This window comes from Lontra canadensis, unplaced genomic scaffold (assembly GCF_010015895.1).
Source record: "Lontra canadensis isolate GAN:19392208 unplaced genomic scaffold, GSC_riverotter_1.0 scaffold63, whole genome shotgun sequence".
In the NCBI taxonomy this organism is placed as follows: domain Eukaryota; kingdom Metazoa; phylum Chordata; class Mammalia; order Carnivora; family Mustelidae; genus Lontra; species Lontra canadensis.
Genome location: NW_022631057.1, coordinates 3,694,997 through 3,765,330, shown reverse-complemented (window position 1 = coordinate 3,765,330; position 70,334 = coordinate 3,694,997). Strand labels below are relative to the sequence as shown.

The 70,334-nt window shown below is 46.2% G+C and overlaps 2 protein-coding genes across 14 annotated transcripts in view; one reads left to right on the top strand and one right to left on the bottom strand.

The window, feature by feature from the left end:
• Positions 1 to 22,580: 22,580 nt before the first annotated feature.
• On the bottom strand, positions 22,581 to 52,428 carry CUNH1orf116 (chromosome unknown C1orf116 homolog). Of its 4 annotated transcripts, XM_032878157.1 has the most exons (5): positions 52,339 to 52,428; positions 51,825 to 51,984; positions 28,482 to 28,667; positions 25,837 to 26,014; positions 22,581 to 24,365 (listed from the first exon to the last, which is right to left on the bottom strand). In XM_032878157.1, the coding sequence occupies exons 1-5, from the start codon at positions 52,374 to 52,376 to the stop codon at positions 22,813 to 22,815; spliced, it is 2,115 nt and encodes a 704-aa protein (XP_032734048.1). In that variant the 5' UTR covers positions 52,377 to 52,428; the 3' UTR covers positions 22,581 to 22,812. The 4 variants fall into 4 exon arrangements, with proteins under 4 accessions (XP_032734048.1, XP_032734049.1, XP_032734050.1 ...); XM_032878158.1 differs by lacking the exon at positions 52,339 to 52,428 and having other exon boundaries at positions 51,825 to 52,118; XM_032878159.1 differs by lacking the exons at positions 51,825 to 51,984; positions 52,339 to 52,428 and adding an exon at positions 33,653 to 33,796.
• A 1,371-nt stretch (positions 52,429 to 53,799) lies between these two features.
• The window catches only part of PFKFB2 (6-phosphofructo-2-kinase/fructose-2,6-biphosphatase 2), a 25,142-nt gene continuing 8,607 nt past the window's right edge, over positions 53,800 to 70,334 (top strand). For 4 of the 10 annotated variants that reach the window (XM_032878164.1, XM_032878166.1, XM_032878161.1 and 1 more), the window contains exons 1-14: positions 54,012 to 54,148; positions 55,170 to 55,280; positions 60,729 to 60,854; positions 61,369 to 61,465; positions 61,885 to 61,951; positions 62,081 to 62,155; positions 62,516 to 62,572; positions 63,465 to 63,589; positions 65,749 to 65,956; positions 66,454 to 66,600; positions 67,363 to 67,467; positions 68,227 to 68,356; positions 69,115 to 69,177; positions 69,639 to 69,703. In XM_032878164.1, coding sequence (XP_032734055.1) covers positions 55,190 to 55,280; positions 60,729 to 60,854; positions 61,369 to 61,465; positions 61,885 to 61,951; positions 62,081 to 62,155; positions 62,516 to 62,572; positions 63,465 to 63,589; positions 65,749 to 65,956; positions 66,454 to 66,600; positions 67,363 to 67,467; positions 68,227 to 68,356; positions 69,115 to 69,177; positions 69,639 to 69,703 — 1,356 coding nt within the window. In that variant the 5' untranslated portion in view covers positions 54,012 to 54,148; positions 55,170 to 55,189. Of the gene's footprint in view, positions 53,990 to 54,011; positions 54,149 to 55,169; positions 55,281 to 56,213; positions 56,317 to 60,728; positions 60,855 to 61,366; positions 61,466 to 61,884; positions 61,952 to 62,080; positions 62,156 to 62,515; positions 62,573 to 63,464; positions 63,590 to 65,748; positions 65,957 to 66,453; positions 66,601 to 67,362; positions 67,468 to 68,226; positions 68,357 to 69,114; positions 69,178 to 69,638; positions 69,704 to 70,334 lie in introns of those variants that run through there. The other 6 variants (XM_032878162.1, XM_032878163.1, XM_032878169.1 and 3 more) reach the window with 6 other exon arrangements.

Sequence of the window (70,334 nt, the reverse complement as noted above, 5' to 3'; positions counted from 1 at the left end):
CCCCAACTCTGTCACTTTTAACCAGAAAGTAGGTTCCTTCAAAATAAAAATAATAAGAAGAAAAGCACTGTTGTTTATTGAGCCCTAACTGAGGGCCAGGCACTGGTCTAAGAACTTCACAGGTACCATTTTGATAATCTTCACAACAGCCCTATGAGGTAAGTGCTCTTATTTTTTTCCTACTTTACAGATGATAAAACTGAGAGATGGAGACAATAAATGACTGCAAAGATCTCAGGGATAAGCAAGGAGTGGAACCAAGATGTAAACACCGGCAGTCTGACTCCAGGAGCACTGTCCCAGATCATCAGGTGACATCAGGTAGATGATGATAGTTATAGATAGATAGATAGGTTGATAGATAGATAGTCACCCAACCTGAAGGTCCTATAACCAGAGGTGGTAGGTGAGAGAGTAAACTCCGTGTCCTAAACAACGTGAAAATCTGCTCAGAATGAAAAGTAAAAAGCAACCCTCCCTTAATCACGTTGGCAGGACAGACACAGATAAAAACCAGCTGCAAAGTTAACAAGAAACATCGTTTCTTCCAAAGTCATGCAGCAGATCTGAAATGGCGTAAGGAATAGCGCCCCCCACCCTCCCATCTAAGTGAGCCTTGTTCTCTTACCCAGAGATGCTCACAGACTCGCTTTGCTGGGATACTCAATTGCTAACTGGCCCTCAACTCATGACAACATCCAATCCCTAAGTCGTTTCCACATATCCTAATCCTGCATTGGAAACAGTAATCAGTTCATAACAGAACTTCACAGCCTTGAGACTCTCCTCAAAATTCTTCAGCGGGAACCCAAACCTTACCAAAGATGCTTCCCCTCTTCCCTCTTACTGAGCTTCCTTCTACAGTTCGTCTGAAATACCCTCCCTCACGGCAGTGAGTTAATAAATGTGATTTTGTCAGATGACAGATTTGTGTCTGGTGGTCTTGGTGGATCAGGTTCCAATACAGGTATGTACGTTCTTAGAGATTCATTCCTTTGGCTTAAATGTGCAAGCTTTCTATGGTGTCAGAGTCCCAGGAGGGATCGGAAATGGAAAACCTCATGAAAACCTTGGGAAAGAGGGACGCCGTTGGGAGGAAGAGACGTTCGGACTTGGAAGGCACATCTAGCTACTTTGTATTTGGCTTTAATGCTGTCGTCTTGCCTGGCCTCTGGCTCGGTCTCCTTCCAGGAATCCTCTTTTTTCCAAGTTGGTATCAATCCTGCCTGGGGCACATTGCAACTGCCATTTTCTAGCTGATAAGGATCTCTACCCCTGCCCTAGGAAGTACCTACTTGAGCCAGAAGGATCTTCACCGTAAGAGACTTAGGTGAGCCGTAGGATGTCTAGCTCCAAGCCCAGTGCTCTGATGAAGCTTCCCTCCCACAGGGCAGCATAACTTTGAGAAGGGCGGAACCTCGGTCCCAGCCTTGACCAGGGCCAGGAGTTAAACGGGGTGGGAAACATCACCACTATTGGAGGTCCAGTTGAAGGGTCCTCAGGGATATAGATCAGTCCCCGTGAACGTAAGGTTATGGTTATTGTCGTTGTTGTTACTGATAGAGCTGATACTTGTTACACTGGGTATTGTATTTTTACTTGGTATTGCACTGCATTGTTCTGAGTACCTGCCCACAGGTCTTCTACCTCCCGGTCAAGTATACACAGCACAAGCCATCAGTCCTGCATTTTATGGTTGAAGACACCAAAGCCCAGGGAAGTCAAGGCTTCTTGCCTAGGCTGGTGACAGAACAGAGGTCTAAAACCACAGTCCCCTGCCCCCAGTCAAAGGTCGCTCTAAATTATCCCACCAGAAGAGAGAAACACTGAACAGTGGGGGTTGGGAGAACCACCTGAGCCTGGGGTATGTGAGCTGTGGCTATGCTCAAAGTCTATACCACCAGTTCTTAGTGGGCAGACCTACAGAGAGCAGAAATTCGTTCCTATTTCCCCGTCTCTGACCCAGAACCTCCCTATTAACCTCACCTCCAAAAGCCACCCAGCCTAAAGGAGACAGTGGAGCCAGGCCCTGGGCTTGGATTATGTAAGGGGAGGTGGGGCCCCTGCCTGCTGTCAGGCTAGGAAGGGCTGGAGAGGGCCTTGCCTCTTCCCTGGACTCCCGAGGGTGAGTGTGGGCACAGGAATGCAGACGGGCGCCCCGAGACAGGCCCGGTAGGTCCGCGCCTTGCAGTCAGCACTGAACTGACAGGTTCAAACCAGTTTGTGGCTGAGCCCACACTTCAGAATGAGGTGGTGCTGGGTGTTCTGTTTGTTTTTTGTTTGTTTTTTTATTTTTTTTTTGTTTACTCCTACCCTATACCAGGCCATCCAGAAAGAATGTGGACAATGTACTTTGGGAAGGTGACAGTGCTCAGGACCAAGGCCACTTCCACTCCTCTGGGCTCTGGCCCCTGAAGTCAGGTACTAAGGACACTCTGGAATCCTTACAGGGAGAGCTCCAGACATCGGTAGCTCTTTCCCTCAGTTCTGCTCTCCTGAATCCATTCTCACTCTTCTATCCATTCTTCACTTGGGACCTGGACTGAGCTTTTGAAACACAAACCTGATCCTGTGACTCCCCCTGCCTGAGACTCCCAGGGGTCCTCCGTCTCATGCATTAAGTCCAAATTCCTCAGCATGGCCAGCCAGACTCTGCTCTAGAAGAGGCCCCCTTCAGCCTCCCTTTGCCCCTCTCTCCTCACTGCTGGCCAAGCGAAGCAGAAGTTCCTGGAGACAGCTCTGTGCTTTCCAGCCTCAGGATCTTTGCACCTGCTGTTTCCAGTGACTGGAAGACCCACTGTCTCCACCTCTTAACCTTTTTCCCTTTCTCTTCTCACTTACATACTTCAGATCCCTCAGATGTGAGCTCACCATCTTCTTCAGAGAAGTCTACCCCAATATTATACCCCTTACAGTATAGCCGGTCCCCTTACATGCTCCAGAAATACTTCTTATGACAATTGTCAGTTACACTCAATTTCCTGAGGACCTAACAGATTCAGCAGAGCCTGACTGAGCACTTACTGTGTGTCAAACATCACACAAATGCATTTATAGTCTTAACTTATCTAATCCCTAGTCACTCTGAGCTAAGAATCCGGGTTCCAGAGCTGAAGTTACCACATTGAAATCTTGAGTATTAGGCAAACTTATATGGGTTGAAAGGCACAAGCCTGTCACATAGTAGGTGTTCAATAATTATTACTCAATGGACACATACATTTGAAAAAAACAACCTTTTGAGGAAAAAGGTAAGTAATACAATTCACAGCTGACAAACAAAACAAAACAAAACAAAAAACAAGATTCCTTAAATCATATAGCTGGTAAGTCCCAGGACTGGAGGCCCAAGTCCAGAGCTTGTGGCATGTTCCCACCTGGCTTTGCTGGCCAGTGGGAAATCAGAGAGGTACATGACCTCGGTCTGCCCTGGAGAAGCAGATAGTAAAGTTGTTAAGAAAAAGATACAGACACAGGAAACAACCTGAAGACATACTTGCCTCCATGATTTGGTACTGAAGAAACGGATACAAACAGTAAATGAAATTGGAAATCAGAGAAGGGAGGAAAGCCACGTGGTAGCGAGGGACACCTGCAGCAATGGAGAGGCGGGAAAGGGCATTCCAGGAGGGGGAGACAGCAGGAGGAAGGGCAGAGAGGAACAGGACAGAGAGGATGGCTGCCCCACCACCAGACAGCGCACGTTCCCGAGCGGTAAGAAGAGAGGCGTGGAGAGGATAGGCGGTGTCTGGAGAGGAGGGCCCTGCATGGCACACAGAGAGGCAGCTGGCTGCCTGGCAATGGGAAGGTGTTTGAGTTTCGTGATGCAGAGGGCAGCCTGATGCTAGTGGAGTTCCAGAAAGATCGCCTGCGAGTGTTATGCAAGCTGAACTTCAGCAAAGGGGAAAGAAAAGGCAGGGAGGAGGGATGGACAGATGGAGGAAGAGGGAAGAGAGGTAGCCTTGGCTGAGCACCTAGCAGGCCCTTCATAAAAGAGCTCTCATTTAGTCCCATGGACGCCCTGAACGCTGTGTGTTGCTGTCTGTGTTTTGCAGATAACGAGGCTGGAGTGTAGAGGTGAAATGCCCAGCCTAGCCTTACTTAGTCACTGAGTCCCAGAACTAATGCTCTGGTGTTTGCCTTCCAGGCAAGCTAACGTTGCTCCGCATTGCAGGCTGTGGCTGTGAGGTGACAGCCAGTTAGGAGACCCTTCCGCCGGGGAGGTCATAGGCCACTGGCTTTGGGTACAGAGAAAGTTCCCCAAGCTCACGTGAGCCCGCCTGCCTGTGAGACCCAGCTCTAAAGCCTCATGGCAGGCATGTCCTGACACGTCAGCCTTGGGGTCAGGAGGAGCACAAGGTCAGCCCTGGGGTCGGGGGTGGGGGGTGACTTGCCCGGGGCGGAGCCACGTGGCCAGCTGAATCCAAAGTGAAGTCTTGGGAGGTGGAGTTAGAGCCTGACGGTCCACCTGGCCTGGGAGTCAAGGTAACAGCCTGGGGTTCTGGTTCCGGAAGCGTCCCCCTGAGCTCTGGGTCACTGACTTAATCTTTTCCTCTGACAGATGAGCTTCCTCCTCTGTAGAATAAAATTATGAATCTCAGCTTCCTCTTCTGTGTTTTGAGATCCAGTTGATCTTGTAACTGTGGGCATGTTCCGTTCCCCAAGGGATGCTGGGCTGGTGGAAGAGAGGGCTGTGGTCAGAGATGAGGAGGTGACGGGCTGGCTGACCCCGGGCCCCGAGGACCCTCTCAGAGCTGGTGCTCTGAACTGGTTTGTCATGAACCATTTCTCCCTCTGACTTATGGCTTCCAATCTAGCCATTGTTCGTTTATCAAGTGTGCATCCTGTCGACATCGCTGTGCGGGGCAAATATTGTTCAATCCTCTGGGCCATCCGTCTTTTAGTTTTCCTCTCGCTGTTTATCAAAGGAGGTAGTCGGATAAACCTGTTGTGCTGTTGGTAGTCAGATAAATCCACAGTGAGTTACCTACGCTCTACTAACCAGGTGTAGTAAAATGCTTCTCTCGCATTTTCCTCAGCCCCTCTCCCTACTCCAGTAAATTCACCCTCTGTGGCACATTTGTGTTATACATTACAAGTACAGCTCTCCAGCTTCAGCCAGAAAATGAAGAAAAAGGGGGCGGGGAAATGCTTACTTGTTTTCGTTGCTGGTTAACTTTAAAACACGAGGCATTTTGTACGTGTGGATGAGGGAGCCTCAGATTGGCTGACACAACGCCTTGCACATTTAGTTTTCGCAGAAAATACATTGCAGTGGGGATAGGTATTTTTATTTATTTGTGCCAGAGCTTCCAAAGAAAAATGAAATGCTAGTGAGTTGCTCAAGTGTAGGTAATTCTTACAAAACGAAACTACTGTAAAGTATTTGGACGCACCCATCCCTGTCGCCTACAGAAACGGTGCCCGCGGGTGTCTTTGGGGCTGCGTGTGTCTACAGATGTGCGTGCTTGCTATCTTTTGTCTGTGTACATCTGCTCAGCCCCAAACACCCCGAAGGTGCAGTGGGCTCCTTTGAAGATCAGGGTCAGAGAGGCCAGCCTGGGAGGATCCCAATTTCAGACTCAAGCCTCCAATCTGGAAAGACAGAGAGAGACAGAGAGAGGAGGCAGAGAAGCTGAAACACAGAGGAGATAGAGATGGGGGAACAGCAGCACCCACAGAAAGACAGGCCCGGAGGAAGGTCAAGAGGAACATTACCCAGAGCCCAAAGAGGAGCTGTTTTGCTTTCCTGAGAACAAAGCCTACTATAGGGAAACATCCTAAACACCCTGGGCTTTGTCCCACCATTTTAGCCCCATCTGCATGGTCAGTGTGTTTGGGAGTAAAGCCTTTGAGCAAAGCCGCACTTTTCTCCTGTATGCTGGGAATCCATTCATTGATTCACCCAACACGCATCCATCCGCCCAACCCCGGGGAGATGGCCGGTTGCATGCCGGGAGCTGGGGGAACAGAGAAGAACGGCACAGGGTTGCCCCAGTGTTCTGCAATGAAGCACAGAGCTAGGACCCCTGCCAGCCACATCAGCGTGTGGCCAGACTTCAGTAAGGGATCTGAGCCATGATGGCTCTTGGATTTTCTTATTTAAGGATTTTGTCTTTCTTACACTTTCCTATCAAATCTTTGGAAACAATTCCAACCTTGACTCAGCTAAACCAAGCAGGAAATGGGGGAGGGTCTCCATCTGGCCTGGGGTTCCTGGAGTACAGGAGGGGCAGAAGCCAGGCATGGGGGTGTGGCAGCCATTCAGTCAGGCCTGGACAGGAGTCAAGGCCCGGACAGGGGACAGCACTGCTGGCCCTCTTCAGCCTCAGGATCTTTGTACCTCTGAGTGATTGGAGGATGCTTTGTTCAGCAGCTGAGAGCAGCCCGGAGGCGTGGAATTAGGCAGGAGAGAATGATCGTGGACATCCAAGGCCCTCTGACCTTCTCAGCCTTCAGAGAGACCAACCCTCATGCAGGTAGCCCCGGGCGCCCCCATCCTGCATCTGGGATCAGCACAGCCCTGCATGGTGCCCAGCTCAGCCTGTCTGCAGCTCTGCTTTTTCTCTCCTCCCCATCGAATTCCATCCTCCTTCAGGCAGTTTACCACGCCCTCTCCTCCTGCATGGACCTGCAGGATGGGGCCAGTCAACAGCCTGCCTTCTTCAGATACTGTGGCGAGCATGGAGGAGACAACACGGCACCCATTTCTGCTCTTGACGGGAGAGCACCCAGCCTTTGGAGGCCCTGCCTCCCCCTCCACTAGCTCACCTCATTTGCTCCTCTACTCCTTTACCCCCTCAGCCTGGGGAGGGAATGGCAGGAATCCTTTGTCCTTGTTAAGCCAGTTTCTCTGCTTCCTTCTCCCCTCCCCAGAGCAGTAATTCCTCATTAATTCCTGATTCCTAATTCTAATTCCTAATTCTCAGTAATTCCTGATTCCTGTGTGTGTGTGTGTTGTGTTGGGCGGTGGGGGGCTGGGGGATGGTGCGGATGGTTGGGTGCACAGGGCAGGCGGGAGAAAAGGGGGCTGGTCCTGATGCTAAAGGACAGAAAGGGGCACATATTGATTTGTTCAGATAGGAGTTCACTTTTACAAGACGAGGTTTTCCATGATGGCTCTTTCCTGTCCTTGTCCCCGGAGGCTGGTCCTCCGCAACCCCTCCTGCACACACATGATTTGAACCTTGTTTTTCTATATCCAATTCCAATGTTGGGGGGAGGTGCCAAGGTCTCCCACTACCAAGCAATTTTTGGACATCAACTGGGTGTCCTACAATTCAACTCAATTCTGACATGGTCTCCCTGGAGATAGTGATGTGGGGAAAAAAAGGCAAAAAAAAAAAAAAATTCCATTTTCTTACTGCCTAGAGCCTATTGACAAGTTCTTGAAATAGGCAAGGTGACCTTCCTTTTAGAAACTCAGATGCCTCCATGTTAACATTTTACTAAGGGCAAAGGCAACCTTAGCTCGACATTATCCTGACCTCTAGGATCCTGTAAGTCTTCTTTGACATATAAAAATTCCTTTGGAAACTTCCTTTTTCTCTACCCCCCAAGATACATGTTAGCACTCATCCTCCAAGCATAGAATGCACTGATGTACATCTGCAGGGTCTCATGAGTCAGGGTTTACTAGACTGTAGTAAACGGCTTTTTCCTAACAACAGCTAGCCCCTCAAGGCCCTGAAAACCTTGCTTCCAAATTCCTTAGAGACTCACACTATCCCTAACCCTTTCCCCTCTTGAAAGTATAAAATCAGTCACTTTTCCCAACCCCAGTGCAGCTTTCTGCCTACAGGTCCCCGTGCCTAATAAAACAACCTTTTTGCACCGAAGATGTCTCAAGAATTCTTTCTTGGCTGTCAGCTCCAAACTCCAACATCTCTACGTCAAGAGCATCAGATTCCACAGGCTAAGGGCTCCATCTCCAAGATTCCCCCACTTCAGAGGCTAATGACTAGACCAGATTGGAACCTGTGCTTTTGACCAATTAATTCTAAATCGGAGGTTCTGACAACCCCCTCTTTGGGGGAATATCCTAGAACAGCCCACAGAGCTCAGAAGAGCATTTTACTTCCTCAATTACCGGTTTATTATTAAAGGCTTTAACTCTGGGGGATTCAGGTGGAAGAGATGTGGAAGGCAAGGTATGGGGAAGGGCACGGAGCTTCCTTGTCCTCTCCGAGCATGCTGCAGTCCCCTAATCTACACACATTCACCAACACATCAGCTCTCCACACCCCATCATTTCTTGGCTTTTTTAGTGGAGGCTTCATAACATAGTCACAGTTGGTTAATTCACTGGCCATGGGTCACTGAACTCAACCTCCAGCCCCTTCTGTCTCCCCAGAGCTGCGGGTGGGACTGAATGAGGTTGGGGCCCCTGGTAAACAGCACCCATCCTTAGGTGACCTTGGAGCATTCCAAAAGTCACCTCATAACATAACAAACCCCCTTTATTATTCTCATCATTTAGAAAATTCCAAGGGTCTTAGGAGCTCTGGGTGAAGACCGAATATATATTCCTTATTATATATCACAATATCACAAGCTCCTAACTCTTTCTCTCCGTGTCCTTGGAAAAAAAAAAACACAAATGGCCCAAACAATGGCTGCTAATCTGTAAGCACAGTCCATTCCCGACCAACTATTCCTGGAAATAGCTGACCTTGGCCTCTCCCCTCTCCTGCTAAAGCCTTGTAAAACATTCCACTCCCCTTTCCAACTTAGAAGGGAAGAAAGTCTTCTGCTACCAGTGTGCTGGAAGATTTTATTCCCCAAGGCGCTCCTTGTGATAAAATGGCCCAATCTGGGAAAGGGTCTTCTATTTATCCCAAGAAAAGTGGGAAGGATAAGCAACAAGGGGGGAGGGGAAGGAAAGCTCCTTTCAAAGCTTGAGGAGGAAAGGGAAAGCATGTGTCAGGAAAGGTGACTGGGGAATAGTGAGGCTGATGTATCGGGCACCGCTCCTGGGGGCTGGGCCAAGAGCCCTTGCCTTGGTCCTTCCCCACCAGCACCCCCTGAATGGTTCCCCATGCCCTCCCCCGCCAATACACACACTGGGCCCTGCTTCTCAAGCCCTTGCTCAGGACCTCTTTTCCCTGCAGAGCTGTACATCTGCTTAGTTTTCTCTTCCGCATTTTGCCTTGGAAAGGTGACTGGCTGAAATACCAGATTCGCCGAGGAGACGGCCTTCTAGAAATGCAGCCTCAGGGACTAACTCAAGGACAGGTCTTCATCCCAGCATTGCGCTTCAGGCAGCCCAGAGTGGATGTGAGTCCTAGTTCTCTCCACGTGGCTACTGGCCCCACTCCCATCTTCATCAGAGCAAGTACAGAATTCCCGGGTGTAAGGAGGGCCTTATCAGAGGGGACAAACAGGAGGACCACCAGGCCAGGGTAGAAACTGCAGGATCTGAACCATAGCCACAGCGTCTGAAGGGCAGGGGGCTGCTCACTGACCACTGCTTCCTGCTCCTGCTTTTCCAGAACACGGTCCAAGCTTATTTGCAGAGCTGAGGAGTCTGCTAAGGCCAGGGTCTTATCAAAGGGCCTTTTGTCTCCTGCGCTAATAAACACTGGTTCATTGTTACCTTTCTTCCTGGCCCCTTCCGGAGGTGGGAGGCGGCCCAGAGCCTCGGGTCTGTGTGTGGCTCTGAATGCAGTGGTGAGGGGGCAAGAGAGCAGCCCTGCTCTGGGAAGAACACCCAGGGATGAGGGACAGGGAACTGGCTGACATGATGACGTCTTTGCTCAGGGCTTCTGGTCCCGGGATGACAGGGATTCAGCTGAATGACTGCACACGATTACCTTCCTTCAGGATAAGGGTCACATCTTTTCCTTCCTGACTTCTAAACTCAAGACAGTTAAAGTATTCCCTACTGCTTGCTTCTCAGATGAAGCACTTTATCCTTTAAAGATGGAGCTCAACATCCCTTGCTTCCATTTGCATCCCCTTTGCTCGATCGAAGCTCTTCCCCATCCCCTCAGGGGTTCCTTATCTCACCCAATCGTGAGATCGCCCTCTTTTTGTGCTGTTTTTCAACTGCAGGCACAGGCTCTCACATTGGAATCCTTTTGTAAGGCACAATCTTTGTTTCCTGCCTTAGACTGGGAACTCCCTTCTTGGCAACTCAAAGCCTGGTTATGAGAAGTCACATTCTTTAAAGGGTTTGTTAAATACTGATTCTAGCCTCTGCTCTCCCATGGACAGTGTTTGAAAGGTCTGTGTGGAAAGTTTCTTTCTCTCTCAGGTTTGGACATAAGCTGCATGTTATTTCATGTAGATCAACCCATCACCCATCAACAAGTTATGGCATTGACTATAGTAAATGGTAGAAAATGGATTTATTAGATTCCTCCAAGGCTTGAAGGCAATTGCATGACTCAGGAAGGAGTTAATCACCTCCTCTCCACTGGGCTAAGAAGTGAAAACTTCAGAGGGAAGAACTTCCTCCCAGCCTGTGTTCTGCTGTGCACACCCCAGACTCCTTGAACATGCGTGCCACCTAGGAAAGACCTCAGCCTAGGCCCTAAGGAAGGCCCTGGACCCAAGCATTCCAGTCAGTTCCTTGTTTCATACCCCTGCATCTTCTATGAGATGCACAACTCTCACGGAGCCTCAGTATTCTACAGAGCATTCCCACTTCCTGCCCCAACTGAAACACGCTTCTCCACCTTCCATACCTCCCCACTTATGTCAAGGGGCCTGGATTCTGCTTGGTGTTAGGGTTCACTAGATTCCAACCCTCCTCTCTTTCAAGAACCTCATTCTATAAGGATCACCTTTCCTACATAGTTAATTTGTCCCTCTGTTGACTTTTTCCTTCTAGCATATGATCACGCTCAATTTATTCTATCTCAAAGCCAAAGCAAAACAAAACAAAAACAACCCTCCTTGACCCTGATGACCTATCAATTTCCCTAGCTTCCTTCCACCTTTATAGCTTAAATCTATGCTCCCTGTCTCACTTCCATTTACTCAACTCTCAAGTTGGCTTTCCATACTCAACTCTCCACCAGAATTGCTTTTGCTGAGATTTTGGGTGACCTCCAGATTTCCAAATCCAATGGGAACATTTTAGTTATTGTCATATTTTATGTACCTTGGGCATCTGATACTATTGACCATATCTCCTCCTAAAAACTTTTTTTTTAGCTTCCAGAATCTCTCTCTCCCTCTCTCTCTCCTGTCTTTCAAAGAACACCTTCCATATGTTTATTAAACAGACATTTGTCAAATGCTTATTATGGGCTAAGAATTCTTCTACAGGATAGGAAAAGCCCAAGATTTTCATAGAGTTTAATTTTGATTGAGGGTGAGGGAATGAGAAAGCAAAAAAGAAAATAGGAGATAGTGTTGAGTATAGGCAGAGCACTGAAGTGTGGTATGATGAAGGAAAAGATTGAGGGTCATTATTTTTTTTTTAAGATTTTATTTATTTATTTGACAGAGAGAGAGATCACAAGTAGGCAGAGCAGCAGGCAGAGAGAGAGGGTGAAGCAGGCTCCCCACTGAGCAGAGAGCCTGATCCGGGGCTCCATACCAGGACTCTCAGATCATGACCTGAGCCCAAGGCAGAGGCTTAACCCATTGAGTCCCCCAAGGTGCCCCGGGAGTCATTTTTAAATGGAACCTCAGCAAACGCCTCTCTGAAGATCTGAAATTTAATCAGAGACATGAAGGGTAAGAAGGAACCAGCCACGTAAAGATGAGGAGAAGAGAATTCTAGCAGAAGGAACAGCCAACCCAGAGTTCAGAGCTGGGTCAAACTTGATGTGTTTGAAAAACATGCAAACATGTTGTGCATAGAGCCCTGGGGCCCAAAAGCATGAGCCGACAGACTTAGAAGCAGATAGCACCCAGAAAACAAGAGTTGTCAGTTGTGTGAAATACTGCTAAGAGATAGAATAAAATGAAGGCAAGAAAGACCATTAGATCTGCCAACACGGTCATCACTGGTGACGTTGACAAGTGCAGACTTGGGGCATGGAGGAGACAGATGTTTCTTTGAAGAGGGTGCAGGAGAGAAATGAGAATCCAGAACTATTTCATGGAGAATTTCCAGAGGAAAAGGAGAAAAAGATTGTAATCACATTTTATTGTCTTTTCCTCTCACTAGAATATTAACTCCTTCCTAATCTGATTTGTTTTTCCGACATTAGATAGAAAAACTGTAAAATGAAAGAAGGAAAGAATGAATGAGTGTACTGAAACCGGAGACCTTGATTCTATCCCCAGTTCTATTTCTTATAACCCCATGAGCTCTCCAAAACTCATTTTCTTCCTATGTAAAGCAAAAGTAATAATTCTACCTTTACATAGGTCATAGGACTGTCTGGGGTTCAGAGGAAATCATTTGTTTGTGGCAGCTCTGTGATGGCAGAGACAGGACTAGCCTTGCTGACAGGCAGATGCAAGTTCAAATCCATGATTGTACTAATTATTAACACGAATTTGGGTAAGGAAACTCTCTGAGTCTCAGGTTCCTAACAGGAGGTTGTATCTAAATGTGTGGGGCTGTTGTGAGAATTAAACAGATATTGGAGGGGTTCAAGAAATATTAGTTGAAGTGGAGGGGAAGGAAGGAGGTCGTCAGCCTTTGTAGGACCCCACCAGAGACACCCGGTGCTTGGAGAGGAGCTGCAATCCAGATGCTGCTGGGCAGCCGAAGCCAGAGAACTCTGCTTCCTCTTGCTGTTCAGGCTGCGGCTGCCAGGCCAGCCACTCCATGCAGAAGTACTCTGGGTCTCTGTACCAGAGCAGAGAAGTGAGAAGAGTTACGAACATATGCCCAGCACTGAAAAGACCTCCTGGTGTTTCCCTAAATATGTATCTCGTGTTACACAACAACTCTGTGGATCGAGAAGGTAGTAGACATGTGACGTGACTTGCTCAAGAGCACACTGCAGCCACGTGATGGAAGAATCAGGTCTTACAGCTCCATATGCTGGAGCTTTTCCTTACTTGCCCTCTTCCAAGACTGAAGGAGAGGAAATCAAAGGTTTGAGCTCCTGGGGAATGAGGAAGCCTTGCTCCTGGTCAGCCCATGCTACCGGGACCATGAGAAGGGGACTGAAGGGGGGAGAGAGAGCTTGTCTCGAGGCTCATGAAAAGGATCACTAGCATAGGTGACCAGAAAGCCAGAACCAGCCCTGAGCCTCCTATAAGGTGACAGTCACTTCTTTGAGATGAACCTGGGGAAAGGTACTGGCCCCAGAGTTGGGGTGGACTGTCTGCCTCCCACGCAATTCAGGTGTCCACCCAGAAGGTTCTTTCTTGACCATGTGCCCAGTCTTCCTGGGCCCAAATTTCTGCTATGTAGTCACTTACCAGTTAAAGGTCAACAGTGGAGATGATGCCTCCAGATGCTGTTAAAAGGGCATAGTCCTATCCTGATGTGACAGGCAAGCAGAGCAGAGGTCACGGGAGACGGAGCTCAAGAGACCTTTCCCACTGGAACATCTGAGGTTGGACAATTTTCACATGGTCTGTATATATATTTTAAGATTTATTTATTTTAGAGAGGGAGAGTGAGCAGGGGTAGAGGGAAAGGAGGAGGGGCAGAGGGAGAGGGAGGAAATATCTCAAGCAGACTCTGTGTTGAGTGGGGAGACCATCCTGGGGCTCTATCCATGACCCCAAGAGCATGACCTGAGCCAAAACCAAGAGTTGGATGCTTAACCAACCATGCCACCGAGGCGTTCCTGTCTGTATCTATATTAAAAATTATGAGTTCATATTGATACTGCCAAATGTAATCCAGAATCACAGGGTTTATTCTAGGTTTCCTCATTTTCTTATTTATAACTCTCTTCTTCAACAGTGAGAAACCTAGTGCTTTCATCCATAATGAAGTCACTTATTTGCCCAAGCCTGTAATTCACCCAAAGTAAATTCAGAATGCTATCCCATCAATGTGAAACATGCCTTCATCAATGAGAATCTGTCGTCAGCCTTGGACATCATTGCATGAACCCGACTCACAGCATCTTGGACAAATGTGTCCTGATGACTGTTTTGTGGCCTGAAGCCTTCTCCAGAAGAGCCCTTGCTCGACATTCTTCCCTTTTTGTCTAACCACACCCTTAAAGTGCACCCTTGGGGCATAATAGCTTTAATACGCTAAGAAGAGACAACATTTCCCACCTGGTGGTCTCCCCGCTGGTACTCCCCTGCCTCTAGAGCAATAAAAGCAGGTCTTAGGGAGCCGAGGTTGCGGAGACCTGCGTACCTTGGGTCTTGTAGCCGCCTAAGACATGCTTCTGTCCCTAGTAAACCATTTCTCATCACGCTGGACATGTCAGCTGGGTTTTAGACCTCCTTTGGCCTTTGTGGGTGGTTTTGCATGTACTTTCCTTCCATGGAACAATCACATAGTCAAAATACATTTTTTTTTTTCAAAGTTAGATCGGTTCATTTCTTCCTCATTTCCTTGAATGTGGTGGGACATTCATCTTTAATAATCAGGCTTATCTGATGTTCATCTTTCATTTGGGATACTTCCACTCTCCTCTTCCAAACACACACACACACACACACACGCACACACATTCTGTTTATTTATTTATCATTTATATATTTACTTCCTGGATATGTGAAATTTTACCACAGTTCTAAAATCTGGCTATGCAAATAAGTATAACTCAGAGAAGGACTGGTCTCCCCGCTCCCTCCTACCCTGTTCCCATTCCCTGGTTCCACAGCTTTCCCACCCCCTCTCCGTAGGTAGTCAATCCCATTCATTTTTGGTTTGCCCGTGCTGCATTTCTTCTTGCATGAATGTGCAGATACAGGCGTATTTTCTTAGAACTTTATCCTTTACACAAGAAGTAGTGCACGACTGATGAAAAGATAAGCCTGCCTCCTGGGTGGAGAGGGGGCTGGAGGGGGCTTGAGTGGAGGTAAAGGGAACAACTGGAAAGCCGTCACCCAAGTCCAAGAGAGAGATGCTGGGGCCCCAGCGCGGCTGTGATGGTAGCGGGAGAAAAAAAAGGAGGCCAGGTTTGAGTGTTTGGAGATGACATTGCCCTGATCTGGTGACTGATTATGAGGGTCAGGGAGAGGGCCCTGTCAGACGAGGTTTTGGTTTCCGGCTTCACAGATTGGATGGTTGCTAGTGTCGCTTGCTGAGATATAGGATATTGTAAAAGGATCTGATTTGGGGGTAGGGTCCCCTGCCAGGGTCGGTTTGGACCTGCTGAATCTGAAGTGGAAACAGAATAGGCACTTGAGGCGTACAGCACGGAAGGGAGGTCTGAAGAGAAAAGTCTCAAGCTGCACCAACTCTGCCCTGGTTTTCCGGACACTTAGGTCAGGAAATAAGAGTGCAGAAGCCCAGCGAGTACGATCTGCACCCAGTTCCCGCAAGGGGGTGTTCCCCCACCACCAAGCAAATCTGTGACATCAGCTAGGTGTCTTGTAATTCAGCTCAGCTCTGACACCATCAGAGACACCCAGAGACACCATCAGACTCCACAGGGAGTGGGGGAGGGGAGAGGGCGGGATCCAGTCCCACCGGTCTGCCCTCCACTGCAGACACCAGTGTCAAGTCCAGCTTGTCGGTCCTCTGTGCTCCTGACAGGCTGGCTATACAGTAGAGGCTTCCAGCACCCCTCCTTGGATCTGACTAAAGTGTTAGAGTGGCTCATGGAACTCAGGAAGCCCTTTAATTCCTGAGATTACCGGTTTATTACAAAAGATATGAAAGGATACACATCAACAACCAGATGAAGAGATACACAGGGCAAGGTCCCAAACAAAGAGGCTTTATCCTCGTGGTGGATGTGCTCTGGTTCTCCAACCTGGATGCTTTCCAAATCCTGTCCTTTGGGGGTTTAAGGTAGTTTCATTACATAGGTATGGTTGATTAAATCACTGGCCAATGGCAATTCAACTTTGTCCTCCTCCAGCCCCTCTTTCCCTCCCCGGAGGTGGGAGATAGGGTAGGGGTGGGACTGAAAGTTCCAACCTCTAATTTCTGGATTGGTTCCTCTGGGAACCAGCCCCCACTTTAGGTGATCTAGGGGTTTTCCTTTTTTTTTTTTTTTTTTTAAGATTTTATTTATTTATTTGAGATAGGACAAGAATGAGTGAGAGAGAGCACAGGCAGGGAGAGGGAGAAGGAGTCTCCCCAAGGAGCAGGGAACCCTATGAGGGCTCCATCCCAGGACCCTGGGATCATGACCTGAGCTGAAAGCTGATGCTTAACCCACTGAGCCACCCAGGTGCTCCTCTAGGGGCTTTCCCAAAGTTGCTTCATTAATATAAAAAAAGATACCCTTATCTCTTTCATCACAGGAAATCCCAAGGGTTTTTGTTGTTGTTGTTGTTGTTGTTGTTGTTAAAGATTTTATTTATTTATTTGACAGAGAGATCACAAGTAGGCAGAGAGGCAGGCGGGGTGGGGAGGCGTGGAGCAGGCGCCTCGCTGAACAAAGAGCACAATGCGGGGCTCAATCCCAGGACCCTGGGATGATGACCTGAGCTGAAGGCAGAGGCTTTAACCCACTGAGCCACCCAGGCACCCCATCCCAAGGGTTTTTAAGAGCTCAATGCCAGAAACAGGGACAGAAATAAAAACCAAATGTGTATTTTTTATTACAAATCAAAATATTGCAGGAAGATATTCCAGTCCCATGTGGAAGAACAAAACCCAAACCAAAACCTTAGTAGTTGCTCCAACCTCTCCTTACGGGAGGCTCGCTACTCAGGGCAGTGTGCCTACCAGAAGACTGTGCCTTCCCAGTGGGTGAGGTCAGAGGCACAGGGCTATCCTTACCCCTCTAGGTGGAGGTGGGATGACAGAAGATTGGGGCTGCAATTATGCTTGATTTCAAGTCACCCTAGAAAGTTAACGATGCTGTGTTCGAACTAACTTCAACTAAACCGCATCCCCACGGCTCACAAGACCTACACAGGACCTTGACTATTATAGGGCTCCTGCCAAGGGATTGGGGTTGGAGGAGTCACTGGGAGAGGGGACCAAACCTCTCTCCATATGCAAGCAGAAGGACATAGCAGGTTGCAGTCAAAATTAGGCCCTTTGATTTCCTTAGGGAGAGTGTAGTGGGGGTCGATATCCATTGGAGGTATAGATGCCAAAAGTCATCTTATGTTGTTTCCTCCTCCCTGTTTTCAGGCCTGAAGGTAAGGAGGTAGAGAACATTCCAGAGTTCATTTCAAGGAGATAGCCCTATTAGTGGGTAAGACATTTTTTGAAAAGTCTCTTGGGGCAGATGCTCAGATTATGAGTGGGCTCTGACGGTAGGTGGGTGGCGGGGAGACCTTCCTGGTTGACCAAGAGCACAGCAGGAGGGGAAAAGAAGATGGAAAGGGTGGCATGGAAGGTGGTGGCTGGTGTGTGCCTTGTGTTAGTTCCTTTGCTATCTCCAGTATTTAGTTAAAAACTCAGAAAACAATAAACACCCTTAAAGTAACTTGATTTTCCATAAGAATCAATGAAAGGCCTAGGCTTTGAGGCTGGCCCAGTGCAGCCTCAAATGCACTGGGATGAACTTGCTGGGAATGGGGACAGTGAGACTGAAATGGGGCAGCAGTGCATGGAGTGGGAGGGAAAACATTGTGGCAAGGCCCTAGCACAGCACACCAGACGCAGAAAACACAGTATCATGAATAGGTTGGCTGCAGGTTCTGGAAATTGGAGGAGGGCTTTTGACTGTTCCAGGCTGAACAATTCAGGGGTAGGCTAATATTAATCCAATCTTCAAAGGCACCCATTGGTGTCTGAATTACATATGTATATGATACTAATATTAGTAGATCCCATTTATTTTATTTTTAAAAATATTTTACTTATTTATTTGAGAGAGAGCAATCACAATCATGGGAGGGATAGAGGGAGAAGCAGACTCCCCACTGAGCAGAGAGTTCAATGTGGAACTTGATCCCAGGATCCTGGGATCGTGACCTGAGCAAAAGGTAGACACTGAACTGACTGAGCTACCCAGGCTCCCAATAGATTCCATTTATCGAGTAATGTGCTCTATGTTTTTCATATGTATTATCTCATTTGGATTCTATTTTCATAACAACTGCAACAGGTAAGTAGTATTACTACTTCTACAGGGTTCATTCCTATTATAAGTTCTTATAAGTTCTTTTTTTTTTTTTTAAACTCCATGTTCAGACTAAATAACTGTGGAATAGTGTATAGTTCCCTGAACTTCCCAAGGAAGTTAAAGGAATCAAAATAAACTGAAAAGGAAACTGCGGTGCAGAGTACCTGACAGCTTAACTCCTAAGCTTACACTCTTGGTCACTGTACGTTCTCAATCTTCTCTCCCATCTACCCATCCATCCATCCATCCATCCATCCATCCATCCATCCATCCTTCCACCCATCCATCCTTCCATCCATCCATTTGGACATATACCTTTCTGACTATATCCTTATCCACTTACAGATGTAATTCTTTTTTGAGTGTGGGGGGTTAGATTAGATCATCTAAAACTTTTCCTCCAGGTCTTAGGTTCTATGAAGTATATTTCACCTTAGACTAAATTGTGTTTATTTTCGGCAGGGTGTTTGACTTTCTAATTAAGTTGCTCGGATTCATTTTAACATATGTTTCAGAGCTGGCATGGGTCTAGGAGATAGCCCAGTCCAAGTTCACCATTCTGTGAGTAAGACAAAGTGACTCACTAAAGCTCATCCGGTCCAGAGCTTTGCCAGGATACCATTCTGTTTCAGACTATTTTTGAACCATGGCTACATGGCGAGTGCTGAATAAGGACAACGATCCAGATAGGCTATGAGCAAGAGGGAATGGCAGCCTGGAATCAGAACATCATCTGGTTTTTACCTCACTTATATGCCAAGGGCCAATGATGACAATGATGATGATGGTGGTGGCAATGGTGATGAGGCAATGTCTCTTGTGATTCACTGGGCCCTTGTATCAAAAGGGATATAGATTCTTGCTTCCTGCCAACTAATGCGTGATTCATTCCTGAAAGATGCCTACCTCGTTTAAAATGTCCCAGGAAGCTTGAAACCTAGTCTCTATCTCTTCCTGATTTGAGCCATTGTTCCCTCCTGTTCTGGGTGTTTATTCTTTTTCTCCTTTTTACAAATGAATTCCTATAGAATAGCACATAGTTCCCTGAACCATACAGCAAAAGGAAGTTGAGTGAAGCAAAAAAAAAAAAAAAAAAAGTAAAGTACATGTTCTTGGGCAACAAGACATTGATGATAAATCGAAAGCTGGGTTTGGAAATAGAGACGCTGGCTTCACTGAGACACAAACACCATATTCACACAGATCCCTTTCTTTCCCAATTCCAGGAATCCTGGCGTGGGTGAAATTGAGTCACCCGGAGGGGTGCCAGAACCTAGTTGGTACTTTGGACTTTTACTTGCAGCAAAATCTCTCCCATTTCCTCTCAGAGCTGAATTGGTTGAGCTCTCGGCTTCCAACCCTGTCTCCATTTGGTCCCCTTTGAGAAGGAAGAAATAAGATGCAGGGGACAATACTATCATTTATCGAGTATCTACAGTATGTCAGGCACTGAGTTTTACATATTTTATGTCACTTATTCACCTCAATGATATTGAAAGGGTGGTATTATTATCCTCATTTTACAGATAAGAACTCCAAGGTCAGAAAGTTAGAGCACCAGCCCCAGGGTTCCCAAATTGGCAAGTGATAGAGGTCAAATTGAGCCCAGATCTATATGCTTTATAGTCACTCACATGAGGAAAAGAGCATGGCTCCTCAGATTCCGAGTTGGACATGATTTCTCCTGCTCGTCCCACTGGTCTCCACCTTCTCTAGTCTGTGAGTTTCACCTTTTGACAGTATGACTCTCCTCCTCCTCCACATATGATCACAGATCAGGGATGGAGTGGTTCGTCTTCCATGCTCATACAGATTGTAGATCTTAAATCTTCAGCTCAAGCTTTAACTCATAACATCAAGTAGGGTGTGCTCTCCCTTTCTTCACCTGCCCTTTCTTCCATGGAATTAATACCTTCTTTTGTACATGTGTGCAAAGCCAGGTTTCAAGGCGGCCTCTGGCAGACCATACTTCCCACGATGGAGAGAGGCACCTGCGACGTGACCGGGCCCCTCCCCTGACTTCTGTGTAGGCTAGCGCTTGGCCCCGCCACACCAGGACAGGGTACGGCACCCCCAGCGTAATACAAGAGGGGTGATTCAGCTGTCAACACACTTAAGGGTACAGATCCCACCAGGCCAGGCTGAGAAGCCAGCTCCCCTCTTGGTAGATAGTGTGTTTCCAGTAGCCTCAAGACTGCAGCAGGCTAGAGCAGAGTTACAAGGCCAAGTGGTAGTAGAGCTGTCACACAGGTTTTTGAAATCAAAGGAATGGCCTTTACAAACTTCCATCCAAAATCTTTCAAGAAGGGACACACACAACAGTGAGCCCACTCTTGCCTCCACCCCACTGGTCAAAGCTGAAAGAAGAGCAGTCCTCCATGGAGAAACGAGGCTGGATAAAACTCCTCCCGTGGGTCTAGCCTCACCTTCAGGATGGCAGATGTCCCTCTTCAAAATGAGGACAGCTGGGTTTGGGTTGATATCCTATTCTTGAATCGCAAAGACTATCCTAAGAGTCAGACATGCCCTCTAGAGGGTTAAGGACCTGGGGAAGCAGGAAGGGAATTGCTCAGGGAACGGGCATGTCACCAGCTGAGGTATGTCTGTTGGAGACGTTACCTTTACCTGGGAGTAAGGATTTAAGAGGAGAAACTCACCCACCTGGGTTGATGCAAGGGCCCCCAGTTTCCTACCATGTCTTACTTTATGGGTAGCACCGAGTTTCCCTATCAATCAAGCAATTAAAAAAAAATAAAGTGATCGTTCCTAGGTCCTCTTGAAATATGCACATGAAACAGTTGAACCCAACACAGCACGTGTCAAACAGTCCTCCAGAAGGGGGCCTTCTCTCTCTGGGGGAGTCTGTAATAAAGAATGGCTTGGCCAGTTCTGCGAGTCTCTATCAGCTCTGACAGACCCGGTCCTGACCCAGGGCCAGGGAAGCCACAGGATTTTGGGTGTGTGTGTGGGTGAGAGTGTATACAGAAACTGTCACACCCACACCCCACATACCATGACAGGGTGGAGCCATTTGTTGTCTGTACCTTAATCTTTTCATCATTTTCAGAAATACTATGCTTTGACAATGCTGGGTCCCTAAGGACACAGCCCAGAAATATTCAACCGACCTAATAGACACCTTTCCAATAACAGTTCCCCTTATTTGCCCCTCATATCTGGGGATCCTACCTTCTAACCACAGCCACGAATGATATTTATCTCCTCAGGGGAAGCAGGGGTCATGTCTAGCTCTGCCTGCTTTCCAAGCGTGTATCCACAAGCCTATACCACCCACTCCTATTACCTACCCTTTCTTGGCGTTTTGCCATGTTGCACAACGTGGTCAGGGAATTAGGGTTCTAGTAAGTTATTAAAGTGCTACTTTCCAAAGACATCATAGAAAAAACAACACTCAGTATGGTCTTGAACAATGTTTAATCTCTGACGTTTGAGAAGACACTTCAGAATCTTGAAGGGCCTGAGGGTTGAGCCTTTGACAGTGACCACAGGTGACCTGAGGTGACAGTGACCTGAGGGTGCCACGTGAGAGAGGCGGCACGCAGCGTGGAATGAGAAGCCGGGGACCCCACTCTGATAGTGCATGGCAGAGTGACCACGGATGAGTTGCTTGCCTTCCCCAACAGTGTGGGACAGGAGAAGCTCATCCTAAGATTCCTCCCAGCTCTGATAGTCTGTGAATAACTCGCAGAGAATGTACTGGGTTGCCTTCCCATAGAGACGGGAAAAAAACTACGTGCAGTAATCAGTAGCAGGGACAAAGGCCTCAGATAGCTCTTCGGTGTTTCTAAAGATTCAGGGCTTGGACTCCCGTCCCTGCACTGGCCCAGCCCTGGGGTCAGTCCTGTGTGGGCTGAGGTAGGGAGCAGGAGATCAGGAATGGCAGAGTCAGGGACCACTACTCGGTTTATGCTTCCAAATTCATCAAGCCCACAGACCAGGGTAGTCCCTGGTAGAAGCGTGCTGGGTGGTTACTTGTCCTGCCTTCTCAGGCCAACCAGAGCTCTCCCACTCCCAGTCCTCAGAGAGTTTTAGTTACAGGGATGTGCCCTGTCCTTGGGACTGGGGACAGTGAGAAGGGGACAGTGAGGACAGTGACAGTGTCACTGGGGACAGTGACAAACCTGCTCCTCCAAGCCGCTGTCCAGAAGTTCAGAAGCGAGAGAGGGATCCCGCAAGGTGAACCAGTCCCCTTCCATACCAGGATTCCGGCAGACCCACATTTCATAAGATCCTGCATTTGCCTAATGTCACTGGCACAGCCATTGTCTCATCTGCCTTTTTTTCTCAGGCTTAGCCACCCCGTCCCCTCAGTTCTGGCTGGGTTGAACTCTCCCCGGGGTAAGACGATCTCCAACACAAGCAGAACTCTGAGCAATGACTCCTTGTGTCATATAAATAGCTTCAGTGATATATATATATATAGCCTATATATAGTACACACGCACACACACGCGTGAGCACACACACACTCTGTCTTGTGGAAATCATCTTCAGGATGATTTGGGCAGGCACTCATTGGCACAATCACTCTGAATATAAACGTATGTGTGTGTCTGGAATCCCATCTCTCCTTGCCCTTTGCCTCAGAGAGAGAAGCGCACTGGAGGGAAGCCTGCTCGTGCCCAAGCTCCGAGCTGTTGTGGGGGAAAGGCCCCGAACCTCCTCCTGTTTGTCAGGGGTGAGGCGGGGGCTGTGGGGTGGCCGGCGACTACTCCTTCAACAGTCCCAGCTTCTTCAGAGCTTCCCTTCTGTGCTCATTGGGGATGCCTTTTGGGGAGATCCTGACACTGACGTAGGGGGGTCGAGGCAGCTTGTCAGGGCTCTGTCCTGGGTAGGGCAGGTGCCTGCTGCTCTGCTCCTGCTCCTGATTGGCCAGCTTGCCCACCTGGATGCCTGCAAAGTCCTTCCCCGTGCCCAGGGAGGCAGGGCGGGGCCGTGAGTTACGCCAGACATTAGGAGACATCTTGTCCAAGAAGGAGCCTTTGCCCAGAGAGGTGCTGGTTTGGGGGCTGGGGTCTTTCTCAGCCGAGAGGTAGCTGCTCAGCCCCACGCCCGAGCGCTCCAGAGTGTTGGACTTGAAGTTCATCTGTCTCAGGCCCGGGATGTTGCTCTCCTGCAGAGTCAACCCTGAGTCTGACTTTGGCTGAGTCAGGGGCTTACTTACCCCCGGGGCCTTAGGGATAGGAATTGGCACGGATTTGGCCGCTGGAACCTTCCCTGGAGTGGGTTCCTGGGCTCGAATCCAACCTCTGCCTGGAGGAGACCCCTGAGCTGGAGTGGGAGTCGGAGCCTTCCCTGGGGCGGTTCCCCGCGGCGGAGCTGGCGCTGGAGCCTTTCCTCCAGCAGGTGCCGCGGCTCTGCCCTGAGCTGGAACCGCAGGCCGAACTGGTGCTGGAGTCGGAAGGGGGGCCTGGAGCCGGGTGGAGCTGGTGCGTTTACTTAAGTGGGGGCTGGGTTCGTCCTGGTCCTGGGGTAGCCCCAGCTTCTCAAGTGCTTCTCGGCGTGCCTTCTTCTGCTCCTGCAGTGAGGACGGGGCCAGGCCCGGGTCTCCAGGGCCGGCCTCGGCGTGGCGGGCCAGCCAGTTCTGGGGCTCGCTGTGGAAACTGCTGCGACTGCTTTTCAGAACGATATTGGGGGGCAGTTTCCGGGGCTTAGAAGCTGTGAGGGGGGCCAGGTGGGCACCGGGGTCCCCCCATGATGGGACAGGAGCATCTTCAGCTCTCATATTCTGAGACGAGGTGGAAGTGGCTGGAGGAGGCCTAGGCTGTCCTGGGCCCCATGTTGAGCCTTCCTCATTGGCTTTTTGGGACATGGCCTCTGAGGAAGTCTCCTTGCTCTCCTGGGGGCTGAGTGACGTGTGTGTCTGCTGCCTGGGCCCTGTGGGCAGGCGGCCTCGCTCCTGCAGCTGCTGTGGCTCGGGCTGGGTATCCCGGAAAGCCTCTGGTGGAGGGATGGGCACTGTGTCCAGGGCTGGGGCAGGCGGCTGGGGGCTGGCAAGAGCCTGGCTGGGCTCACTGCTTTGGCTGACCTGCTCTGTCTCAGGCTCCGGGACAAGGCCCTCCACTTCCCCCGGGCTGTGGCTATGAGTCTGAGTGGTGCTTTTCCTGAGGTTCTGGTTGATGCTGATGTGGATATTTCTGGGAAGGCTATAGGACCCAGACCTGAGGCCCAGGTCTTGGAGCTCAGGAAGATGGGTTGAGCTGGGGTGAGTCCCTCTCTTTTGCTCTGGTTCTTGCTGAATGATCTTCTCCCCTGGATATCCTGCAAGGGGGCAGGAGAAGAGGCAAAGAAGAGTGGACAGAGGTGAGAACCCTGTTGCCCCCTGAAAAAACAAATGCTTCCTGAACTCTGATCTCCACTTAGCAATGGGTTTTGTTTTTTTGTTGGTTCTTTGCTCTTAAAGGGGCCGCACTGTTGCCTGGATATCATTTAGACCAACAGATGGACACCAGCGGATTTCCTACAACCACGAATTCGTTTCTCATTATGGTTGCAGAAAGAGCAGCCTCACGTAACTCCATGTCCTTGCCTCGAGCTCTTCCTAACTGTCCACAGAGAGAGCAGGGTTAGAAAGGGAGCCAGGACAGCCCCTCCAGCTATCCTGGGGCTCCCGGGTCACTGAGTCCAGGGGAAGCACTGAATGTGAATGGCAGTAACAGCTGATGTGGTTTGTCCAGACCTCTGTCTTCCTCCACCTTCAATTTCTTTCCTTTTTTTCTTTTTTTCAGATTTTATTTATTTATTTGAGATAGGGGAGGGGGTAGGGGAGAGAACATGTGCCCGGGGAGCGGCAGAGGGAGAGGGAGAAGTAGACTCCCCACTGAGCAGGGAGCCCTACTTTCGGGTTCCATCCCAGGACCCTGGGATCACGACCTGAGCCGAAGGCAGATGCTTAACTGACTGAGCCACCCATGAGCCCCCACCTTCAATTTCCATAAGCACCTGAATGATTCTGTGACACCACAGCTGTCCCCATACCAGACAGTGACATGGGCTCTTTCCTTCCAGCAAGCTAGGCAAGTGCATCAGGCCCCCTGGGCCAGGGAATCAGTCTCAGGGGGCAGAGAAGTCCTTGCCCCCATTTCCTGTTCTATCTCCACAGAGGGTCTAACACATTGTCAATCGGTATTTGTTAAATGAATGAACATGTGGTTGTGGTCCCAATACCAGTGGGGCTGTCCTCAGGAGTAAAGTGCCCCCCTCATTCTGAGACAGTCTTGGCCACACTTGCGTGCCATCCTGTCCCCCTTTCTATGGAGCCTCAATACCACTGGTTTTCCACTCTTGCACAAGAGCCTCGAGGTACCACCCACTGAAGTTAAGGAAGCGCTTCCCTCTTATCTCTTGCAACCTGATCCTCCTGGGTCATCCCGATTAGGTCTCCCGGCTAGTTTACTGTCCCCAGAGCCACCACCCACCCCTCCTGGAATCCCTCCCCCACCTCTGTGGTGATGTCTCTTTAGAATTTCTCTGTGAGAGAATGGGAGCTGGCCAAACCCTTTTCCCTCCCAGGCCTCTGATACTTCATAGAAAGACAGGCAGCTGGCTTGTCCTCAGTCCCTCCTCCTCTCCAGGGCAAGACCTTAATTCTAGCCAGGAGAGCGGAAAGGAGTGCTGTTGTCCTTCCGCCTGTGACCCTTAGAGCAGAGGGCAAATAAGGTGCAGAGCAGCCGTAAAGATGTACTGGTTTTCTGGATTTGTGAAAGGTGTCACCCCAGAAGGTCTCTCTTACCCTGGGGAGCAGGCTGGCTTATGGGCAGAGCTCGGGGGCCTTGGGGAGCTGTGTCCTGCTCAGACTCATCAGTAGACAGTCCGCTGTCAGCCTCAGTGTCCAGTGAGCCGATGGTCTCCTCCAGGAAGAGCAGACACTCTTTCTCTTCAGCGGACAGGAAGTCGTAGCTGCTGTCACTCTGGAATGAGGTGTGGAGAACAGAGAGGGAGAGGGAACTGTGAGAGGCAGCTCCACAGAAACTGGTGGGGCTGAGAACCACCCTGCGTCCTGAAGGAATGCTGAAGAGCTGGAAACCTTTCTGAGAGGCTTCTCCGCAAACCTGTGGGCATTGCTTCCTGAAACTGCAGGCACGGACCGGGCAGAGGCTGCCGAGCTGTTGGCCCGCGAGTTCCCAGTGCTAGGCAGCCAGATGGCAACTGACCTTTTTTGCCCAGTCCTGCGTGGAACGCTTAGAGGAATAGATCCCAGGTTCTAATTCCAATTCCTCTGTGTGAACTATGTCAAGCATTTCACTTTCTATGTCTCCGATTTAGCTCTAAATTATATGGACAACATAATGATTTGACCTTAAACTTGACAGTATCGTTTTTAACTTTCCAAAGGACTTTTGCATACTCCATCTGGTATGTCAAGGACAGCAGGAGGACAAACAAGAAACTGCAGCCAACCACTGGCTGTTAGGCCAATGGAACAGTGGTATGACTAGCCACAGATACATTTACTAAATAATTTACTCTTGACTTTGAAAAGCATTCCATACAGGATTTTTTTTTTCCTTTGTGTATTTGCTTTCTTGATGGCATTTGGCTCTGGCTAACATTCAAGTAAGTATGCATTTCTTAAGCAAATATTAACTTGAAGCCGGGAGGGTAGAGAAACTGGATGGGTATGGGAGGAGGAGAAAGCAACTTAGTGTGAAATATCAAGAAGCTATTAAATAATTGTCATGATGAAAAAGCACATAGGGGTATTTGGAAATAAGTGTTATGGCCATTTTAAATGGTTATTGCTTATGTTCTACAAGGCTGGTAAGATCCAAAGAAGAGTCGCTCTATGAAGTTGAAGGTTGAGGGGAAAACCAGAAGGGAAATGGAAATGTGAGAAATTTGGCTTGAGACCTTTGCTGGCATGTATCTCAAATCTCTTCCTAATATTTGAGATACTTCAGAGTTATATATTTCCAGACCCAGTCAGATGGCCAGGGAAGATTTCGAGACAGCCCTAAATACATCCTGGGAGATGGTTGTTAGAACAACACTACCAGTTCCCAGAGCTCCTTAAAGAGCCATTGTCGGTTGGCAAAAAACGAGGCTTACATATCAAAGGAAGCCCCAGGTATAGGCTTTGGAAGCCCTGAAGTCAATTCCAAGGGTTCCCTGAACAAAATCTTCTTCATTGCCCTTTTCTTCCTAAAATAGCCTTGCCAAAGATTAGCCAACTCTGAATTTCTCCCTTGTGGATGAAGCACTTTGAAAACCTATAATCCCTGCCACATTCTGTGTTCGGTGGTATGGAACTGCCCACACTGGCCTCAGCCTAACAGAAACAGAAAGAGGTCTCTGGGGTCTTATCTTCTCAGGTCAAAAAGAAATGATATACAGGCTGTCTGCACTTTGGATTGCGTGTGTGTGCGCGCGTGTGTGTGTGCGTGTGTGCGTGTGAGTGCGCTGCTTTCTCTATTCGATTTTTACATACCAAAACTCACAGACTATATTAAACATCCTTGACATTTGGGAGAGATCCTTATAATCCTTTAATTTCCAAGTAGCTCTATAGGATATAAAGCAATAGCGTATAAATTTTCAAGGTTACTATGTATGTGATGAACACCAAGAACCAAAGAATGCCTACGTTCGGACGTACGGCGGACTTGACTCTTTCACAGCAGCCTTAGAGCAACTGAGATTTAAGTTCAGTTGCTGTACTACATGTACTACATGTGCTACATGTAGTACATGGCATGTACTACATGCCACTCTCTGTTAAACACGATGACTTTGGGAGATTCGGAATCTCTGCTCATGGAGACAGGCTGTTTCTTTTCCACACAGAGGTACGTGCTACGCGCTGTCTGTGCCTGTCCTGTACTCTTCCAGAGGACCCTATGAATTCGCTGTTTACATTATCCCCACCCTAAAACTGAGGAGACTCAAGTTTACAGAAATTAAGTAATTTGCCCAAGGCCATTTGGCTTCTAGGTGGAGAATTCAGACCTGCTCGGCTCCAGAACCCAGGCTCCTAATTACTCTGTTCTCTTTGATCTTCACAGAAGGAATGCGGCTTGCTTGCTGCAGGAGACTTCGGGAACACCAGTGCTCGGGGATCTACCATCCATCCTTTCCACCGGGACCTCTGATCACGGGCCCTCGCTCTCACCTCAACTTAGCCCCCAATGAATGAAACCTGGGAGCAAGTCTCATCTGCCCTCCTGCTCTCTGGGGGCGGTCCCACTCTATTCTCTAGAAAACCGGAGTGACTCAGAGGCACAAATGCTCAGGGGTGTGATTCATGCCCTGATGAGGAAGATGAAAGCTGAGGAGCAGTGAGGCTGGCGGGCAGTGGGCAGGGCAGGGCATGGGCGGGGCAGGCGTGCAGAGAGCCGGCGGGCGGCAGGACTGAGGGTACGACAGGACTGAGGTACGTACAGATCCAGAGCGGGTGGACGTGGTGCTCATGATGCTGTCACAGCTGCTGACGCGGGTCACGGGTTCTGAGCCAGGCCCCGCCGGCCACAGCTCGCTCTGGGGCATCGCCCGAAGCAAGGTGCGGGGGGCGGTGAAAGGGGCTCCCAGAGGGGAAGCGAAGGGAAGTGGAGAATGTCCCAAGCTGGCCTGAAAAGACAAGAATCAAAGCCACGTGTGAGCCGAGCTGAGGCTCTCCGGCAAGGCTCTGCCCAGGCCCTGGAGCAGCGTGGCGGCGGGGACGCCCAGCAAGCAGAGCGCTGGAAGGGGTCGTGCACAGGGGTCCCCCAAACCTCCCAGCCTGCGTGGAAGGACACAGAACCGGGCTCGCACTCATGCAGAAGGGCGGCGTTAGCGGAGGTGGGGCGGAGAGGGCGGGGTGGCAGGGAGGAGTAGTCTGGTCGGAGAGGAAATTTCATCACTTCTCCTAGTGGCCTTCTTTCTCTCAATCTGGGGGCTTAACCTACATTTCCATGACTACAAACAATACAGAGCAAGGGGCCCATAGCATGGGTTCTGGAGGTAGTCAGATCTGGATTCAAATCCCACTTCCACCATGGCCAGTTATGGGACTTGAGGCCAATTACTCTTCTACCCCGTTTTTCCCATTAAATTGGGCGAATGGTTAATGAGAACAGCACAGCTTAGTTGGTAGTAAATGCTCATTTAATGAATAAGATAAGATCTGCTACTGTTCTTATAATAAGAGAAAGACAAGATCCACCTAGGATCAAAATGAATTGAAGTCGGGCAAGAGTTTAGAGAAGAAGGGTTTGGTTTAAGTGGGAGAGAAGGAACAGGGTCCTCAATCGTACCAACCACATAGGGTTGTCAGAAACATGTACCAATAGACTCCACATAAAACACATTGTGCAGTAGCAGTTAGCTGTCATCCAAGCCAACACCATCAACATCAGCCCCCACTCCCACCCCAACCATGGCCACCATCAATCACCTCCCTAGGCCGGGGGGCGCACACATGACCCCAGAGGCTGATACAAAGCCAGTTTCTCTCTTGCGTGCCACCCCTCTGATATTGTGCTAATTTCCAGTGAGGTTCCCTAACCTTTGTCAAATGAACAAGAGAAATGGCCTACATAGCTTCCTCCTGACTCCAACTCGCAGGGGCAAATAAGTTTCCAGTTCACTGTACCAATAGTAATAGCAAAGGAAGGCAGTACCATCTTCCTTCTGAAAAATCTCAAGGTCTGGAAAGGTCCCAGGTGACTCTCTTATGTTAAAATGAAATCCTGGAAGAACTAAGTTTAAAAGACGGTTGCAAGGTCAAGTCGAGAATATGCAGAGAGCTAGAATTGAAATCCAGTTTGTCTGGTTCTGAATCCATATTTTTCCATGACACCATGCTGTATTTTCAACTACCTTTCCTACCCTCCCAATCGTAGGTAAAATGTCCTAGCAGTAACGTGTTCTGTTTGAGATCTTGGGACCTGGTGTTTGGATCCCGGGGAGGTTGTCCCTTCAGCTTCTTCCAACTATTGCTTCCAGTGCCAAGTCAGGTTTGGGCTGTGCTGGGTGAGTCAGCCTACCAGCCCTGTAGAGCCGATAAGCACGCGGCCTCGTGGTGCTCCTCTCCTGCTTTGGAGGAGGCCGGCAAGTGGGGCAGGTAGGGAGGGGCAGGACAATGGGGAAAGAAGAGGAAAATATCCCAGTGAGCCAGATGCATGGAGTTCATAAATATCCAGACCCTCTCAGGAGTTAGAGACAGGACCAGAGGGGACAGAGACACCAAAGAAGCACAGTGACAAATCAACATTGGGTAGGGCAGTCCTTCAGTTTACTCATGAGGTTACTTTCCCAACCTCAGAACTCCAAAGAAACAGAAACATGAGAAATCATGTGGATGGAGTGCAGTCACCTCAGCTATCCACTCCATTCATGACTGTCTAGATCCAGAAGGTACCCATTCTTAACATTCTGTAGGGCTGAGATCCTTACAGCCAAAGAGGTCCATTGCTCATAAGCCTAGGCACACAGAAGGCACTCAAAAAATGCTGGACAAATGACTATTGAGTTAAGCTGTTGGAAGGCCTTCTTTTTTTTCTTTTCTTTTCTTTTTTTTTTTTTTTTTTTTTTACTTTTACCCTATTACTATAAAGTCTTTCCTATGTATCTTATTTCCCTGAGGATATATGGCTCAATGGAATTGGGCCAATGCTTCAGTTAAACTAACATTTATGAGCACCTAAGAGGCATGGAACAAGCAAAAATAATAAGGCAAGGGCATTGTTTCCAAGCTGCCAGTGTAAATCCAAGGGTATAGTTTTTGGCTCTAGTTCTCTTAAAAAGTTTCTGTACAACTATAATTATTAATTATTAATACTGTACTTAATACAGTAACTATTGATGCTTTATTAATCACTGTAGTTAATATCATATTCTCTGTGAATGGGTGACCAGATGTTGCCTCTTCCTTTCAGAAACAGTTCCTACCCTTGTTCTTTTAAGTACTCTTCGGACTGTACGGTAGCTTGCTAGCTTCTCCTTCCTCCTGGGGCAACCTGTCACACTCACAATTTCGGGACTAAGTAGCTGGAAGTAACTCAAGTAGCTGGAAGAGAGAGAAACAGCATGAACAGCGCCGCTTCAGAAACACACAGCCCAGTATAGCTTACAAAGTGCTTTCAGACATGCTGCTGAGATCTTCAGAAGAGCCTGATAATTGAGGCAAGATGTGATACTTTCTTCTTTGACCAATGAGAAATCCGGAGCCCTTTCCACTTCCCCTTCCACAGGGAAGCAGGGGATGACCTCTCACAGCCTAGATAGGACGCCTATGGGTCCAGCCCTTCCTGGGACTCGAGAGAGCCATGTACCTAAAGAAGGGTCATCAGCCACCCCTGACTAAACGCTAAAAGCTCGAAGATCACCCTTCTCTTTCTACTTCACACCTTAAAGCCTTGAAATCATCTGATTCTGCTTTATGCTTCCCCGCCAGCTGTATGTCCCCACAATAGATGTTTCCAGAGTAAACAAATGACAACAAATGTCACTGAAGATTGTGTCATCGGGCACTGGGGCCCCTGCAGAGCTAAACCTGAACCTCAACCAAGGCCAAATGAGCCCTAAGGTGCTTGTGTCTTGTCTCCAGGCCTCATTTTCTGATCCAAAGAGCCAGAACCCTAAGAGTCTCCTCTCTACACCCCACCCATCCTTCCACTCTCCCTCACCACTTTGGCCAGACCTGGATGCTGCATTTCCTTCCACCAACTTTACAACTTTGAAACTTGGGGACTGTCTCAGGGCAGCCATTGAAACCTGAGGTATTCCTACCTGATAAGAAGTCTGAGAAACAAGAAAAACACTCAAGGTGAGAGTTTAATATCTTTTAACCCTTGACCTCTTTGGGGGATTGGAGGGGAGGAGAAAATGGGTTATGAAATAGGCATAGCCTATAGCCAGGGCCATCCATGCCAAAGCACATTAAACATTAACTACTCCACTGAAACCAGCCAAGTCTTGGAGGAGAGTAAATAGAGAGCATGTGGGGTTCTGGCATGGGTGGGGTTGCATGGGGTTCCAGCCCCATTCCTCTTTGGCTTCTCTGTATCTTCTAAACAGGCCCAAGGCCCCTTGTCACCCTCCTTCTGTGAGCCCACCCCCATATCTCTCAAGAGCTCAACTTCTCTCCGCACTAGTCAAAGAGTTGTCCTGTTTCTCTCAGACCATGTGCTTGCTGACTATCCAGAAATATGCCTCCAGCTGGGGAACATCTGAAGAAAACTGCCAGGAGGACTAAAAGCTGCACTGCATGTATATGCTTCTCCATGAGCACATGGCCAACTTTCTGAGTGTTTAGTCAAAGTTATAATCTTCTATTTCACAGGTGGGTTTGAGGCAAAGGCTCGGTGGACCTATCTTCTGCACAGAAGAGCTTTGCTAACACTCCAGATTATCTTATCTCTGACAAGTTCACCATCAATGGCAGCCTTCACTCAGTGAGTTTGGTGGGCTGGTTCTGTGGTTTGGGCTCAACTCAAACCAAAACCTCCAGCTACCAGGACTAGGAAACCCAGCACACTGGCTTGGGGCTGGCAGGTGCCAGGCCCCGGGGGCCTGGCACAGGGGTCTTCCCACTTCGCTCTTTCCTGCAGCAGGAGGAAAAGAGGCACAGTTAGGGACCGGAACGTTAACTCCTCCCTGCCCAAGGTGGATTGTGGAGAGCTGACTTGCTACTCTGAATTGACTTCGACATCCAGCTTCCTTGTGCCAATAACCTGCCACGCACGCTGTTGGCGGGGACCCCCGGAAGAAAACAAAGCCAAGCCACCACGGCAGTCTGGTTCTCCTCTCTGTGGGCTCTGCCACCCTACTTTGGCCCGAGCCCTACTGAGAACGCCCACCAGTTTCAAGGACTACCGTGAAATATTAATGTTGGTGGGCCTCCTGGCACAGCCCAGCGAGCGGCTTCCGGTTTGCCAGTCTCTGTGTCTAATAGCAGGCAGAGTCAGAACATTAACTGAGTTGAATCCAAATAAACTCAGCTTTGCACCTAGATTATCCGTGGGTTTTCCAGAGATGAACTGGTAGTCCGAGGTGGGGTTTTCTGAGCCTCACATCACCTTACAAACAGTCTTACATGCTTGTCCAAAGAGAGCTCCATTGTCATGGTACCCTTACTGAACACACACATACACTGCACCATTTATTTAAATAAAAGTAGACATTGAGTTGATAAAGCCAGGGGGAAATGTCCTGTTAGAAATGGAATGGAGAAACTAAGGCACTTTTCTCTCCTGGGAGAGCCCCCATTTTGACTCCCTGCACTCTATTCTTTTCCAAGAATCACGACTCAATTTCAATTGCTCAGAGATGGAAATTTCCAAAACAAGCCTTTGTATTTTCATGTTGACTGCAAAATGTGCTTATCCAACTGAAATAGGCAGATGAAAAAAAAAAAAAAAAGCATCCCAACCCTGGTCTCCACAAAATCATTCCAGTCTTAAGAAACTATCAGCCTGCTCTGATCCCAGACTGGACGTACAGAGTTGAGAAACAGAGAGGAAAGCCCCCTGGCTGGGGTGCACAGGGCTCCCCACAACCCTGTGGCTCTCACTTCCCACGAAGCACCCCTTCCTGCTGAAGCATAAGCAATAGTTGGTTAGTGATTAACTCACCTTCACTGGGTGAGGGGCTGAGGAGAGGAAAGAAATACCCTTTTATTTCAAAGGGCAGAGACGGAGACACAGACTGCTTCCCCTGCCTTCCTCTGTTTTCTTCTTTTGACCTCCTCCAGACTTACCTGGACAGGTAAATGTTTCATCTGTGCTGCCCCACCCCACCCTGCCACTGACTCACAGCCAATCCCAGCCTTCCCTCCCTACTTCTCACTCCAGCTGTTTCTGCGGGGAGGGCGGGGGAAGGGAATGGGCAGGGCGGGGCTGCCCTCAGGGAGCCAATCATCTGTTGCCCTCCCCTTCCCCCGTTATAGCCAATTAAAAAAAAAAAGAAAAGAAAAGGAAAAGAAAAAGGAAAGCTGGAAGGTGAAGAGACACTTTTGGGTTCAGACTGGAAGACGAGAGTTGGCAGGGAAGGAGTAGGCAAAAGATATTATTTTTTTATTTTCAATAAAAAGAAACACAGACAGGCAGTGTGCTTTTCTTTGTGTCTGTTTGAAACTTCTCTACCTAGAACGGCTTTCCTTTACTTGGAGGTTAAGTGGTCTCCCGAATTTTCCGAGTTAAAATCTGCTGTGGCCGGTTTAGCTTTTCTGGCTGTTCAGAAGCACTTTCACCGTCAAGCCTTTTCCTATCAGCTCTTACGACTGGCACCTCCACTCAAGACTGCTAGAAAAGGTGTCTGAGCTTGCTGGTGCTGAGACACCCTTGCCCCACTGCTTGGCAATGACCTTCTTAACCTCATTTATTTCTGGGGGACATGAAACCATTTTCTCCCCCAAGAGGCCCCTGTGTTGATGAGAAAGTGACTGGACAGCCTTGGGGGAGGGAACATGGATGCTGTCATTTGGATCTCTGGTCTCTTTTAGCTGTTCCTAGAAGGTAGCAATTAATATGAAGACATAAAAACAAAATAAGGTTCCAACTGTGTAGCAACCTTTCTCTTTCCATAGGCAGACTCTTTGCATCTGTTGTTAAAACAACCAGAAGAGAATAGGGAGAAGGGAGTAGGTGGAAAAATCACTGCTTTCAGGAAAAAAACCTCCCTCCAGGTATGGAGGCCACTTTTACCACATAGGACTTTTGCCTGGAAGCTGGTTTTTCCTGGATAGAGGTTATCCTTGATACCAAAAGGGCAGGAAGAAAAGTAAAAATCAAAGCAGATAATAATCACCAACATTTATTGAGCTCTTGCTATGTACCAGGTATTGTGCTGTGCTAAGCATTTTCATGCAACATTTCACTTAATCTTTATTTCACTTCAAAAGGCAGGCACTAATAATATATAAATTTTATGGGAGGTGAAATAACTTGGAGAAGATCACTAGCTGGGAGGTAACAGAGCAGGGATTTTGATTCAGGCAGCATGACGTCAAGCTTGCCATGCATCGGTATGATGCCGGTCTGCCTCTATTTTGGAGAAATTCCCAAGTAGGATATGTGAAACCCACAGCTAATTTGCAGGCTTAATTCTAACAATTAGATTAATCTTTTCCCTTCTCATTTCCGTCTTGTAGCGATTCATAACTCTATTAACAAGATGACACATGCCTTCCATCTTTTCTCTTCCTGTGATCGTGGTTGGGTAGGAAGTAAGAAGTGCAATGATCCTGGGGCCAAGACAGAGAAGAAATGGGGCAGGACTAGTGAGGAGGAAGGAGGAAGTCTGGCATAACCAAGTACCTCTCAGCAGCCTATGGGTAACGAGCTGACTGAGCACTGAAGGGTGGTGACCTCTCTTCGTGGTGTGTCGCTCAAACATGTATGATGGGATAGTGGTGACAAAACAGGAAAGGCACCTCCATCCACATCAGCAGGAGTTCAGTGCAACTGGAGTTACACCCGTGGATGGAATCACCGAGTTGATCCAGCTTCGTAGACGTGCGATTTGAACATTTGCTAGAAAAATGAATTTGACTTAGGAGCATTAACCTCAACGATGATAGCACTGTTTTATTTGCGAACGAACACAGCTTTTCAGTTTATAATAAAATTAATATAGTCAGGAAGGGTTCCTTTCGTTTCACAGGTAGAACTAAGGACATAGACACAATGATTGTTTTGTTCCTCTCTTTCCTTTTAGACATACATCTCTTACTGAAAATTATGAAATATTTCCAATACCCTTGCATAATAAACACCACCGTACCAACACCCAGTTCAAGAAACAGAACATTGCAGTTGAAGTTACTTCCAAACTTTGCCCCCCCTTCCCTCCTACCTCCTCAAAACACACATATGCCCCCGCTGAAATGAACCACTATCCCAAATTTGATGTTCTTCCTTCTCCATATCTTTAAATGTTTTATCCTGGAAACTTTTTTGCTTTGCAAAAGCAAAAGGTGGGTTTGAGGCAAAGGCTCGGTGGACCTATTTTTGCATTCCCAAATCAGAAACACTTAAAAACTAAGGCTCCACAGTTGATGTAGGTCACCATTTGAGGAGGAAGGTGTCATTGCTTTTTGTATTTGAATTCCTGTCTGATGACCTGTGTGAGGACTAATTAGAATCCAGTTGGCCTGACTCATCTACGACCTTCCTCCTTCTCCCTCCTGTATGCTGTTGTGGTATGGTCATCTCCTTGACCGCAAGAGGCCAGTGTATGTTTTCCTTCCTCCGTACAACCTCCTACAGAGGCATCTCATTTCCCCTACACAAGGGCATTTCTCCTATACACACACACACACACACACACTACTTCAAAACCAAAATGTACCACAATCATTGGTTAATCTTTTCCCTTTTGTCCCTTATAAAATTGAGCTCTCTGCAAGATAGCTGTAGACCTCCATTCTAACCATTCATGATACCTATTCATTTACATTATAGTCACATCCTATCAGTGTCTCTTTTCCTTTTCCTCTCCAAAGGAAAAATGAAGGGACTTTGAACATGTGTTACCATCATCCTTAAGAAACAAAGGGTGCCCACCAAGTTCACGGTATTGAGCATGATACTATATGCTGGGCCTGAGTGTTTTTCCAACATATCAAGGGAATAGGAGTATCAAGGGAAGAGGAGATTTTATTCCTCAAGTAGTAGCAAGACCTGGCTTTAAAGAGAAAACAGCTAGGGAAGTGTTCAGATGAGGATGATTATAATTTGACTATAAGGCATGGAATTGATAGGCCATATTAAGACATTGAATAGATCACCAAGTTCTCACTAAAGCGGTATTAATGTTAAGTCTAAAATAATTAGAGGGGAAATAAAGGGTCTAATTAAGTGGGCTGGATGAAGAAATTCTGAAATTAATCATGAAGTAGTTCTTGGGAGTAGATTTTTTTCCTTTCTTTTTTGAGATCAGTGTCTCTTTGGCCCACCTACCATGGAAATTTGCAGGATTCAGCAGTCCTTTGCTTTCCAGTGCTAATGAAAGTTTGAGATCTGAGATCATCTGTTAGGATCAGACAGTTTTGCAAGTAATGCCAAATCTTAACATGTTCAAAACTGAGCTCATCATGTCACCCCACGCTCACCCCAAACATGTTTTCTCTCCCCATGCCAGCTAATTGCATCGCCGTATTCTCACCCAGACTCCGTGCTTCGTAGAAGTCCTCTGCTTTCTCCTGTGAGATCATTCCAGCTCTGCCTCCTCCCTATTCTGCTTCAGGACTGCATTAGTTGTGGGATCGTGGTCCATTGAAGATGTGACAAGACTACAGGAATGTCTTGTTTCACATCTTCCATTTTATAGGTGGACTTATAGATTATCTGAGTTGTTAATCCTCTCAATACTTGGATGCATTTTCATAGCATTCAGGATTAAATTCAAAGTCCCCATGTGACAGAGAAAGACCTTCATGAGCAGGCCCTACATGTTTCTCCTCTCACATATTCAGCCATCTTGTTTATTACAGTCATATCTAATATTTCTGGAACTACCATGCTTTCATATTTCTGGGCCTTTGCACATGCTGTACCCTCTGCTTGTACGCATTCCTTTGAATGAATTCCTGGCTTAGTCTTATCCTTCTTTCAAGTTTCAATTCAAGTACTACCTTCTTTTGGAATGGAATATTACTATAATCTCGTAACACAGCAAATACATCTCTGAATTTAACCTACTAGGATATAACTGTCCTCTTTTTCTCCCTGTAAAATTTGAATTCATGAAGACCATCAGATATTTCTGGGTGTAACTCAATTGTATTATAGTAGTTATATATTAATGCCAAAACTGATGACGAACATTTTGGAAACTGAGGTGCTTTACTCAAGAAAATTGCCCTAAAACTTCATTTTTGGAGATCGTGTTGGTAAACAAGTCATCTACAGCCACAATTTTGCTTATTATTTTTTCTGAATCTTGTCTTTTGACATACTATTACCCTGTACCTTCCCATTCCCATCACATTTACAAGCCCACTTTCCTTTGCACCTGTTTTCTTCTTCTCTTTTGGTACAACAACAACAAAAAATGTTTTTCCAGTAAAATCCATGTGTGCTCTGGATCTCATCTCACAAACTCTATACTTGCATTCTTCTCTCTTACATCATCTTTCTGACCTTTCTTCTAAAGTAATGCCCATCAGGAGCTGCTCAGGTGGCTTAGTCAGTTAAGTGTCTGCCTTGGGCTCAGGTCATGATCTCAGGGTTCCGGGATCATGGAGCCCCGTTCTGGCTCCCTGCTCAGTGGGGAGTCTGCTTTTCCCTCTCCCTCTGCTCCTCCCTGCTGCTTGTGCTCTTTCTCTCTGTTATCAAATAAATAAAATCTTTTTAAAAAGAGTTAAAAAATAATAATGCCCATCAGCATTTGAATATACAACACTTAAGTGTAGTGTTTCTGAAGTCAAACTGTCTGGTTTGATTCTCTGTTTCTTCACATAAAAAAATGCTACTGACAGATGGGCTTTGAGATATACTATGTTTACTTTTCCTTTTCTATTTATCCTTTTTGTCCTTCCATTCTTGCCCACTGTGTAGGTCTCCTCTCAATATGTTCAAATAGAGTATACGATTAGTTTCATCATGAAGAAAGATTTTCCAGAGCATTCTGATTTACTTCCATCTGGATAGGTTTTTCTCTAGACCCATTGCATGGCTGTCATTTTCATATCTGTTTTCATCATCTTACTGGGAAAAATCCTTTTACCTCTTTCTTTTGTTGGACTAACTGGATCTCATATCTTCCTCTTTCCTGAGTTGGCTCTCTCAGTTTTGTTAAAACACATTTTCCAGTAGATTCCCAAGAAAGTGCATAAGATCATACATGTCTGAAATGTCGATATATATTTTTAAAGATTTTATTTATTTATTTGACAGAGAGAGAGAGAGACAGCAAGAGAGGGAACAGAAGCAGGGGGAATGGGAGAAGGAGAAGCAGTCTTCCCGCTGAGCAGGGACCCCCCCCCACACACACTCCATGCGAGACTATCCCAGGACCCTGGGATCATGACCTGAGCCGAAGGCAGACGCTTAATGACTGAACCATGCAGGGGTCCCCGAAATATCGATATTCTAATTACACATTTGATTGATAGCTTGTCGGGGTATAGAATTTTAAGTAGCATCTGCTAGCTTTCAGTATTGCTATTGCAAAGCCCAAAGCATCTATGATTCTAAGTTTAAGGCTTTCTGTTTTCAGTATCCTGAGTTTTCATAATATGCTTTGGAGTGGAGTCTATATTCTGGGTACTCAGTAAATCCAGTCTGGAAATTCATGACATTCAGTATTTTCTTGAATTGTTTCTTTGATGAATTCCTACTATGCATTTCCTCTCTTTCTTTCTTGTTCTTTCTTTAGGAACTTCTATTATTTGGATGTTATTGGACAACTTCCTGGACCTCAAACTCTTTGTTTTGGTACTGAGAGATTTCTCAAAATATCTACAATTTCTATTGTATTTTCAGTTTCCAAGAATTATTGTTTCTTTCTCTGAATTTTTATTACATTTTCTCTAGTTTTACTGATGCAAAATCTTATTACTTTAGGAACCTATATGTAAATATAATGTTAGTGTTTTCCTGCCTCCACAATTTCTAATTTCTCTAAGTCACTTTTTCCTTCTCTTGTTTGTTTTGGCTTCTGTGTTTCTTAACCGACTGAGCCACCCAGGCATCCCAGATTCTGTGTTTCTTATTAAAGAATATATTCCGATGTCTGATAATTCTTGGCTATCCACTCCAAGAATGTGTCAACAAAAAGCTAAGTTTTGAGGCACGGCTGGGCCTGGTTGACTGTAGACCTTGCTAAAGAGTGATCTCATAGGACCATTTGGTTGGAAAATCTTTGATGCCCACAATGGCCTGTTTGGATTCCTCAGAGAGGAGTTTTCCAAAATCCTTCCTGAAGGGCATCATTCTGGCAGCTGGCATTCTTGGATCCTATCGGCAGAGGAAGGTTATTTGGTCCCAGCATCTAGTGTATAAAAATGTCACTTCATCCCCTTAGCTTTAGCACAGAGACCCTATTTACCCCGAAAGGGGATGTAGCAAGCAAGCTCTTAGCTGCTCTGAGAGGGAGAGAAGATCTGAGAGGTCTTACTGTTTCTTAACCAGACTCTTCAGTCTTCTTCCTGATTTTTTTCCCACCTCTGTTTTCAGGGGTCCTAATGCCACTGATCCTTGAATTTTTGAGGGGGATCTTCATGGAAAAAGTAGGGTTATTGGCTTAGGATCAGCTTTTCCAAATGTGGTAGGTCACTTAATACTCACCCAACTGCCAGCTAGCTTCCAAAATTTTGTTGTTATTTTTCATCCCACCATCTTTGTCCTTCAGTTTTATGCCTTTCAATAACTCTCATAGAGTTACTGTGAAGATTACATGAGGTAATACATGAAACATGCTTATAACATTGTAAGCACTCAACAAATACTATTATAATTATTGCCATCCCATCACTTAAATAGGTTCCTGCAGAAGCCTCCTCCTAACTGGTGCTCCACTTCCATTCTTGCCCCCTTCAATCCATTCTCCTGAGGGCAGTTCAAAGAACTTGGGAGAAACCTAAATCGGATGCTTTACTTAATGTGCTATGATGTCCTCCCAGTTATCTTAGGATAACTTGATTTTTCATTTTTATTTAACTTTTTATTTTTTAGAGAGAGAGAGAGAGAATGTGTGAGCCAGGGGGTGTGAAGCGACAGAGGAAGAGAAGTTTTTTTTGTTTGTTTGTTTGTTTTTTAAGATTTTATTTATTTGACGGACAGAGATCACAAGTAGTCGGGGGGGGGGGGAAGCAGGCTTCCTGCTGAGCAGAACCCTGGGATCATGACCTGAGCTGAAGGCAGAGGCTTTAACCCACTGAGCCACCCAGGTGCCCCGAGGGAGAGAATCTTAAGCTGACTACATGTCCAGCATAGAGCCCAACACAGGGCTCGATCTCACAACTCAGAAATCATGACCTTGGATAAGTATCCAATCAGGAGTTGGATACTTAAACAACTGAGCCACCCAGGCACTCCAGGATAACTTTATTCTTGTTATACATTGATTTCATTCATTCATAGGCTCGTTCATCCAAATATGTAATGAATATTCCCTACGTGTCCAGTAGTTTGTTAGGTGCTGAGAATACAGTGGTAATAAGGGAGAACTGGTCCCTGCCCTTGTGGACAGACTGTTTGGAGACACACCAATGGCTAGACCAGCCTGGAAAATGTTTCATTTCCTCCTGCAGTGTAGTGTTTGCAAATGCTGTACCCCTTACTCTTCAAATGACTAACTCCTATTCATGCTTCAGGTTTCAACTTAGTCACCTTCTCAAAAAGACTTTCTCAGATTCACCACTTTTTTTTTTTTAAGATTTTATTCATTTATTTGACAGACAGAGATCACAAGTAGGCAGAGAGGCAGTCAGAGAGAGAGAGGAAGAAGCAGGCTCCCTGCCAAGCAAAGAGCCCAATATGGGACTCGATCCCAGGACCCTGAGATCATGACCTGAGCTGAAGGCAGAGGCTTAAACCTCTGAGCCACCCAGGCACTCCCCACATTATTCTCCTCCTAATTAGAATCTCTACCCCCGCCACATTATTCTCCTCCTAACACCTGTATTTTTTTTTAACTTTTTAAAGATTTTATTTATTTATTTGACAGAGATCACAAGCAGGCAGAGAGGCAGGCAGAGAGAGAGGAAGGGAAGCAGGCTCTCCGCTGAGCAGAGAGCTCGATGTGGGCTCGATCCCAGGACCCTGAGATCATGACCTGAGCCGAAGGCGGAGGCTTTAACCCACTGAGCCACCCAGGTGCCCCCAAAATATATTTTTTTTAATGTTCAAACATTTACTGAATATTTACTGTGGACCAGGAACTTTGCTAGAGGCTGGGGATAAAGCCCCTGTCCTAGAGAAGCCAGTGTCTTAGTTGGAGGGGATATTATATATAAAAACACATATATCATGGACAAATGTCACATCAAGTGGTGGTGAGGGCCATAAAAAAAATCAGAGAGATGGGGGTAACTTGGGAAGTGGGAGATCTAGAGAGGAATTCAAAGAGCTGCCCTGGAGGAGTGAGCATGAACACTTTGAACACTAGCTGTGTCAGACTTACAGTTGTGCTGATGTCTATATACTCTACTTTATGAGCCAATTAAGGGATTATCAGGAAAAATTTTGTCCATACTTTGTATTTAACTTCAGTGTTGACTTTGAACCAAGTAAGCTTCAAACTTGAAAGTCATAGCTTTCAACCCACTGCAATTATTCAATTGCAGGGTTTTAGAACATGCCCAAGTCACTGAGACACCTGCTCTGATGTCTTAAGATTCATTAATGAAGCCCATCGATGTAATACAGAGAAATGCCATCAATAAGATCAGAAAACTCTTCCTGATGTACAGAAGGAATTTTAGAGGATAGAAAGGCAGAGCAACAGTTAAGAGGCAGTCACAAAAGCAGAGGATTGATTTGTTCACGGCTTCTTGCTCACGAATTCTTGACTTTTTTTTAACTCACACATAGGAAAATCGTAACTTTAGTGAGCTTAGGGAAGTATGTTCCTGATTGGCACTTGATTCCATCAGATACAGTCAAAATTGTCTAAAAACACAATAGAGACAAAGGCAATCCGCATTAGAACAAATTTTTTTAAATAGAAAAAGTATTTGGGATGCTTACTTTCTATTCTTGAACCTCTCACTTTAGGCTTAGCGATATCATAAGATAAGCATAATATAGACTTCTGCCACACATCTAAGGCCTGCTCTGCAGCCTCTGCTGGGTTACTAAATCAGAACCCAAGTCACTCCTTTTTAAACACTAATGGGATGGTACAGAGGAAAACACAAAACAGAGAAAATTTGTTTTTCCCCTAGGGAAGAATTTCCTTGTGTAAGTATCTATTTATTTCACAACTAGCCCTTGAAACAGAATTTTCAAGATGTCAGGGACCAAATGACCTCTAGCTCTGTTTCTCACAAGGCAGGAGGCTCTATCACGGCACTCGAGCTCCGGTGTTAAAGCATCCCCTTCTGTTTGTATTGTTTCCATGGTAAGCTTTATTTTCCAATATTCACCCCTTATTGGTCTGAGTTCTTTCTTCTAGAGCCTTAGAGCATAAATCTACTTCACTTTCACCCAATGCTTCCCAGAATGTGAAGTTGTCCAATCAACCTGAGATCTCTTTTCTCTTCTCCAGTTCCTTCAGCTATCACGAGTTGTCAAACTTTAGTTTTTCATGATGTTTTACATGTGAAATCCTCCCCGTCCAAACCCCTAACGCAATGTGACTAAAGCAGTATACATTAACACTACTGCTTCCCTTTCCTCTAGATCTCTTAACTACTAAAATGCAACTGTTTCTGCAGCCCAAGTCATGTCACCCTGTTGGGATAGACTTCAGATTAAAATATCATTGCTATTTCTTCACCACATCAACTACAGAGCAGTTTTACCTGTGCTGGACTCATATAATAGACTGTTTTAGAACTTCAGGGCAGGGTTTCACATTTGTGATTATTCAATCCTGGGCTTTTTCAGCCTGTTGAGAGTTTTGAATTGTCATTCATTGTACTATCAATATCAGTCTCATATATATATATATATATATATATATATATATATATATATATATACACACACACACACATTTTAAGATTTTACTTATTTATTTATGGGAGAGAGAGAGAGAGCGAGCACACAAGCAGGGGGAGCGACAGGCAGAGGGAGAAGCAGGCTCCTTGTTGAGCAGAGAGCCCCATGTGGGGCTCGATCCCAGGACCCTGAGATCATGACCTGAGCCAAAGGCAGATGCTTAACCGACTGAGCCACCCAGGCACTCCTCTTCTGGATTTACATTATCTGCAAATTTAATAACGGTCTTTAAGTAGTGGATGGAAAGGGATTGCATGAGGCCAAGGACGTAGGACTGACCTAAGTCATCAAAGGTCTCTGAAAGTTGATATGGACTCATTTAAACAACTGTGGTTACAGTGGTGGTTCTCAAACTTTATCATGCATCAAAATCTGAACAGATTGTTGGCCTCATTTCTGATTTCTGAGAATTTGCTTCTCTAACAAGTTCCCAGGTAATACGATGAGCACACTTCAAGAAGCATTGCTTTATGGGTAAAGTTACTTGTTTAACAAGCTGCCATCACACAGTCCCTGAGATTCCTTACAGACCTTTTTAATGAGGTTTGGTTGACTTATTCTTAGGTTGGATTTATGCTGACCACCCCTCACCCCCAAATGAATTTTGTCCTGGTGCACAAATGGATTAGATTACATCGTGGTTCCACTTCTAGATTTTTAAAGCTTCAGTGAGAAGGAAAGGGTAAGTAGTTCAAGTTAAGAGTCTTAAACTCCATTAAGTCAATTCCAGGAACTTCAGTGTTGTTTCCAGTAACTCCAGTGTTGTTTCAAATAAGATTAGTTTTCCCACAGAGATGTTGCAGTATCCAAAGAGATCTAAGTTCACGTCGATCTTAGTCTATTAGAAATGAAAGGCACCATTTGGCCTTCCCACAATTATTCAGCAAGACACTGACTTTACGTCCTTTGGGAGCTGAATGCATATCAGAAAATTTGTGGTCAAGGAAGGAAAATTTCAAATGTCCTCCGGTGTCAAAAAGAAGAAACATTGTAGTTTGTCCTGTCAAAGCCATTAAGATCCCACCTACAGAGTGAGATTGGGCAGATGTTGGTACCCGAGTCAAATCAGTGGCCCATTAGCTTTTGGTAATAAAAATGTAACGAGTGTGGCGGCCGTCCACTGGTCCTTTGTCCTCACCCCAAAATATGCTCAGACAACAATATTTTCACTCCATTTATTCCTTCAAAACAAGTCACTTCATACAGCATCAGGTATTTAAAATCATAGACCTCATAAATAAAATCAATTCATCTTAATGACAATGGCAAAATCACACGAATTGTACAAAATGAAGTAAGACATCTCCCAGGTAGCAGCAGGGCATGAACTTTGAAAAAATGCTGGCAAATAGACAAAAGAACAATTTTTAAACAAGAAAACACTGTCTATCTTTATGAAGAAACATATGCCAAGAAACAGAACTTCTGTTTTGCCCTTACCTACTACCTTTTCAAGTCATGTGCTAAGCTCTGAATTTGACAATCCATGGTTTCCTTTTTGCTTCAGGACTCTCCACCTACCTTGCCTCCCCTCCATCAATACAGGAAATAGAGGACTACTGTTATTCTCTATCCTTTTTGACAAACTTATACATATTTATTTTGCATTTTAAGCTGAATTCAATACTTCTTTAAAGGGAAAACATTACTCTTTGCTAAGGAAATTGTTTTTCCTGTAAACAGCTGGAGTCCTGAATGGCACCAAGATGAACTGGAAACCTGACAAGAATTAGGCGCCCTGGTGCTTTAAGTAACTTATGGGCTACAACTTACTGCATATCCTATACCAGGTCTAAGAGCAGGCTCATGTAATCTTAGTAGAAATTCTATACCTTCCTTAGGTTAACTTGTTACCTACAACTTAACCATATCATATCTTCATATCACATTATATCCCTAAGCAACTAGATGTGGCTATTTTTGAAAGTATAAAAAGGTATCATAGCAAAATGCTTCTATTCATGGTTTATATATTAATGACAAGTTTCTCAGTTATGCCAAGAAATGGGTACATTCTATGCCAAGAAATGGGTAAGAAGGGTTAGGAAGACACAATGCATTGCTTGAAAAGTTTTTCAAAGTGTGTTCATGACTAAGGAATGTATCCATTTGAGGACCTTTCTGTTTAAGTGGTACTTCATCCCCCTTTCTCTTTAATCTAAAATAGCAGTCTCCTTTAAATTCACATGGACCAAGACCTAAATCAGCATCCCACAACTCAGTATCAATATAACAATTTCTTCAAAGTCAAATATTCAAAGCTTTGTAAACAAAATGCCAGCTAATTTTTGGAAGAGAAACAAATAAAACCCTTTCCCACAATCAGGCAAGGTTTATAGTCTAATTTGAGTTAAATGTGCTGAAATATTATAACTCTTAGTAAGAAAACATCTTTAATGAACTAGCTTATTCAAATCAAGTGTTTCACTTTAGACTTAAAAATGACACTTTTAAGGCTAAAAAATCAGCTCCCTTAAAGTAAGTTTGCTTAGAAACAAATGAAGAGTTTTAAGAATCTAATCTTTTCCAAGTTGGTATAGTCATCTTTTTACTACAAGGACAAATTTGAATACTGCACTGTAAAATGAGAAAGAATAATCACATTATACAAACAGGTAACTTTTTGAATGCTAGGGCACAGAGCATGCTCCTAAGTTACTGAAACCAAGTTCCACGGTTATCAAAAACCAGAATGTTTTACCACTGGATACAATACACACTGATGGCAATTGTTGATTAAGAAGAGCTGATTGTTAGCAGCTCAAGAATTGTATTTTAATGCCTTGAGCAAGATCCCTGGAGAGGGCGAACATGTAAACTTTTACTTCGTATTTTTTTAAAGTGCTGCAAATAATAACAAATGTGTGTCTCAACACATGACAGAACATAAATCTTAATATATGAAAGTTTAAGAAGGCCACCTGATCCATAAAGAAAACAATTACTCTAATTTTACTTACTCCTCATTCTAACTGTCTCAAAAAAGACACAGAAAACTATGTTTAGCTAGGGCAACTTGCAACATCCATGTTTTAATGCCTACACAGCATAGAAAGCATATGCTAGATAAGCAAGTTGGGTGTGGGCACTTAGGGGCATTTATAGAAAGATAACACAGTAATGCATTCCTGATGATGACTTTGCTGGGCTTCAACTTCATGGATTAATCAACTGGCATGATTGTATTAGTTTTTGCCAACAGGGTCAAGCTGACCAGCAGCCAAACTTTCAAGGGTACTCCTTGATGACGCTCATTTTTCAAGGAAATAATATTAATCATATTTCATGGGAAATAATTAAGAAACCAACTAGGAATGATTAACAAAAGATGTACCACACTGATGTCCTTCTATGGCTGTCACATCACAAAATTCCCAGGGATAGTAATTTTAACCTCTGAAAACATTCTACCTAGAAGTGCATCTTTACTGCCCTACACCAGATCTCTAAGTCCAGAGCAAACTATACTCATTTGAATTTAAAAAATATTCTTGCGTGGCACTCAAAAATGGAATAAATGGAAGAAGGGTTTCATTCTGCTCAAGCGCAAATTTAAAGAAAAAGTTTCTTTTGATCCTGCTGCAAGTACTAAATCCATAGGTTTCAAAATTCTGAAGATTAGCATTTACATACATTAATAAACTAATCTCAAGACTATACTAAGTGCAGTAAAACAAAAAAATCTTTAGATTCTGTGAGGTTTATAAGCTTGAGTTTAGAAAGAGCACAAGTTTAGGTTTTGAATCCTCAATAACTAAATCAAATTGTCTGCAAATAATGCATCATCTTGGATTTTCCATGATCAGAACATTCAAGTCTAGTGCTGAATTTCAGCAACGGATTAATTTATAACTCATTATTGAGAGCCATTTGACTGAGTTATCGGTGTCCAGTTGGTGAATGGACAACCCAGGTAACAGGTAAAATAGAGTAAGATCCCTGGAATCAACACTTGACACTTGCTATGGAAGTATAAGCTTAAATATGGAAACAAAAACACTTAAAATGAAGGGGCTTAATTTTATAAAATATCAGGTTCTATTTCTTTCTTTTTTTTTTTTTTTTAAGATTTTATTTATTTATTTGAGAGAGAGAAAGAATGAGAATGAGAGGGAGTGGTCAGAGGGAGCAGCAGACTCCCCACCTAGCAGGAAGCCCGATGTGGGACCCGATCCTAGGACTCCAGGATCATGACCTGAGCCGAAGGCAGTCACCCAACCAACTGAGCCACCTAGGCGCTCTCAGGTTCTATTTCTACTTGTTAAATTAACCCAATGTAGATAAAATATACTCAATTTTAAAGGGACAGAAATTTATGTAGGAAAACATATCAACACATGCTCGGTACATTATAAATTACTCAATAAATATTTGTTGCATGAATAAACTTTTCTAAAATTGCAGTAAGCAAATGTCAAGTTTGGCTCCTTAAGTACCTAAGACAGGAAGGCAAGCTTCAAGAATAATGACATGTAAAGCTCAATTTGATGCATGTTACCCAGTGATATACTCTTAACTTCTAGTTTTAAAGGTAATTATTTTCTGGGGAAAATAAGAGATACAAAAATCTTTAGACCAAAATGACAGCCAGGTACAAAGAGATCTTCAAACATATTCATTTCTACATATTATGATTGCCAAACATTAAGTATCGCAAGCTTACAACTGCTATTTTTTAAGGCTCAGTAAAAATAGAAAATTAAACCTTTAAGTTAGACTGACCATAACTTATAATGCCTAAAGCAGCTATTCACAAAATACATACTTAAGAAATGTCACCTAATGATTTCAAGCATACTTCATGAATTCTTCCTTAAAAGAATTTTCCACTAAATTGTTTACGGGCTCCTTAATTTTATACGACCACCTCCGCCAAGGGAAAGTGCTAAAAGTAAATCTCAATTTTAAAACATTTGCAAGAAGATATGCTGAAAGAGAAAGAAGTGCTTTAAAGTATAGCATTGGTTTTGAAAGTGAGATACTTCATCAAAAAATGAGACCAAGATAACGAAACTTTACAACAAGCCTCTTCACATTTTGTGAGATAATACATAACAAATTATAATTTAGCATCCCTGATCTTCTGAAGAATTAAGAAAAGAGGTAGAAAACTTTTATCTGGAAGATCTCATAGTGAAGCTAATTTTAGAGGGTGTGCCTTGCAGTTTAGCCCACCAAGCAAATGATTACACATCTACTATTAGGAAGAAGCAGAATTCCAAAAAAGCTGAATAAGGCAAGGATTTAAAAACTGTCGTATTTTGGGAGTGAAACAAATTCAATGTTATTATCCAAACTACTTTAAAACTCTTCAAAAGCCAAAGTAAAAGATTGTAGATAAGCAAAGTGCTAATTGTCAGAAATGTGAAATTATTCAAAAGAGCATTAGTGGCCAGATAAGGCTAGCATGGAAAAAAATACTGTTTAGTTGAGCGAAAGATCTCACAAAAACCAAATCAAAGCACAGCATTATCACTTTAGATGAAGGCTGTTTTTTAGGAGTTGAGAAAAAAGCTGAGGAAAGTTAATCCTCCCAGACAAATGTTTATGTAAAAAACCAAAAATCAAGCACTCGATTTCAAGAAACTTGCATTAAAAAATAAATACCCTGCTTAATTTAAATGTTTTATCTAACGAGACAAACATCAATAAATGAGTTGCATTAAAATATGAGGCCAACGGTCTTTTAAAGCTTTAGTAAGCTGCTCAGGCACCTTTTCCCTCATACATTCTACTTTTATACACTAGAAATCCTAAATTGGGCACTATCAGTTCCTTAGGTAACATTCTCAAGGAACACACTCATCCCTGTAAAAATTGCTTGTAATGTACTTATAACTGATTAAGTACATACTTATAAAGTCTACCAAATTGTAATATAAAATCGGTTTTGACAATTCTGAGTATCTTCATTCGAGGAATCAATTCATAATTTAGAAACTATTAACTCAATCAGAGTTTTTAAAAGGACTCAATTATGGAGACATCATGGTTTATGTCCAGTGGCCTCTAGTGAGGCCTTCTGCGTTACTCAAAATATCAAGTTGTTTTCTTCTACAGGTTAATGCTGCTGGGTGCTAGTTTACAGTACTAAAATTCCAATCTTCAGGTTAGTGTCAGTAGGTAGCAAGGACCACCTATTCTGTGACGCCAGTAGAGAAAGGGCATGTATCACCACTGTAGACACACATCTGTAAACTTGCACACTAATTTTAATCTTAACAAGGAATTTCAGTGTCTTAGTGGTTTTAAGTTAAAAAGACGGTTCAAGCATTGTGTCCTTTTGTTCTTTACGGTTACGAATAGCTTATTGGAAAACCCAGAGCCTTCTGGATCTGTGAGGTAGTTGGCGGCAATCCTCATCATGCATAGATCACACTTCTCCGAAGTTGGTATGGCCTGTTTCCTTGGCATGGTCCCTTGCTTCTGCTTGTCCAGTTAATCCCTTCTGACATACCATGCATCTCAGGGTGAAGCGGTTTACATCAGTAAATTGTCTCTTTCTTCTAGCTTCATCTGCTAATTCCAGTGCTTGTACAAGAACAATATCATCATTAGAGGAGAAAATGGTCAGAGGCGGGGTGTCTGGGTCAGGGAAGTTACGCTGAAGTGGATCATAGTGGATGCCATCATATATAAGCAGGACCCTTTTGGTATATCCTGCATCTTCCCCAAAACGATCAATTCTTACTGTCTGTGTATCCACTACACATATTTCACACTGATAAAATTTAGACAAAATTGATATCTCAATAGCTCCTCCCCAAGTATCATCCCTTTTGATCCAGTCACAGTACTCTTGATTTGTTTTTCCCAGGATTGCCTCACTATAGAAGTCTGGATCACTTGCTACAATTTGTGCTATGAGGCGTCTCATCTCAGGGGCACAAGCTGGATTCAAGACTCCACCTTCTACAACATAGTATACACTGGTAAAGAGGCAAGAGTTGTCTGCTGGGACCACAGTTCTGTTAAGCACAGGCAAAGTTTCCCTGACGTAACTAGGAGCACCATGTTTTGTAAATGCAGGTGACGTTTTGGGCCTGGTTTGGTCTTCTTCAACGATGAGCATGTCGCCTGTTAAAAATAAAACAAACCCAGAACTGCAGAGAAATTACTGATGAAAGTGGTTGTTCACTAGCCAAGTCTTTAAAGTTACAAACAGAAGGAGCTGAAGTATAAACTGGCTTACTAGGGAGAATACGAACAGGCAAACAGTAACACTTCTTGTTCACTCCTTCTCCGTAAAGATGAAAACAGAACAAAGAAGAAAAACATCTTAGGCTGCATTCCAATTCAGTGAAGGAGCCCTGGTTATACACCTTTATGCTTACTTAAAAAGATACATTTCAAGAACAAAATTTCCTTAATCCTTCCTCTCTGCATTCTGAAGAGTACTGTGACTTCCAAAAAGTGTTCACCCTAGACTAGACCACTAGGGGGTTCTCGTTCCTCTGAAACTTAACATAGCCACCCTGTTTAGTGTTTACAGGATCTTTGACACAACAGCTGAAAGCGTTTAATGATCAATATTGCTATTCAAGTTTTGATACTGGACAGAAATAACTGCTACTGTTTAGAATCTGAAAGGGCCTCCAGTGGATGTGTAAAACCGTACTCTAAAATGAGTATGCGCGAAGTGATTGTTTAGCGAAGTATACGCGAAGTATACGCGAAGGTGATTGCAAAAAACAACCGGGGAAGCAAAAAAAAGAAAAAAGTGTCCTGAACACTTCAGACCTGCTATCTTCTTCCAGGTTATGGGGGAAAGAGCCACCAGGACAGAGAAGATAGATCTCATTTTTCTTTCTTTCTTTTTTTTTTTTTTTTTACTTTTGTGGATACAGAAGGAAAAACAAAATGAATGAGACGTTTTCAAGGTAGACTGAAGAAAGGGGGGCTCCGAGGCTTTGGGCTTCTCATGTAGGTTGGGTCCTCGCTCTCTCTTCCCATCATATATAAAGTCGAGGACTTGCTAGCCACCTGCCCGGCCTCCGTCAGAGTTCTCCGTTATTTAACCCATCTTTATCTCTGTTCTCAAACCCCCCAAATGACCCACAGACCAGTTCTCTGTTCTCCCCCACGCCCCTCTTCGTCCTCCCAGGGTTTTCCCTGGCCCCGGGCTCAATTCCCTTACCTGACTGGATGGGCAAATCCCCAAGAATGGTATCCTCGTTGCTGAGGTCCAGGCATTCGGGCGGGTATCCGACGAGGATTCGCTGACAGCCGGGGGCGATCCCGGTGATGGCGGCAATTTGACTCTGGAGTTCCCGCACTCGGGTCCGGCTAGACAACCCCTGCAAAACATGGGTGCCATCCTTGGCTTTGCAGCGGAGCCGCCACATCGTGTCGGTCCAGCTGCCCGCAGGCCCCACAGTCGTGGGGCCAGCTTTAGTCCCGGCAGCAGGTCGGCCAACGCCGCCGGGGCAACCAGCCGCCGGATGGACTCCAAAATGGCCACCCTTTGCCGGGCCAAACATCGCGAGAAATCGCTGGTGGCCACAGATCTCGCGATAGTTTCCGGTAGCGTAAGCTTTTAGGGCTTTAAGGAGCGCGAACTCTTTTAAAGAGACAACTAACTCACTGCGGCCAACCCTAGGGAGCCAAAGGATGATTTATCCGTATTCCTAAAGTACCAGTGGCTTTGCTACCTGTAGAGTAAGTGCGGTGCCTTGTGTGTTGGCAGCATATATGCTCAAGGAGAGAGGGCGGAGGAAGGAGTCCTGAATCTGGTACATCGGAATGTAACCTTGCGTTAGGTCGGTAATTATTAAATTGGGGCTTCCAAATTACACGGCAAAAATAGAATCATCGTTCAGAACGCAAACGAATGCCAAGAATGGCCAGTGAGTCAAAAGACCTGCCAAAACAACCAGACACTCGTGACCAGACTCATGGCTGCAGCAAACATTGACTCATTGAGGTTAAGGAAACCGGACCGGCCTTGCCACCTTGACGCCGTAATTTGAAAAGTCCCATTTGCCACATCAGAAAGCGCAGTATGAGGTCAGCATCTGGGCCTAGGGCAATTGCTACATTTGGGTGGTAGCAGTATAAGGAGGAGGAGAGAAGAGGACTAACGTGTGTCATCAGGATTCCAGTTCAGGCCCTGGGTGTACTGATAGGAAGACGACTCCATTCTTGACTTTAGTATTGCAAGTACTGTCATCGGTACAGAGGGTCGGGAGTAAAAGGTCCATAACCATTGAATTTCACAGCCACGTGATAATGCTAGACTATGTGACTTTTTCCAGCCCTGTGTCCCTAGAACCAAGGACTGTGCCTCCCATATAAGTGCTCAATACAAACCTGCCAAATGGATAAAGGCAGTTGTACTGGGGCAGATAAGGCAACCATAACGCAACACACTGGGAGTTGTAAAAAGCTCCAGAAGGGGACACTAGTGGAGCTGTTCTGAAGGATGAATTTAATCCCCAGCTGAAGGAGGCATAAAGACATCTCTGAATTTCCCTTTTCCAAGAAATCCACATTCCTTGTTCTTTTTCCATCCTGGATTGGAAGAAGCACGCCTGCATGGAGTGGGTTTATCAGCAAAATCAAGCATCATCAGAAGGGCCTGGGGGCAACGTGAGAAGTTCGCTGGAAATATGCAGTTTCCCCTCTACTATAACAGCCTATGTCTACATCTGAGTTATATGGAAGCTTTGCCTCTTTTGACTCCTTTTGTGATCCATTTTTTTTTGCTGAAGCTATGTTCCTTTTTTTGTTTTTCGAAACTACCCGAACAGATGGTATAGCATAGGAGGTAGGAACGAGGATAACGGCGACGAGTAGAAGACCACTGGAGTACGCGGATGGGTCCGGGATGAAAGAGTAGTTGATTTTCTGAGGCTACAGTGTCTGGCCGATGGGTAGGATGCAAACAGCTAAGGTGTAATCAGCTCAAGTACGGTGGTAGCTCACGTTAGCAACGCACCACCTTCTAAGGTTCCCGTTCCAATTTATGGATCTAACAAGGTCCTCTGAGATTCAGGGAGGAAAGCGTTAACCTCCACAACGTTTCAGTGACCAAAATGTCACATCCCCTCCAGACGTCGGTGTCGTCCACTCTCGCGAGAGTATGAAAAAAAAAAAAAAATCCTGCATTTTATTAACCCCGCCCCCAGCCCGATGAGTTGCCTAGCAACGAGGCAACCAACCTCCACAGCGTGAGGAAACTTGGGAGCTTGCGATCTTCAGGCTTCGGTTTCTTCCACCTTCGCGAGCTAGCGTCAGCGATTCCGATTTGAGCCCCGCCCCAGGGAGCCTGCGGGCGCGGGATTGGCCGATGATTCTCTCCAGGTGAGGACCGACGCCAGGGTGGCGGAGCCTGACAGGGGCACGTGATTTGCCGGCTACTGGTGTGCCGGGCCCGGACCACAGTGTGTCAGCTCCTGTCCGCAGCCTAACGGGACGAGTGCCGGGGCCACTGTCGGGAGGGAGCTTAGGAGGGATCGTAGGGTGAGCGGAGGCTGTACGGCGCCTGGAAGGGCCGGGGCGGGCGGGAGGAGGGGGCCTGCGTACACCCGGGTGAGGTGCGGGGTGGTGATGCTTTGCAGTTTTCGCGCAAGTGCCGGCATTGCTGGGAGTGCGGACGTTCAGGCACCGGCAGCGGCGTCTGGTGGTTGGGTTGGAGGATTTGTGTGGTCAGTGGAAGAACAGTGCAAGGTCCTTGAAGCAGCAGGACCTCCGGTCCTCACGAGCCCCTTGTCTGGGTGTGCGGCGTGAGCACAAGGCTATCCCACCCCGGTTCGAGTCAGGACTTCTTATGCAGCGGGTGACCTTGGGGAAGTTATTTACCACCTCTTTGCGCCCCAGTGTTCTTACAGACTGCGAACCGAGGGATAGATGGGAAGAGGGTGCAGGGCAAGGGCTTGAGAATGAGAACACTCGAGGAGAAATGGTGACATGCTAGGGTCGTCACGGGGTCCAGTTACAGTTTTTCCTTCAGGGAACATGTTTGGGATTTCCTCACTGCTCCCACATCTGCCAGGACTGAATTCCTGCCATTGGACTGCGGTGACTTTATGCTAATGAACTCGATCTGTTTGCAACCCACCTCATCCCCCACTTCTGCCAATACTCTTCCCAGCTTTTTAAGCCAGAATCTGAGGTCAGGAAGGAACTTGGATAAGCTACCTGATTTGATCAAACTTAGCTTTTCAACCTGTAAATTGGGTGAAAGTAACAGTGGTAGCAGAATATTACCTATGGAAGGATTATTAGAAGGACTGAAGGAGCTAATTTATGTGAATGTAACTCCTAAGTCAGCATTAAAAAGGGAAGGTTCTACTGCAACTCAGTCTATAGATTAGGAAACAGGGCTCGGGAGGACTATCAAAGGGCATGTAGCTGTTAACTCTGAGCGAAAGGGCTGGGCTTGACTCTTGGCCCACGATTCTTTCATTTCTACTGCACCTGTCTTCTTCACTGAGTGTTTGGAGGGATGCCTCCTTCCTTACATTCCTTTTGTCCCTTTCAGACATCTACTGAGGAGCTGCCATGTCTGGGAATACTGCTTCTTCATCACAACAGAACAACAACAGCTATGAAACCAAGGCCTCCAGTCTTCGAATGTCAGAGAAGAAATGTTGTGAGTCTGGGGAAAGAGGAGGGGCTGCTCCCTCCCAGGATTTTATCTTAGGAGTGTAGTTGTAGTCCTAGACTTTGATGTTTGGTGGGAGTGAGAGAGAATTCTTTGACATGGGAATTTAAAACCAAGTCTACAAGGGGAATTTCTTGTGTGAAACAAGTAGGCCCCGTGAAATGTCTGTCACTGGGGCTAGACTGCAGGTCTTTGACTGTCTCGTGGGGAGACCTGCACACTCGACTGATGTTGAAAGTTACCCACTCGGTGATTAAGGCAGAGTGGCAGGCGCAGGAATTACTTAGGGCTGATACTGTTAACAGTTTCCCTTTACCTGGGGGGCTAAGTTTTTGTGAAGGTGTGGCTCACTGCAGAAATTGCAGGTAAGAGCCAGTAGGAGTTCATTTTGGCAGGCCTCTGGGGGAGTTAGGTCTGCCATCTGACCTCTCACTCTGACTTGGGCACCCTGCTCTCCCTCAGGGTTAGCCTTCGCATTTTGCAAGCTGTTTTTCCTGCAGGTTCATTTCTCTAGGGACAGGTTTCACCAGAGCCTTTCCATGCCAGTTCTTTAGACAGAGATGGCAGGTGGGTTTGCAGAGAAATGAAGCATCATTTCTTCTCCCCTGGCACCTGCATTCCTAACCCTCATTGTAGCTCGTATGGGCAAAAAGTTCTGGGCAACTGGCCCCTACAATTGTGGGGGAACCTCAAGGAATGCTAACCCTTGCCCTTGCTTCCAGATGCACTTTTCCTGTGGAACCCCGTTTGTCAGTTCTCACTTCATTGGTCATGTAAATAGGAGGTGGAAACAGCCAGCCAGCATGAGACCTGAAATCGTGTCATGTTCAAAGCTTTCCCCAGAGTCTTGACCTTGATGTTATATCCTTGTCAGTCTCATGATTAATGATAATCTCTTTTCATCTAGCACTGATGAAGCTTGCTGGGCTTTGCGTGGCAACAGAGGCAGCTTTTTGGATGTGATACTGGGGTTGGCACACCTGTGTGATTAGGGTCTCCTTTCTCTGCCAGGGCAGGAAACCAGGTACTGAGGAAGAGTATCCTATGGGAGATAACTAGTATAGCACAATGTTTGAGTGCAGCCTTGGAGTCAGACTGCCCGGGTTTGAATCTTGGTTTTATTCCTTCCTAACCATGTGCCTTGAATAAGATGCTTATCCTCTCTGTGCCTTAGTTTGCTTATTTATAAAATGGGATACTAATATTGTCTTCCCCTAGAACAATGTGAGAATTAAATGAGTAAATATAGGAAAGCACTTAGAAGAATGTTTATAGAGCTAAAGTGTATTTTAAGCCCCTGGTGACTTTTCATTGCATATAAACGGAATTATACTGTAAAAGTTATACTGTGAGCTCACTATTTATAAGAGACCTATGAAAGATTAGATTTTCAGTAAAGAATGTTTTCTCCTCTTGCTCGACAGTATCCTAACCCAGATTTGAGAGCACTAAAGCGAGGTGCATTCATGTTATTGGGACACTTGATCCAAAAGAGTACAGAGAGCAGGCGGCGACACGGGCTGCACAGAGCCCAGCATCAGCTGTATTCTCCAGAGAGACCTACTCCGTGTCATTCAAACTCTTCTGCAGGTTTTCTGCCTTGAGGGCTCTCGCTAGTCAAGGAGGCAGTAATCCCAGGTCTCCTTTCTATCCTCTAGACTCTGCACTCTGATTTCTCCTCTCCAAGCTCCACTCTCTTCTCCCCTGCTGGGAGCATGGGGTGGGGGGTTTGTCCTGACTCCATCATCATTCATTTACCTGCCCCCTTCTCTTCTCCCCTCGTGGGTTGGACTGGGAGACTGCTGCAGCCATAGTCAAAGGAGAAATACAGTCGTGAAGATACGTGTTAGTTTATTTCCTTCTCTCCATTGCTGGCCCTTATGTTGGAGCAGGCTCCCCTGCCCGCTTCGTGCTCATACCCAGTGGTTGCTTTATTAATAGCTCAGCCACTATCCCCTTGCTGCCAATTACACCTGTGTTGCCTGGCTCCACTCTGGGACGTGCCCGAGCTGGAGGACTGGAGAAGGACTTCGGGGAGTCAGAACCTCCAAAGGAGCATTACTGGAACTTCAGCTGCTCCAGGGACGGGGGTGATGGGTGGTTGCTGGCCTAGGTGCCTGTAAGGTGCTCAGATGACCGGTTTCTGGGCATCTTAAAGGCACCTCAGGAAGTAGGCAGGTGGGGACAGGGGTGAGTGTGTACATGCTTTTCTTTGTTTCTTTTATCCTTTGAGATTTTGAGTAGGTCTGAAACAGACAAGCTCTCATGTGCTTTTCCCAATTACAAAAGCAATACGTGTTCATGAAAAATTCAAACAAAACAGAGAGAAGTGAAAAGTAGAAAAAAAAAATCTCTCACAATTTCTCCTGTCCCTGTTAAGTTTATTCTTCGCAATATCTCCTGGTGTATTCTGTTAATGAAAATAGGTTCACACTGTACATATTCTATTCCACTATTTTCCTCTTTTTTTTTTTTTTTTAACTCATTATATTGTGGAGGGCTTTTTGGGGGGTGTGTCTATAAATCCACATTTAGCTCTTTCTGCACAGTATTGTATTCTATGGATATTCCAGCCTCCCCCGGTGGACACTTGCCCTGTTTTAGGTTTTCCACCATCACAAGCAATGCTGCAGGAGCGTCCTTGCCTATATATCTTAGCGTGTTTGCACTAGCAGCTTTTCCTACAGAAGGAATCAGAGGAGCTCTGTGTTGATCAACATTACGAATTTATTCTCCTAAAAAGTTCTGTATTGTAGCTACTTTTAATATTTCAAAGTGCATGGATAGAAATTGGGCATTGTCAGCTATAGGTGCATTGGTTCACTAAAACATGAATTTTCTCAGTGTTTAGCCACAGAACTTGGGTATTTCATGCCTGTCAGACAAATAGCGGGAGATAATTAGCAGCTTTATGACCGCTGCATATTTAAAAAGTATTGGGTCTATTTAGAACAAATTGTGGAAGAAGGCCTTGTTCATGAAAAGGCCGGGAACTACTACCACTAGTACTACTATGCTGGAAATCACTACTACTAGTACTACTACTAGACCACCTTTCAGGATTAGATTAGAGAATTTAGTCCTACTTATCACAACATATCCCTTGGCCAGGTGCTGACAAGAGCTGGTGGCTGGGACTGATGGGGCAGTCATGAAACCGAGAGTCAAGTCAGAGCCTTGACCTTGACTTTGTACTGTGTAATTGTGGGCCAAGCTCTTCACTTCCCTGGGTTTGCGTTTTTCTGTTTGTAGGAGAGAAGTTATCAAGCCGTCAATTCCTCTAAGTATGTTCCTGAGGGAGAATAAGTTTAAGGTTGAGAAAGTGAGTTAAATCTTTGTTTAAAGAAGGTAGGAGAGAATTTCAGGATTGAAACAGCTCTTCATTTTATGCTGAGGGATATGTTACATTGTCTCTGAAATTAACCAGCTTGGACTATCTACTCTTCAAATTAAGGTGGTGGTGGTTTTGTTTTGTAACAGGCAGGACAGAACTTTCCTAATTTTGTCAACCCTGCGGTTTGAGATAGGAAGTGTGTTTTAGTTTTGTACTCTGGAACATGAGAAGCCCAGAGGTGGGAGGTGTGGTGCCTTGGGATGTCCTTAGAGACCCCTGTTTTCTTTTGCTCTTAGCATTCTCTGTCCATTTGGGTAAACATGCAGCAGCTGGTCCCCTGCTTAGCTTCAGAGCAGCTTCCAAGCATCAGTTCATTTTTAGCTTTAGGAAGGGTCAGAGGACCTTTGCGGGAAGCGCCTAATGGGCTGGAAGTTGTGGACAAAGCCGCCCCAGAAGTGCAGGTAATGAGGCACATCATGGGGGATTAAGCAGAGCGTGGTGCTGAGCTGGAGAAAGTGAAGACTCAGGAGGATTTTACTACTGAAAGGCGAGCAGCTGTATCCAGGCGGACCTGTTGAGGGTCAGGGATCAGGGGTTCATATCAGCTGAGGCTGCAGCCCTGCCCTTGTGCTCCCTATTTGGACACAGATGAAAATCACTTATCTTGCTCCTTGCCTACTTTGGAGAAGTCCCTGCCCAGGCCCAGGAATTGTCCATGTGCTCAGCGGGTGAAGGACTAAAGGCCAAGTCCTCTGGCCCCAAGTCTGGGCATCTACTCCTCCCTCACCCCTTGGGGCCACTGGTTTCTGGGTACTTCTTGCCCAACACCCCTAGGAAACTCTCTTCCTTCTGAGATCTGTCCTCTACCCAGGCCCTTCTGCTCACTTCTCCAGTGAGATCTGTTGAAAGAGACTTTCCTATGCAACTACCTCAGTTTTACTGAATTGTTTCTTAGCCTTACGGGGCCACCTTGTCCCAGAGCCGAGAAGCAGTGGCACCCAGCAGGGCCCCTTCCGGAAAACAGTGTGGGGAAGTGGAAAGCAAAGGTGGCTCTTTCCATTTCTCATCCCTGGGCAAGCCCTCCTCTCACAGGAGCTTTCAGAGCCTGGGTCCTCCTACCCAACGTTGGTTGGGTCCAGTCCCCAGGGAAGTAGCTGGCAACCGCGGAGACCCCGTCCCCCTGCTCCTCTGTGGCAGAATGGGCAGGGAGGAGCCCCCCCCTATAAGCAAGCTGCAGAGGGAGCATGGGCTCTGGCTTCTGGTGCCAGCTCTGCCGTGACTTGTCCTATGTCCTTAGGCAAGTCACCTGACCTTTGATTGTCCAGTTTTCTCCATCTGTCCACTGAGTCCTATCTCCATTCATGAGCATTCCTGAAATAAGTTTCGTAAGGAAGGACGGACCAGTGACTGTTCCTGCTTCTGAATGTGTTGCTTTCAGACGGCCGTTGAGGCCGGCTGGCCGGGATGCCTTGCAGGCTAGCTTTACCGCGAAGCTTCCTGAGGGGCCTTGTCAGAACTTGTGTCAAGTAAATAGGCTTTGTCACAGTCTGAATCTCACTGTGGTTTAGAAATTCGGACTTAAGCTTGTGTCCTGAGCACAAAAGCCAAAACAGCTGGAGACCAGGCTCTTTTTATACTGGGCAAGCTAGCTCTTGCCCATGGCTCTGAAGGGATAGATGGGATCCTCCGGATAGAATCTCTGTTGGACCTTTTGTAGCTGGCTCATCACTGGAGAAGCTCCAGGCCTAAGGCGTGCCTCCACAGCTATAAATTCTTGTGTTATTAGACTTTCTTATGTTAAGGAAGGTGCCATGGTTCTTATCTTTCTAATCCTTTACACTTTTTCCTCCACGCACCTCTGTGGAAACTTTGCATGTGTGGGGAAGTAGTGTCTTGGCTTGGGTACTTCTTGGAAATTTACATGACCTTTTAGTTCTCTTTTAGGAGATTGGACTGATAGTTCCTCTATATGCCATCCCAGTCTTTGCCTGGCTTTGCTGAGGTGTAGAAAGATTAAATGAGGTTATTAAATGATGTTACTAGCCCAGTGCACGAACCTTCACAGCTTCTAGCCATTCAGTTGTGTTCTCTTTCCCCTCTAGCGTGGGCATCTTACATGACCAACTCCCCAACTCTCATCGTTATGATTGGCTTGCCAGCCCGAGGCAAAACCTATGTATCCAAGAAACTCACACGGTACCTCAACTGGATTGGGGTGCCCACCAAAGGTAGGTGCAGGTTATTTATTCCTTGGGAAGGGAAATGATTAGTTCTTGGGCCTCCCAGGCCTCCGGAAGACCTGTTCTCCTTGGCATAGTGATTACGGTGTGCTCCTGGCAGAAATAGTGGTAGATTCCTGATTTGCTGGATTTATTCCCTGTTTACAGACTTGTTTCCTCTTGGCCTGGGTAGACTGGCCTAGATTTAACAGCATGCCTTTGATGGTATAGGGCTTTACCTCCATAGAGATCATCTTGTCTAATCCTAGCAGTATTCGTGTGAAGTAGCCAAAGTGGCTGAGGAAATTGAAACTCAGACAGTTTAAGACTTGTTCAAGGACTAATACGTCTGAACTTGAGTCTAACTTGACTTTTAATCTGGTATCATTCCCAACATACCATGGTGCTTTTTTTTTTTTTTTTTTTTTCATTTCCTTGGCCACCCTGACATTAGACCAAGAAGTCTCCTTTGGTGGGGCCTTTGTATTTTTTCACTACTGAAGGCTATTGGTGTCATCTGCAGTGTTTAATCTTGGGGTATATCGGCGTGAAGCAGTCAAGTCCTATAAGTCCTACGACTTCTTCCGGCATGACAATGAGGAGGCCATGAAGATCCGCAAGTGAGTCTTCTTGGGCCTGGCCTCCCGGCCTGCTCTTTCTCTGCCATCACAAGACTAGATGTGGCAGGGCTCGGTTTTCCTTTCAGTAAATATCCTCTGGGGATTTTAACAAAGGTTATTTGGCGGACGGGTCATGTTGGCTTGGGTAGGTAGAAGAATAGGCTCAGGGAGAAGCATGTATGTTTAGGGTAAACCTATAGAGCGATACTTTATATGCGTGGGGAAGGGGAAAGATACAGGACAGTGTTAAAACCTCAGTGGGGAAGTTGGAAAGTCTAGTTAGGGGGAAATTTTGACCCCTGGGAAAACTTCAGCGGGAAGGGATGTGACTCCTCCAGCAACCCAGCTGTTCATGTCTCTGGCTGTGCCTGCACTTGATCTGGCACCATTCTCGCTGGTGTCCTCTGTTTTCGTGGCAGACAGTGTGCTCTGGTGGCGCTGGAAGATGTGAAGGCGTATCTCACTGAGGAGAGCGGGCAGATCGCGGTGAGCCTTCCCTGCCTCTTCCCCATCCTGATCTCCGCCCAGGAGACTGCACAGCCTCCCATTGGATGTGCCTTGGTGGGATTCCAGTTCTCTTGGCCCCCTCATCTGCTTTGTGGCCTCTCTCCCCAGGTGTTCGATGCCACCAATACCACTAGGGAGAGAAGGGACATGATTCTGAGCTTTGCCAAGGAGAACTCCTTCAAGGTAGGGTTTGGCTCCCTGCTGGAGGAAAGGGAGGAGTGGAGGTGGGGAGTCAGGAGGGACGTGAGGATCTCTTTGACTGGTGAGTGAGGACAGGCTTGGCTGTCCTTTCCTCTCGTGGGGAGTACCCCCAGTCCTTGAGTGTTTTCTTTCAGGTCCTTTCTCAGCCCCTTAGCCTGTATGTCCAAGGCCCTGGGGATGTGGTAAGAGCTATTTTTCAGTGAAGAGGCCTTGAAGGCCACTTCCATGAAAGAAAACCCTGGGGGATGTGGTGGCCGTGGTGGGGCAGGTGTGAGCACAGGCTGTTAATGAGCAGCCTGGGCACTTTGCACTCATTTGTCACTGCCTTCTCTCCCTGGCCAGGTGTTCTTTGTGGAATCCGTCTGCGATGATCCTGATGTCATTGCTGCCAACATCCTGGTGCGTGACACGCCTGCATACCATCACCTCCCTGTCCTTTCTGCCGCGTATTGTGCGTGGGGGGATGGGTGAGCGGGGAGAGTCAGCTGGCCAATGAAGAAAGAAACAGACGCATTCCACAGTGCAGGATGGTATTTTTGGTCTGCCAGAGCACCATTCATACTTCTGCAGTCTTCCCTTGGGAGAAGAAATTGAGGCTCTGAGTTAGAATGAGCTGTTGAATGGAACCCAAGACTCAGACCGTGGCTTTGGCCCTGTGTTCTGGGTACCAGCTGGGTGCTGAGACCTAGGACTGCCCTCAGAGTAGATCGGCCCCTTCACTCTCTGTCAGGGCCACTACTAGGAAGGTCATCTGTCCCACTACCTTCACACTCAGGTCAGTGCTGTGTGCACGGAGTACCTTGTGCCCTGTATGGTCACGGTATAAACCAATGCCCATTTGATGGGTTGTACTGTGCTGTGTAGACATGGTGTCCTGGTAGTGCTTTCCTAGCAGTGTGGGACTGTGAAGCATCTGAGAAGGGACATCTGGTCCAAGTCAGGCATGCATCTGATCAAGCACCCTATTCTGAGTGGTCGTACAGAGAAATTGAAGCCCATTCTGTGTTCCCAGCAGGGCACATAAAGGGATTGGGGCCTAGGAGTAGTTTGAGCTATGTGAGTGCCTCAGTCCTTCAGCCAAGGGCAGGCACATGACTGCCCAGTTGTCTTTCCTTTCTTGGTTGCCAGGGTCACAGGACAGGGAGGGGGCGCTCAGTGAACGGGGATTGCCAACAGCTCCAGTGAAAGGGCCCTTCTATGCACTTCCTTCTCTTTATTTAGCATTGGCTCTTTGCAGGAGGGTTGTTAAGGGCACACCTCTGACCAGGCCCTACTCTCCCTATGATTCTAGGAGGTAAAGGTGTCGAGCCCTGACTACCCTGAAAGGAACAGGGAGAATGTGATGGAGGACTTCCTAAAGAGAATTGAGTGCTACAAAGTCACCTATCAACCCCTTGACCCAGACAACTATGACAAGTAAGGTTTAAGGCCATGGTTTGAAGGGCCTGAGGCAGGGGTCTTATTGGAGAAAAGGGCCTTTCTCCCTCTGACCTCAAACTTTCCTCTGACCACCGGACCTCTCATGTTTGCGTCATGCCAGAGAAACAAGAGTGGATTTGTAGCGGCCATGTAGGCTGCATCTTACACTTGAACAGTGAAGTGTTTTTAGCATCAATTCCTTCTTTCTGTTCTCTACAACAAGATTTCTCAGTCTCCACATGGCTGACGTGCTGTGCTGGCTAATTCTTTATCACGGCCATCGGGGGCTGCCTGTGCACCGTACGATTTGAGCAGCACTCCTGGCCTCCACTTATCAGATACGATAATACTCCCAACCTGCGATGAGCCAGAATGTTTTCAGACATTGCCAGGTGTCCCCGGGGAGCAAAATCAAGTAGTTCTAATCTAGGATGTTGTAGGATATCCCTCAGAGATGTGTCTTCGGCTTTTGATCAGTTTTTAAAATTTACTGTGTGTGTGTGTGTGTGTGTGTGTGTGTGTGTATACATATCTGTATATATATATACTGTAACACATATCTATTAGTATGTAAGTATATTTATTACAGAGAAAAGAGTAACATAATATAGAAATATGTTTACATAAACCATAAGTTACATGTATGGATACATGTATGTTATATGTATATATGATGTATATATGATGTTGTATATATATGATACATATAATACAAATAGATAAAGTAAAAATGTGTAACAGACATGAAAATATATATGAAATATGTATATGTATGTACATATGTGTGTATGTGTGTATGTATACATATATATATAAAGCATGTAAAGTCCTTAAGAACATGCCTGAGTCATCAGAAATGTCTGATTGGTGCTAGCCATTATCCCTTGGGGTAGTGTCTGTTGGCAGTGTGGTATGTAGTATGGGTTAACTTCATGTGCCTGAGGTATAAGAGCCATAGTAAAATGTCAAGTCCATGTTGAAGAAAGGTGAGTACACACAGAAACCTGGAGAATGTGGCTACGCAGTTAACAGCTGTGTTTGAGTGAGATACAGCCCCGTGGCCAAAGAGATGGCAAGATAAGTGTGCATAGCTCACTGTTCCATTGTTAGAGGTCTGCTTCATGTTTGAGTCTTTTTTTTTTTTTTAATTTTATTTATTTATTTGTCAGAGAGAGAGAGAGAGCGAGCACAGGCAGACAGAATGGCAGGCAGAGGCAGAGGGAGAAGCAGCCTCCCTGCTGAGCAAGGAGCCGGATGTGGAACTCAGTCCCAGGATGCTGGTATCATGACCTGAGCCAAAGGCAGCCGCTTAACCAACTGAGCCATCCAGGCGTCCCATGTTTGAGTCTTTAAATTCCTTCAAGTAGATTGCCCAGAATGTTTGAAGGTGTTCCTTAATATGGAGATTGAAAACCACTGTTGTAGAAATGGTGTAATTGTATATTCTTCTACATAGAAGTCCTATATAGAAAAACATTCTACAACAATGTGTGTGTATGTGTGTGTGTGTGTTTATAGGTAGTATTTCTGATGGTAGGGTTTGGTTGATTTTTATTTGCATCATTCTACCTTTATTTGAAAATTTTTTGGAATAAGCATTCGTCATTTTTTAAAAAATTAAATTCAATTAGCATTGATCATTTTTACAATGAGAAAAATTGATGAGGCAACCACTGTGGACGTACCTCTGAGAGAGGCATGATTAGGCAGGTGCAGGGGACCTGTAGAGATCTCTAAGGTTCTGCTGCCTGCTGCGCTCCCTACTGGCAGTGCCATTCCCCGGCCAGCTCCTGACCGCCCCGGATAGGGGTTGGGCTTCTCACCAGACTCCAGGGTTAGCAAAATTGTCAGGTCACCTCGTCAAATCCTTGACGGAAAGCCTCAATTCTTCATCTCCTACTTCTCTACACTCCTTGGCACAGTATGGGTACTGAAGAAATGGCAGGCTGGCTGGAAATTTGGGACATCTCACTTCATCTTGGGTCTGAGGTGTGATGTGTCTCTAACCAGTTGGTTCCTTAAATGTGGGTTGGCTCTGACAGGAGAGGAGGAAGAACTACCTCAAGCCCACAAGTAATTATGGGAATCCTTCCCTTCCCGCTCTTATCCTCAGATTTTCATTCCCAGGGATTCTCTTTTCTCCTTCTCTGTCCCAGGGATCTCTCTTTCATCAAGGTGATAAATGTGGGCCAGCGATTTTTAGTCAACAGAGTCCAGGACTACATCCAGAGCAAGATAGTCTACTACCTCATGAATATCCACGTGCAGCCTCGCACCATTTACCTTTGCCGGCATGGAGAAAGCGAGTTCAACCTCTTGGGGAAGATTGGGGGTGACTCTGGCCTCTCGGTGCGGGGAAAACAGGTGAGGCGCCTGGCAGCCGGCTGGATTTCCCAGGCTTAGAGTTGGAGAAAGAGCATGGTAGAGGGCATCTCTCTCTCTCTCTCTCTCTCTCTCTTTTTTTTTTTTCCCCTGAGGTCATCTCTCTTATCCCCTTACTTCTTCCTCAGTCCCGCTGGGGCTGCGGCTGTGGTTTCAGATAATCAAGCAAAGGCTGAAGACCTCCTCTTGTCCACCAATTCTGGCTGTGTTGTAGTGTGGTAACTTGGAACCCCTCCTGTTGTTCACTCAGCTGTCAGATATTTATTGGGTACAACTTATGTGCCGAGCACAGCACAGGATGCTCCAGGGGAAGTTCATTTCCTCTTGGGTTTATCAGAACTGTGTAGCACCTTTTGGATTTTGACCGTGGTCCTACACGTTGTTCCTTATAGGCCAAGTTAGCAATTGTGTGTGTGTGTCTATATGTGCACGTGTGCACGTGTTTGTCTCCTTTTAAAATTTTTAATCTCTGACCCCAGTTTGCCCAGGCTCTAAGGAAGTTTCTGGAGGAACAGGAGATAGCAGACCTCAAAGTGTGGACAAGCCAGCTAAAGAGGACTATCCAAACCGCCGAATCCCTGGGTGTGACCTATGAGCAGTGGAAGATTCTGAATGAGATCGATGCTGTGAGTAGGAATTCTGATGGCTACAAAGCCAGTAAGTGTTATTCAGGCAGGAACTCTCAGAGATCACAATATGGGCAATTTTATCTAGAAAACTAGAACTACCAGGTAGTAGTTCTAGTCGGGGGGTGGGAACAATTGCATCCTAGTCAGGGTTTCCTGCCTGTTTGAGGTCCTGTGCCAGGGACGGGCCCAGACCAATCTGGGACTAGCGCCTCTGACATCTGGGGACAGTGCAGCTCCATTTTGTTCCTTTGGATATTTTTCTCCCAGAAAAAAGAAATAGCTAACAACTCACTTCTTTAATTTCTGCTTAGATCATTTGTCAGCTCTTCTGGAAAATTCCTTTCCAAATTTTTTCTTGGCTTTCTCTGTCCTTGAGCGCAAAAGCAGGCATTTCTTTTTCTTTTCTTCCTCTGTACCTTTTTATGCCTTCTGCAAGAATTTTCTAGTCCCTTCAGTTTCTCCTCCTTCTCTGCTTCCTGTTCCCTTTAACCTACTGACTTTTCTTGGACCTTTTAACTTCTCTGAAGTAGTTGTAGCAAGTGGCAGCTTAAGCTCGAGAACCCACGTCCTCTGTGCAGTGGCCCTCCCCCTGCCCGTCCCAGCCACCAGGGCCCGTTGGTGGCACTACAGGCTAGGACCTAGCACAGTGCTGGGCACGTAATAAGAAGCCAGGATTCTTTAATGTCGCCTCCGTTGTGTGTGTTGGGGTGGGGGCGTGTGTGTTGCTCTCCCTCCTGCAGCCGGTGTGGCTCCCTGCAGGGCGTGTGTGAGGAGATGACCTATGCGCAGATTGAGAAGCAGTACCCAGACGAGTTCGCGCTTCGAGATCAAGAGAAATACCTGTACCGGTACCCTGGTGGGGAGGTGAGATTTCCCTTCAGGTGGGGCGACTGCCGCAGCAGAGGCTGGGGGTTTAGCTTTAATTTGGGGAAAGGATTAAATGGGACGTGTTGGGTCTAGAAAAGGTAGTCAAACCATCGTGTCGTTTTGTCCTCCGACTTTGGGTCACAGTGTGTTTAATTCAGGTTAGTTGAATATCTCATTAAGATCTCCAGGGAAAAGGTGACAGGATGTCTTGTATGTTGATTAATTGTAGAATCAGCATCTTCTTTTTTACTTCTTTTTTTCGTTCTACTCTCTCAGTCCCACCCCGACTCAAGCAGGTATAGGCCCCCGAGTCAGTATGTGGGGTGTGAATGACCTCCCTGTCATCTTGCGCATTTGAGGCTGTTCTCTGGCCTGAGGGCCTTCGTAGTCTAGAGCCATGGGAGGCCCAGGTAACTAAAACCAATGGCAGAGGTCCAGGAAAGCCCTAAGGGCCTCTTGTTGCCTCATGTGCTGCCTGTTCATCTGTGGGAAGGAAAAAAGACACAGGCTGAGTTCACATTTCCTCTTTTTGACCTGTAGCTTTCTCGATCTGAATGTTGCTCTTAAAAGGTCTGAGGATTCTCAAGAGATCATGGGGCTGGGGGGTGTTAGCAGGCGACATGAAGTCGCTGACCCTCCAGGAGGAAAGCCAGCTGGGGAAGAAGGAGAAGTAGCCTCCTGACTCCAGAGCCAGCCACTGACTTGGCTGCCAGCCTGTGCCTGGCCCCCTACCAGTCGGCCTCACTTCCCCCACAGTCGTACCAGGACCTGGTACAGCGGCTGGAGCCTGTCATCATGGAGCTGGAGCGTCAGGGCAACGTCCTCGTCATCTCCCACCAGGCTGTCATGCGCTGCCTGCTGGCCTACTTCTTGGATAAGGGTGCAGGTGACATTTGAGGGAAGGGCCAGGGGACACATTCATGGGGAGAGGGCTGGACTAGGGGCGACACAAGGATCCCAGGCAACAGAGCCTCCCCCTCTTCCACTCAGAGTGGGGTACATTCTTCGGACAGCAGTGTGGGGCTCCTAGCAGCCACTGGGCCAACTACTCACTGAATTGACCCCTCTGGTACAAAAGCCCCCAGTGGAGAGTGGCCGCTGCTGGAGCTCCTTAATCCTGCTTGGCTAAAGGGCCAGAGTTCAGCCGTCCCTCCTGGCAGGATCAGAAAAGTGGCTGAACGTTCACAGCCTGTTATTTGACTCCAAGGAGGGTGGTGTCTTAGAAGCATCTTCATCCTTTGGATTCATCATAGGACAGTTTCTGGGTAAAGCCATAAGGAAGTTGCTGGCTTTTCTGACCCTTCCCTTCCCTTCCTGATCTATCTGAGCTGCTGGGCAGCCTGCACGTGGGCCTTGGGTACACCCAGGTGGGCCACGATCTTCCCTTCCACCGGCTGCTGGCTACTCACTCCTGTTTTGCCTGCATGGAAGGATCTAAAATGGCTTGCTTTCCTTCCTTAGCCTCTTAGTAGCGTGGGCAGCTTCTTTGGTGGCCATCCTATTAATTGTCTGGGGTTTAGGGGAGGAACTGTACAATTCTAGGTCAGGGTGGAAAAAACTCATGAGCTCCTTAGATTCTCTCGCTAACTTGACCTTAATCCATAGTACTAAGAGACATCTCTCACCCGGTCCTTCTCTTTTCAGATGAGCTACCATATTTGAGGTGTCCCCTTCATACCATCTTCAAACTTACTCCTGTGGCCTACGGTAACTATGATCTTAGCAGCTGGGCAGGAGGTGGGGATTGAAGAAAGTCAGGCTATTTGATTTTTCTCTGAAGTTTGTCTGGAAGTTCAACTTTATCATCCCTGTGTAGCAGGGAAATTCCATCAGTGCTTTCCATTTTTAAAAGGACGTATGGGGGCGCCTGGGTGGCTCAGTCAGTTAAGTGTCTGCTTCAGCTCAGGTCATGATCCTGGTCAGGTCCTGGGATTGAGTCCCACATCAGGCTCCCTGCTCAGTGGGGAGCCTGCTTCTCCCTCTGCCCCTCCCCTTGCTCATGCTCTGCATCTCTCTTTAATAAATGAATAAAATCTTTTAAAAAAAGGATATATGTATATATTTAGGAATATATACATTCTTTTATGGTATGTTTTCCATACTGAATCTAAGGAATTTTCCTTGGAGATTTTTTTCCTGAAGGCTTTCTCTTTCCTCTGCTTCCTCAGGATGTAAAGTGGAAACCATAAAACTCAATGTGGAGGCTGTGAACACGCACCGTGACAAGCCAACCGTAAGTACTTTCCCCAGATGAACATGCAGGTTCCCTGCCACCTTGAGTCTTTGAACCTTTGACATCACAAGACTGGGGTTTTGTTTATGTACAAAAGGGGAACACATCCAGAACTCATGTCCTATGTAGTCTGCTTATTTCCAAAAGGAAGAGATGTTGGAATTACTGCTTTTTAAAATTAGTCCCTCTTTCATGAGTCTTAACCTTGAAAGTTGGCTCCTGGAAATACAGTTAAATTTGGGAAATGTTTGGCTGAAGTCAAATACAGATATTCCCTTCACCCCGCCCCCAGGAGTGCTCCCTTTAGAAGTAGGACCCAGAAGAGCCTATAAGGTGGGGTCAAGAGGTATAGGGTTTATTTCTAGGTCTGTCCTGATGACCTGTGTGATCTTAAGTAAGCCCCTTCCTTTTGTGGGTCCTCCTTCCTCCTTTGGAATATGATGCTCAAGGAGCTGCTCCTTCTTACAACCCTTTAGCTTCCTGGGACTAGGGCTAAGGCCATGGCCCATGTCTTAGGAGAGACTCTGTCTGCAGAGGAACAGGAGTGGAGGAAACTGTTGTGGTTACAAGCATTATTTAACCTGTATGAGTGAGCTTTTGGCTTGGCTTTCATTTGTGTGGTGTCCCTCCA

Bases quoted from the DNA above. Each gene is read 5' to 3' on its own strand.
- CUNH1orf116 (XM_032878157.1), bottom strand. From the start codon at position 52,376: ATGCTGCCAACACACAAGGCACCGCACTTACTCTACAG. The intron at 51,985-52,338 runs GTAGCAAAGCCA...CATGTTTTGCAG, and splicing joins GCACCGCACTTACTCTACAG to GGGTTGTCTAGCCGGACCCG. The intron at 26,015-28,481 runs GTACGTACCTCA...ACCTCATTCCAG, and splicing joins CGTCCACCCGCTCTGGATCT to AGTGACAGCAGCTACGACTT.